This window comes from Tripterygium wilfordii, unplaced genomic scaffold (genome assembly GCF_013401445.1).
Source record: "Tripterygium wilfordii isolate XIE 37 unplaced genomic scaffold, ASM1340144v1 ctg31, whole genome shotgun sequence".
NCBI classification, from domain to species: domain Eukaryota; kingdom Viridiplantae; phylum Streptophyta; class Magnoliopsida; order Celastrales; family Celastraceae; genus Tripterygium; species Tripterygium wilfordii.
This window is the reverse complement of record NW_024056289.1, coordinates 2,076-72,754: the sequence shown is the minus strand read 5'-3', so window position 1 is coordinate 72,754 and position 70,679 is coordinate 2,076. Positions and strand designations below refer to the sequence as shown.

The 70,679-nt window shown below is 36.5% G+C and overlaps 8 protein-coding genes, 2 long non-coding RNA genes and 3 pseudogenes across 13 annotated transcripts in view; 11 read left to right on the top strand and 2 right to left on the bottom strand.

Moving 5' to 3' along the window:
* LOC119994944 ((-)-kolavenyl diphosphate synthase TPS28, chloroplastic-like) overlaps positions 1 to 786 on the top strand; it is a 3,393-nt gene extending 2,607 nt beyond the window's left edge. Inside the window, exons 10-12 of the mRNA XM_038841284.1 lie at positions 1 to 37; positions 170 to 379; positions 505 to 786. The exon at positions 1 to 37 is cut by the window's left edge and continues 87 nt beyond it. Coding sequence (XP_038697212.1) covers positions 1 to 37; positions 170 to 379; positions 505 to 726 — 469 coding nt within the window. The 3' untranslated portion in view covers positions 727 to 786. The remainder of the gene's footprint in view (positions 38 to 169; positions 380 to 504) is intronic.
* A 1,271-nt stretch (positions 787 to 2,057) lies between these two features.
* On the top strand, positions 2,058 to 4,688 carry LOC119994933 (probable terpene synthase 6). Its single transcript, XM_038841277.1, has 8 exons — positions 2,058 to 2,112; positions 2,344 to 2,438; positions 2,617 to 2,893; positions 2,995 to 3,373; positions 3,456 to 3,674; positions 3,792 to 3,930; positions 4,046 to 4,288; positions 4,392 to 4,688. Exons 1-8 carry the CDS (start codon positions 2,058 to 2,060, stop codon positions 4,686 to 4,688), a joined length of 1,704 nt encoding a protein of 567 aa, XP_038697205.1.
* A 6,897-nt stretch (positions 4,689 to 11,585) lies between these two features.
* LOC119994932 lies at positions 11,586 to 24,835 on the top strand (annotated as a pseudogene).
* Positions 24,836 to 30,492: 5,657 nt separating this feature from the next.
* Positions 30,493 to 31,363, top strand: LOC119994931 (probable terpene synthase 6). Its single transcript, XM_038841275.1, has 3 exons — positions 30,493 to 30,594; positions 30,724 to 30,966; positions 31,067 to 31,363. The coding sequence occupies exons 1-3, from the start codon at positions 30,493 to 30,495 to the stop codon at positions 31,361 to 31,363; spliced, it is 642 nt and encodes a 213-aa protein (XP_038697203.1).
* Positions 31,364 to 31,629: 266 nt separating this feature from the next.
* On the bottom strand, positions 31,630 to 32,284 carry LOC119994938. The gene has a single exon (XM_038841279.1). It carries the CDS (start codon positions 32,190 to 32,192, stop codon positions 31,776 to 31,778), a length of 417 nt encoding a protein of 138 aa, XP_038697207.1. The 5' UTR covers positions 32,193 to 32,284; the 3' UTR covers positions 31,630 to 31,775.
* Positions 32,285 to 32,387: 103 nt separating this feature from the next.
* LOC119994936 ((+)-neomenthol dehydrogenase-like) lies at positions 32,388 to 34,144 on the bottom strand. The gene is made up of 5 exons (XM_038841278.1): positions 34,054 to 34,144; positions 33,720 to 33,975; positions 33,563 to 33,625; positions 33,213 to 33,392; positions 32,388 to 33,107 (listed from the first exon to the last, which is right to left on the bottom strand). The coding sequence occupies exons 1-5, from the start codon at positions 34,071 to 34,073 to the stop codon at positions 32,727 to 32,729; spliced, it is 900 nt and encodes a 299-aa protein (XP_038697206.1). The 5' UTR covers positions 34,074 to 34,144; the 3' UTR covers positions 32,388 to 32,726.
* Positions 34,145 to 35,070: 926 nt separating this feature from the next.
* LOC119994940 (zinc finger-containing ubiquitin peptidase 1-like) lies at positions 35,071 to 37,476 on the top strand. Its single transcript, XM_038841281.1, has 2 exons — positions 35,071 to 35,171; positions 35,618 to 37,476. Exon 2 carries the CDS (start codon positions 36,020 to 36,022, stop codon positions 37,340 to 37,342), a length of 1,323 nt encoding a protein of 440 aa, XP_038697209.1. The 5' UTR covers positions 35,071 to 35,171; positions 35,618 to 36,019; the 3' UTR covers positions 37,343 to 37,476.
* Positions 37,477 to 38,118: 642 nt separating this feature from the next.
* On the top strand, positions 38,119 to 41,769 carry LOC119994941. Of its 3 annotated transcripts, XR_005467526.1 has the most exons (6): positions 38,119 to 38,408; positions 38,510 to 38,602; positions 39,259 to 39,392; positions 40,067 to 40,148; positions 40,819 to 40,878; positions 41,386 to 41,769. It is a non-coding gene; the product is annotated as an uncharacterized LOC119994941 (long non-coding RNA). The 3 variants fall into 3 exon arrangements; XR_005467524.1 differs by having other exon boundaries at positions 40,819 to 41,769; XR_005467525.1 differs by having other exon boundaries at positions 40,771 to 41,769.
* Positions 41,770 to 41,782: 13 nt separating this feature from the next.
* Positions 41,783 to 42,985, top strand: LOC119994942. 2 transcript variants are annotated; one of them, XR_005467527.1, is made up of 2 exons: positions 41,783 to 41,933; positions 42,688 to 42,985. It is a non-coding gene; the product is annotated as an uncharacterized LOC119994942 (long non-coding RNA). The 2 variants fall into 2 exon arrangements; XR_005467528.1 differs by having other exon boundaries at positions 41,783 to 42,538.
* Positions 42,986 to 45,728: 2,743 nt separating this feature from the next.
* Positions 45,729 to 48,212, top strand: LOC119994939 (leucine-rich repeat receptor-like protein kinase PXC1). Its single transcript, XM_038841280.1, has 2 exons — positions 45,729 to 47,164; positions 47,274 to 48,212. The coding sequence occupies exons 1-2, from the start codon at positions 45,844 to 45,846 to the stop codon at positions 47,948 to 47,950; spliced, it is 1,998 nt and encodes a 665-aa protein (XP_038697208.1). The 5' UTR covers positions 45,729 to 45,843; the 3' UTR covers positions 47,951 to 48,212.
* Positions 48,213 to 49,402: 1,190 nt separating this feature from the next.
* LOC119994930 (serine carboxypeptidase-like 20) lies at positions 49,403 to 55,227 on the top strand. The gene is made up of 15 exons (XM_038841274.1): positions 49,403 to 49,428; positions 50,750 to 50,839; positions 51,459 to 51,598; positions 52,253 to 52,329; positions 52,454 to 52,576; positions 52,686 to 52,788; positions 52,865 to 52,902; positions 53,005 to 53,112; positions 53,234 to 53,305; positions 53,421 to 53,603; positions 53,770 to 53,835; positions 54,245 to 54,375; positions 54,680 to 54,793; positions 54,899 to 54,944; positions 55,144 to 55,227. The coding sequence occupies exons 1-15, from the start codon at positions 49,403 to 49,405 to the stop codon at positions 55,225 to 55,227; spliced, it is 1,401 nt and encodes a 466-aa protein (XP_038697202.1).
* Positions 55,228 to 56,695: 1,468 nt separating this feature from the next.
* LOC119994929 lies at positions 56,696 to 62,016 on the top strand (annotated as a pseudogene).
* Positions 62,017 to 63,778: 1,762 nt separating this feature from the next.
* The window catches only part of LOC119994935, a 7,723-nt pseudogene continuing 822 nt past the window's right edge, over positions 63,779 to 70,679 (top strand).

Below are 70,679 nucleotides of genomic sequence, written 5' to 3'. Positions count from 1 at the left end.
TTATGATCAGGACATTACTCACCATCTCTATCATTCTGTGAGTTCTTTTGTTCTTTATTACTAGATGTTTACACCAACTTTCGTAATTACATTCCCCCCCCCCCCCCCCCCCTAATTACATGTTGATCACCATTTTATATCAAATTAATTTGTAAGTACATATATATAGTGGGAAAAATGGTTGCTGACATGGCAAGAAGGAGTGGGACGAGGAGAAGAAGCAGAACTAATGGTGCAAACGATAAATCTCATGGCCGGACATAAGGTCTCAGAGGAAAGTTCAAAGCATGGTCCTTTTTACGAACGACTCTTCAACCTTGTTAACAAAATTTGCTGTCAACTATACAATCATCGGCAATCCAAGTACAAGCAAGAAGAGGTAATTAATTACGTTGCTAAATATTTCTAACAACTTAAGTAGGTATGCGAGATATGTATATATATATACATATGTACACATACTGTCCTCCAATAAGACTAATAAACATTTCTGTGAGTTTTTAGACACATGACAATGGTAGAGACCCTGCTATCATCGTAACGTCCGAAATAGAGCAAGACATGCAACAACTTGTGCAGATGGTACTCAATCATCATGATGGCATCAACTTCAATATGAAGCAAGTGTTTCTCTTGGTCACAAAGACCTTCTATTGCAATGGCTTTATTCATCCAAAGATTCTGGATTCCCACATTGCTAAAGTACTCTTTGAGAGAGTTGATTAAACTTTAATTTTAGTCATTATTAATGTAAGCAGTACTCTTGTCTCTCAAGTGTGAGAGAGATTATCCTCCAACAAAATTGAACTCCTTTGATTTGTGTTTTTGAGTCATTTATGTTGGTGTATTTTAAATTGAATGAAATATAATTAAGTATTTAATTTGTTATTTTAATCAGCCTATTAAGTATGTTATCAGGAAGAAAAAAGAAAGTGTGTTTTCTCAAGTTTAATGAGAAACTTAGAATCTCAAATTGAAAAGGAGAGAAGATGTACACCACTTAATAAGGAGGAATAATTGTCTTGTTATGAAAGTTCGGATATGAATCCAACCCGTGGGAACAATGAGAGTGGGGAAATTTACGTTACGAATGTTACAATCTATTAGACTCGTAGTCACTCAAATCTCCTTAAAGGTACTGTTACACTTTAAATATGTCAAGTCATTAGTGAATAATGTCTTAGCAGTCGGGGGACACAAAGAGAAAGCAAATGAAAATAATTAAAAAAATATCGAAGACAAATTGTCCCAAAGAACATCTTAACTAGTGATACATATATGTACAAAATATATGACCGGCTAAATGAAAATATCTACTATCTAGTGTTGAATACGAAATCCTATAAACAAAAATGTAAAAAAAGAAAAAAAAATTGAACCAAGAACGCAGAATACCTAAATATCAATTGTTGAATATGAATAAATATCCATTTTGGTTATTGAAAGATATGACTCGTTTCATATCGGTTATCGAGTTTTTAAATTTCTCAACTCGGTGAATCACTAGTCATTTTTTTATCACGACATGTCACCTAGTCATCAGAAAATGATGCGTGACAGTTGGAGTGTCATTTGGCGTCGCCAGAAGTCCACGTCACATTTTTTTTACACAATCAGCACCATTGACATGTTTTTTTTTTTTTTAAAAAATCAAGTCCAATGTTGATGATCTAAGTTTAAAGGGATAACTGAAATACATGCGATTCAGTGAGAATAGTAAGAAGATAAATTCTCCACCCCATTCATATGATAGACTAGTGCTTCGTTTATTAGGGTGAGATTTAGTTTTAATGAACTTTATACTCTGAAAATTCGAGTGGGATATTATGTGTGTAAGGTATGTGTACATCTTGTATGTCTTCGATCCCGTTCATACGAGAGTTTACAAGTATTCTTTTTTTTAAAGAAAATTTTGAGATATGATCATGTGATTCTCTTTTTGGGAGCTGTGATCCCACGTGAAATACGTATTAGGGTAGCGGTCCGTTAATACATACGCGTTAGTGTGTTGGGTGATGTAATTAAACATGCAACTTGGACTGCTGTTGTGTCTTGACATGGCTGATATTTCGCTAGGGAAGAAAAGAATGAGAAATTATAATTATATGCATGGTTGTCACAATTATTGCAGTTTCAAACATTATCCCTAGTCAGTAGGTCACTGATTGTCTGCACAAAGGCATGGTTATTTGTTCAAGAATACATCGTCAATGATGCATATATACCGTCTATATATACAACAGATTAAGAGCTATTTAGCTCCACACCTCTGCTCTTGAATTCACTCCTTGCTTTGCCTCTTACTTGATATTCTTGCATCATTAATTTCTTTATTCATGGCAGCAAACGCTCAGCCGCAGAGCTTCCGCCCGTCAGCAAATTATCTCCCACCTTTTTGGGGTCATAGTTATTTTGCATCACTTCCCTCAAACGACGCGGTAACCATATAGCTCTTTAGTTAATGGCTTTCCATGCTAGTTTTCTTGTTTGATTTCTTAGACTGTGCTTAATTACTTCAATATGCTCTTTGTGTGCTTGAGGCCATCAGACTAGCTATATAGGTCTCCTCTTTTGTTCTGCAATTTTTGTAGAAAAATAAAGAACACTTCATTGTAGGAATTTGAATCATGTACAAAGCAAATAGAAGAGTTGAAAATCCGAGTGAAAGAAATGCTAACAGACTCTACCAGCAATCCAGTGGAGATAGTCAGACTGATTCATTTGTTATGCCGTCTTGGTTTATCATATCACTTTGAGAGTGAGATTGAAGACCATCTCCAACAATATTTTGACCACACCATGGCGAAGCTTGTTGAGATAAATAACTACAACCTAGAGAAGGTTGCACTTGTATTCCGAGTATTTAGACAATATGGCTACAAAGTGTCTTGTGGTAAGTAAATAAATTAAGCTTAAGCTCTTAATTTCTTCTTAATTATATAGTTACGTTTAACATGTGTTGGTTTAAATGGAGTCTGAATTGATTGTGAACAGATGTTTTCAACATGTACAAGGAAAATAGTACTGGTGAGTTCAAGGAGAGCCTAGTCAATGATGTCAAGGGCATGCTAAGCTTGTACGAGGCTGCCCATTTAAGGATGCATGGGGAGGCTATTTTAGATGAAGCTCTTGCTTACACAACTACTTTCCTCCTTAAGTTGGTCGCAAATCAAAGTGATGACCGCCTCGCCAAACATATACAATATGCCTTGGTGTATCCTTTTCACAAGAGCAGTGAAAGATTGGCTGTGAGGCAGTACATAGATTCTTATGAAGAGGATGAGTCTTGCAATGAGATGCTGCTCAAGTTTGCAAAACTGGATTTTAATCGACTACAGCTCTTGCATCGAAAAGAGCTGACCCATGTCGCAAGGTAAATGTTAATATGGAAGCCAAATAGAATTTGAAAATTAAGATATGTGTTTGACAAAAATATTATATGTTATTTTGTGCAGGTGGTACAAGGAAATTGATTTTACTTCAAATTTTGGTTATGCAAGAGAAAGAATTGCAGAAAACCATTTGTGGCTTCTTGGAACTCACTTTGAGCCACAATACACAAAGTCACGAATATTTGTCAACAAAGTCATAACCCTCGCCACGGTGTTAGATGACATATATGATGTATATGGTTCAATTGAAGAAGTCAGATTATTGACAGATGCAATACAGAGGTATTATTGCCTCGAGTCCCAACTTGTTCCTCAATTAGAGTATTTGCATGCTTGCTTTATATTTTTCTAGTTTTTTCGTGGGTTGAACTAGATTAACATTCCATTTTAATTTTCTAGGTGGGAAATTGGCGCAATTGATCAACTTCCAGACTATATGAAAATGATCTATAGCACTATGTTGGATATTTATCATGGATTTGAGAATGAGCTGAAAAACGAAGCAAGATCTCACTTAGTCTCTTATGCCAAGGATGCCGTACGTGTGATCTCACTGCAGCTTCTTCTACCCAACTCTATATATGCATGCTTAAATTGCTACATGCATACATGTTTTGCTATTCATCTATCTTCACTTCTTGCCTCTTTATTAGATGAAAGAATTGGTGAGAGGCTACCATCTCGAGGCTGAGTGGTTCCATAGACGCTGTGTTCCTCCATTTGACGAATATATGGAAACTGGATTAATCACGATCACGTTTCGTGCATTGCTGGCACCTTCTTTTCTAGGAATCGACAGTGTAGGGGCAGATGCATTTGAATGGCTGAAAAATAGTAAGATTCTTAGAGCTTCACAAGCAATTGGTCGCCTCATGAACGACACAGCAACACGCAAGGTATGATTGTATGACTGCAGTAGTTATTATTACATAAACCATAAAATCCTAACTATCTAGCTAGTAATTAACATGCTTTTGTGTTGCAATAATATCTCTGTAGGTGGAGCAAAAGTTGGGACATTCTGCCTCCAGCTTACAGTGCTATATGAATGAAAATGGCGTCTCTGAGGAAGAAGCAATCAAATATATCAGGGAAGAAGTGATTGAGAGTGCGTGGAAGGATATAAATGAAGAACAGATGAGGCCAAATATCGTCGTCCCAAGGGAGCTTCTGATGCTTGTTGTTAACCTTGCACGCGTAGCACATTCGTTTTATAATGTTAACGACGTATACACAAACACAACATATTCAAAAGAACATGTCAAGACCACCTTCGTTGAGCCATATCCCATATGAGAGGAATAGCAGATGCAAACCAAACCAGACCATCGATAGTAAATATTGCTATTGGCACGAATAAAATGTTTCCCGTGTGTAGATTTATTATCATGCACTGTTGCATGTGTAATGAATTGAGTAAGAAGTAGTTTTCGTATCTGATCCTATTAATGATTTATGTGTCAAAGTTTCGGAAAACTTTCATAACTATAATTTTTTTTTTTTTGAATACAAGGAGAGAGGTAGGGAGGTTCGAATTCAAAGAACTCTATGAGATAGTTTAGTGTCATCTGAACTATTCGTGATTCTAGAATCGTAAGTACTTTTTTACATGCGTGTGAATTAGATAATTTGTTATGTCAAACAAGGAAAATAACCAAACCAAACCAAATACACCAAAAAAGCACTCCCAATCCCAATTTCGGTCGACCTTGAAGCGAGGATCAATCTCCACCTACCCACATCCTTTTTCTCTTGGGCAACCTTAGCAACCTCAACCTCAACATCACCAACAACCAGCCCTGCCACGTCACTCTTCTCTCCTTTCACAATCCTATCCTCCGCTTCCTCGTCCAAATAGTTAGGGTCCCCCTCATCAATCGCCGGTGGTGGCGGCGACAACTCGTTCTCCACCTCATCATCGGGCCCTTCCCAGGTGTACACCGTGGCCTGACTTCGGCGGTGGCCTCCCGATTCCGCCCTTGCCGTCCACCTGATGTCGCTCCATTCGTTGCACGCCCTTGTCCAGGAGCTTCGTTCTTCTCCACGTGTTTGATTGTGTCTGTCAAAGATATCAACAAAATCTTTGATATCTTTGACAAATGAACAAAATCTTTGAATTTGTCAACGATATCAACAATATCTTTGATTTACTTTATTGACATTATTTTTCTTACTTTTCCTTTCTAACGCCTATATAAAGGCATGTTGTACACAATCAACATATAGTGAAATACAGATCCTTTCACTTCTCTAACATGGTATCGGAGCCTTGGTAATCACTATCCCATTTCATATCAGTTTCTCACCTTCAAATTCTATTTCATCTTTCTTGCCTACTGCAGTCCTTTCTTTCGTCATTCCTTGATCTGGTTGTTATTTTTGCACCTGTTTATTGCACTTATGGACAAATCAGATATCTCTCAACCCATCAACATTGTGTTAGATGGGCGTAACTACGTTTTATGGGCACAAGCCATGTGCAGCTTTCTCAAGGGTAGGAGACTTTGGCGATATGTCACTGGTGATTTCATTCTACCTACACAATCCCAAGATGAAGCTGATGATAAGTTTGCTGAACGTTTAGAAACTTGGGATAGCAAAAATCATCAAATCATCACTTGGTTTCGTAATACTTCAGTATCCTCCATCAATCTTCACTTTGGTCGATTTGATACTACCAAAACTCTCTGGGATCATCTTGCTCATCGTTACACTGCCACCGATCTCTCTCATCAATATCAGATAATTCAGAATCTCAATCAGCTACGTCAACAATCCGGACAAACTGTCACTGACTTTCACTCTCAAATGCAGTTTCTCTGGGATCAACTCACTCCTACTGAACCAGTCTGGAAGAATACTGAAGATGCCAAAGCTTTTACCACATATAAAGACCATCGCCGGCTGATTCAATTTCTTATGGCCTTACAAGATATTTTTGAGCCTACTCGTGCAACCTTACTTCATCAGAAGCCATTACCCACTCTTGATCAAGCCCTTGATGATCTTGTTTCTGAAGAAACACGGCTCTCGATCCGTCAACCACGACATCTCGACACAGTACTTGCCACTCCTCAGGTACACCAAACAAAGAAAGCTGACACTTCTTCAAAGTGTCGATATTGTCATCTATCTGGTCATATGATACTTACATGTCCAACTCGCAAATGTCGCATATGTCGCAAAATTGGACCAAGACACTATGAACAAGATTGTCCCAGCAAAGGTGGATCAACTCAGGGCACTCATTCCAGAACACATCTTTCCGCTGCCACAACTGATCATACTGCACAGGAGAGTCCTGAACATGTACCCACAACCACTCAATTGACCAGTGATCTTGAGTCACTACTTCGTCAATTCCTTTCTAACTCTGGTAACCATTCTATTTCAGCATCCACCACTGTGTCAGGTAAATCATCATCATGGTTCTTTGACTCAGCATGTTGCAATCATATGACTGCTGACTCTACTCTTTTCACTTCCACACACTCTTCTTCGCATTTGCCATCTATACAAACTGCCAATGGTTCAAGGATAAAAGCTAGTCATATTGGGCACATATCTACTCCAAACCTATCAGTGTCCAATACATTTCTTATTCCACAACTCACTTTGAACCTGTTATCCGTTGGTCAGTTATGTGAACTTGGTCTTAATATTCTATTTACTCCTTCTGGCTGTTCTGTACAGGATCCGAAGACGGGACAGACGCTTGGGACAGGCCGTAAAGTTGGGCGACTATATGAGCTCATCTCTTTGCACCCCTTGCATCCTACTCTCCCGTGTCATGAGTTCGCTGCATCCACAGTTCCAGCTTCCTCTTTGAGTCTCTGGCATTCTCGATTGGGTCATGCTTCTGTTAGTCGTATTCAGTCTCTTGTTTCTCATGGTCATTTGGGAATTGTTTCTAATAATCATTTTGATTGTTTAACTTGTCCTCTAGCTAAACAATCTGCTTTATCGTTCAATAATAGTGATTCTGTTTCTCATGCACCTTTTGACCTTGTGCACTCTGACATTTGGGGACCTTCTCCTACTGCTTCTATGGGGGGATCCAAATATTTTGTAATTTTTGTCGATGATTACTCTCGTTTTACATGGATCTATCTCATGAAAACTCGTTCCGAATTTACTACAATCTATCATGAATTTTCTCAGATGATTAAAACTCAGTTTTCATGTCCTATTAAAACTTTTCGCACTGATAATGCCATGGAATATAAGGATTCTAAATTCTTAACCATTTTACATGACCATGGCACTATTTGTCAGCGTTCTTGTCCAGGTACTTCCCAACAAAATGGAAGAGCCGAACGTAAACATCGACACATATTAGATACTGTTCGGGCTCTCCTTATCTCTGCCTCTTGTCCTGCACGTTTTTGGGGTGAAGCAGCTCTCACTGCTGTGTTTACCATCAATCGGATTCCTTCATCAGTCATTGGTAATCAATCGCCTTATGAACGTCTTTATGGGTCTGTTCCTAACTACAATTTACTCAAAGTATTTGGATGTGTTTGTTTTGTTCTCCTTCAACCACATGAACACACTAAATTAGAACCTCGTACTCGTCTTTGCTGTTTTCTTGGGTATGGGATAGAACATAAAGGTTATAGATGTTGGGATCCTATCTCCAAACGACTTCGCATTTCTCGTCATGTCGTATTTCTGGAAAACACTTTGTTCTCCTCAGTATCACATTTTTTATCTCTTCCTTCTCCCACTAACATGGTTGATCTATTTCCTGATGAACCATCTCCCTCTGAGTCTCATATAGGTGACACTCAAATTACTTTGCCTGCTCCTGAACTGTCTTCCTTGTCTGATGGATCTACTGCAGACACTACCAGTTCCCCTACTCTTCGACGCTCTACCCGGGTAAGAGAACTTCCTATTAAACTTCGTGATTTTCAGTGTTTTGCCACTACTCTTACCTTATATGAGCCTCAGTTCTATTCGGAGGCCAAATCTAATCCTGTTTGGCAACAAGCTATGTCTGAAGAATTGCAGGCACTTGAGCAATCTCATACTTGGGATCTTGTTTCTCTCCCACCAGATAAGTCTGCTATTGGTTGCAAATGGGTTTACAAAATAAAAACCAAGTCTGATGGTTCTATTGAGCGATACAAAGCCCGTCTTGTTGCTAAAGGCTTTACTCAGGAGTATGGCATTGATTATGAAGAGACATTTGCTCCAGTTGCTCGTCTTACTTCAGTACGCAGTCTGTTAGCTATTGCTGCTGCTAGAGGCTGGACATTGTCACAGATGGATGTGAAGAATGCCTTCCTCAATGGTGATCTTGCTGAATAAGTCTATATGAAACCTCCTCCTGGCTATTCACATCCCCCTAATACAGTCTGTCGCCTTCGTCGTGCCTTATATGGCCTCAAACAAGCTCCACGCGCATGGTTTGCCAAGTTTAGCTCTACTATTCAACAACGTGGTTTTCAATCCAGTTCTTATGACTCAGCATTCTTTGTTCGTCCGACAGCCTTAGGCTGTGTTTTTCTACTAATTTATGTCGATGACATGATTATTACAGGAGATGATTATTCTGGTATCACTGATCTTAAGGAATATCTTCAACAACAATTTGAGATGAAGGATCTTGGTTCTCTAAGTTACTTTCTTGGCCTTGAAGTACTCTCGGACACTACCGGGTACTATTTATCTCAGGCTAAGTATGCTTCTGATTTACTTGCTCGGGCTGGTCTCACAGATAGTAAGATTACTTCTACTCCACTGGAACCTAATATCAAGCTTAAACCTTCTGATGGTACTCCTCTCAGTGATATCACCCTCTATCGACAATTGGTTGGTAGTCTCGTATATCTTACTGTCACCCGCCCTGATATAGCCTATGCTGTACATGTTGTTAGTCAATTCATGTCAGCTCCTCGCTCTTCCCACTATGAAGCAGTCATTCATATATTGCGTTATATCAAAGCAACTCTTTATTATGGCCTTCATTTTTCTGCTGCTTCCTCACTTGAGTTGCGCGCCTACTCTGACTCTGATTGGGCTGGTGATCCCACTGATAGACGATCAACCACTGGCTTTTGCATCTTGTTAGGGGATTCTCTCATTTCTTGGCGAAGCAAGAAGCAGACTTCAGTTGCTCGTTCGAGCACGGAGGCTGAATATCGTGCACTTGCTACTACCACTCAAGAAATTGTTTGGCTTCGTTGGCTTCTTGGAGATATGGGAGTTCAATCTCCCAGTCCTACACCTCTATTTTGTGATAATAGAAGTGCAATCCACATTGCTCACAATGATGTTTACCATGAGCGTACCAAACACATTGAGATTGATTGTCATTTTACTCGTCAGCATGTCACACAGGGAACTATTCAACTCTGCTCAATATCTACTCTTGACCAACCTGCTGATCTCTTCACCAAGCCACTCCTGCCAGGTCGTTTCAGAGACTTAGTTTCCAAACTCAAGCTTACTTCTACTGCACCAACTTGAGTTTGAGGGGGGATGTCAAAGATATCAACAAAATCTTTGATATCTTTGACAAATGAACAAAATCTTTGAATTTGTCAAAGATATCTACAAAATATCAATGATATCTTTGACAAATGAACAAAATCTTTGAATTTGTCAAAAATATCAACAATATCTTTGATTTACTTTATTGACATTATTTTTCTTACTTTTCCTTTCTAACGCCTATATAAAGGCATGTTGTACACAATCAACATATAGTGAAATACAGATCCTTTCACTTCTCTAACAGTGTCGATGTTGTGAGTGTGTAGCTCCAGCTTCTCTACCTTCTTCTTGCCTTCCTCGTCCCGGCTTACCGCCCGGATCGTCACCGACCGCGTCCTTCGAGTCGTCGATTGGGTTCATTTTCTCTTGATCGTCAATTAACAACTCTGATAGCTGTGACTAGTGTGCTGTTGGTTTCTATCACAACGAATTGCATTGGATGGGGTTAGTGGTGGTGTTCTATATAATGCCAGTGGTGATAATAGAATTCGGTACCAGAAAATGTTGGAAGGACACATAAAGAGCGCACTAGAAAATTCATCGTAACTTTCTGGTACGTCTCAGAAGCAATCCTAGAATTGGCTCAATATTTGGTCATTGTTCGGTGTTGCGCCCAAATAACATGACTTCAAGTACATTATCGAATTGGACTAAGCCCGATTTCTTTGGGTTAAAATTTATTAAAGCCCAATTCAACAAAGCCAACACTTGGGTGGGATTTTAATACAAATGAAGACATCACAATGCAATTAAAGCCATGGATGAGAGTGAAAAGCATATATATATATATATATATATTGAGCCATCAGCTCATGCTTTCCAACTTAAAAGATTGACAATCCTTTCTCCGTAAAGAAGAGACCAGAAGGACCCCCCATTAGGCAGCAATGCCAAATTCACAGGACCTTGAGCACCTTCTTCAATAGTTAGTTTTAATGGATAAAAGGACCTATCAGTCTCCACAGGTCCAGGACAGACGCAGTTGATACAAAAATTAGTTGGATACTTGTTGGCCAAAATTCTTGTGTAGGCATTCGGAGCTGCTTTGGATATTTTAGCTGCAGACGGTCTAACTGGCCAGTCATTGATTTCTAGTACACCGTTCTCAAAATCCTTAAGAATTAAACACCCTCAATACATCTTCCACTTTTTCTTCTGTAAGGTTTTCAACGTCTCTGAATATTTCTAGAGCCCAAGTGTTTGTCATATACTGTGACAATTAAGACCGATCAACACGAGAAAAAGAAAATAAATGAAAAATAATAAAACTCAGGAAACAAAGCAAGTGAATATATATTAATAAAGAAGCTTTACTTGTAGCATGCCTCCCATGGAAGAAACATTAACAATCCTTGGTGAATCAGATAGCTGGAGAAGGGGAATGTGTGCCTCAACCATTATTTTCGAACCATAATGGTTGGTATCGATGCATTCTTGAGCCAACTGATCATAAATTTCAATTATTTTACTCTAATCTACATACAGAGGAGCATCCGGTGACTGCGAAATAAATTAACTTCGTAATTACCAGATATATACGTACGCCTCTCAAGTCTCATCCCTTGTTTAAATTATAATTTATTTTAATTACCTCGCTAGAAAACGAAGTAGGATTACCAACGATCGTAGATCCACCACAATATGCATTGTTCACCTCTACATATATATATATCGAGTGTAACTATTAATTTAATGAAGGTAAGTCAGGGGATGGTAATGAGTAGAACTAAACCAACTGATACCATTGAATTAATGCTACAATGTTGGCGCTCTTTAGTATGATTAATTTGTATTAATCTCAATTAAACAAAGCCCAATGTTGGCGCTCTTTCATGGTATAAAGAAATGCAAACTAAGGCCCATACGCACCCAATCAATAGTCAATACTGCTATCTGCAGCACGAATAAAGTGCTTTTTTGTTAACGACAAATCAGGTGTGAGAGTACGCGTACCTTATTCGTTTTACAATGTTAACGACAAATACACAAACACAACATATTCCAAGCAATATGTCGAGACCACCTTCATTGAGCCATTTCCCATATAAGAGGAAGTGCTAGCGTATGCAAACCAAACCATCGATAGTCAATACTTCTATCTCCAGCACAAATGAACTGTCTCTTTGTGTGTCGATTTGTTGTCCCTAAAGACTGCAGTGTAGGATTTGTAATGATTTGGGTCAGATAAGTTGTTCTTTAATTCTATGTGAATGGCATCTCAGTTGCATGCACTTTAAATTATAGCCACACACGAATAGTACGAGGAGTAGTGCTGCTGTTCTGGAAGTGGTAAAATCTTTGGGGTGTGTGGGCCCAAATAACATGATTTGAAACCTATTTTATCGTAATGGACTTAGCTTGATTTATGGGCCTTCAATTGGGTCTTTAATGGGAGGATATGGACGCCCATTCAATGGAATGGATTAGGGCTTGGTACCTGGAAGGCTGGAACTCCAGAGGGCTGTATTGAGTTTGAGTCCATTGCTTGCTTACAAGGTACTTCGAGGGTTCGGGTCCATGGGTCACTCTAAGGTCTATACAATCTTTGTTCCATTATTGCCACCAAAAAGCTGATTAAGGTTCAAAGAAAGATGCCGGAATTGATGTTTTCAGTCTATCAAAAAAATTAATAATACAACAAAATTGAAAAAAAAAAATTTGAGTGAAATATATTTTCCATAAATGTTCAACACTCCAACTTGCCATGTAACTCCTCTGTAAGGCTAGTAGTCTTTTAATATATTAGAATAAAATTATCGCTATTATTATTGATTCCATTGTTACCATCTATGCATTGTCTGTACATGATTTATTATTTATTTATTTTTGTTATTTCTGGCTCAAAAGTTGGTTTATGCTTCCAAGAAGGGATATATTCCATGTATAATGTTGGTCCAAAACTACAAATTATATGCAGACAAACACTCTCATCACCATGATAGTACTATTTTTAACATTTGAATAATATAATACCAACTTGTTTTATCGAGTATGAAGACGTCAGATATGGAATATATTCCTTATCTTGATTATTGAAAGACTAATAATTTATAAGCTTAATTACTGAATAATTGAGTATTAGAAGCTAAAGAAGTAGCTAAGAATATGGTTGTTTGTTGATCCTTTTCCAAATCTGGCATATATTGATATATATATCTTGGCCGACTTCGGACCGGATAAGGATTGCGTCATTGGCGGACAAACAACAATAGGAGCACATGGACTACAGCCCATTCGACGGAATGGATTAGGAATGTTGGAACTCTAGAAGACCATAGCCCCGTTTGGCAAAGCAGTATGACAAGCATTTATGTTTGTATCTAGTATAAATGTTTTGTGCATGCCAAACGACCATTTTCGGACACATAATCCGAGACAATTCTGGAGCAATATTATGCTACTTTTGGAATGCTCCTCTTGGGGACAATTTTGGTAGCAATTTCATTTCCTTCCCATATTGTCCTCACTCTTTTAGTGTTATCCCCCTAATACCCTCAAACCAATATCGCACTAATTAATTAATTAATTATCTTTATTTTATAAATTAATTAATAATATTTATTTTACAATTAACTAATTATATTTATTTTATTTTAATTAATTATATTTATTTTTATAACTAATAATATTTATTTTATTTAATTAATTATATTTATTTTGTAAATTAATTATTATTTATTTTTACATTTATATGTATCTGTAACAACTAAAATCCATAAAACCCTTGCACGTAATTTGTCACAAAATGTTACCAGCAAAAGTTCAACCAAACAATATCAAGCATTCATGCAACATATCTGCTACTAAAATTGTCCAGCATTTCTGCTACCATCATTTCTACCGGCATATCTACTACTTTGAAAATTGTTTACCAAACTAGGCCCATATTAAAGAGCTAATACTTAATAGAAGTCGTGGTAAAATCAAATTGTGTCAATTTAATTACTAAAAGCTTAATTTGAGTCAATTTAATCAACCGGGCATAATTTGTTAATTTCGGTGGTCAATCTACTGAAGTGACAGGTCGACCGTTAAACTAATATTAAATAAAATTAATATTAAATATTGACAATGTGGTAGAATTATACCACCCTCACTATTCTCACTTGTTAAGACATAAGAGACTATTAAAACAATTACTAGAGAGTCCATACTTTATATATTCACAATGGAGATGGTCGTCCATACCTTATATACTCAAACATCCTCTCGTCTCCCATATTTAATCAATAAGTATTTTTTTTTTGTTCGCACACAACAATGAAAAATTGACCAGTTAAATGAGTTGATGTGTTTCGACAATATTGTCTTCACATGAATATATTTAATAAATCAGGTAGATATTATTATTATTATTTTCCATTGTCACCATTTATGCATTGTCTGTACATGAATTTTTTAATGGCCGGCTAAACAGTTTATTTATGCTTCCAAAAAGGAGTATATTCCATGTATAATGTTCGTACAAATTATATGCAGACAAACACTCTCATCACCATGATACTATGAAATTACTATTTTTAACATTTTGAATAGTATAATACCAACTTGTTATTGAGCATGAAAACGTCAGATATGGAATATATTCCTTATCTTGATTATTGAAAGACTAATAATTTATAAGTTTAGTTACTGAATAATTGAGTACTAGAAACCAAAGAAGTAATATGGTCGCTTGTGATGTTCCAAATATTTGAATCACTATTATTAAGGTTTGAAAACTCTATATATTCCTAATAATTTCTTTCATAACTGATCATAACAATATTAAGTTATTTAATTACATTGACTTTCATTATTACGTTGTCTAATTACATGTTATGGTTGATTATGGTTGAATTTGTTAGGGATACATGACACTCCCGTATTAGGTTTGAGGAATTACAATATGGTCGAAAATCTAGCAAAAACTTTTATAAGTTTTTAATAGGATGATGCTTGAGATCCCCAAAAAGTGATCACAAAAGACCCCCCATTTAATGTGAAGTGGATCCTACATGTGTGTTTTTAATCAATGACTATTTTAATGTCACATAGATTTAGGGGACTTTTGGGGGTCTCTAGCAATGTACCTTTTAATAATATCTAATCGACAAACACATGCAGACAGTGATCACGATATACATAGTTCTAAGTAATAATATATAATACTGCCAAATTATTTTTTGAGAATGAAAACGTCAGATATGGAATAGATTCCTTATCCTGATATGGTCGTTTGTGATGTTCCAAATATTTGAATTAATATTGAGAGATTGGAGGAAATACAATATGGTCGAAGATGTAGCAAAAACTTAATTGTATAAATACTTGTGCTTCAAGTTCAAGCTTCAGAACAAAAACCTTAATAGGAGCAATAAGAAGTAGCTAGACAAATACATCATGTCTTTCTTTGGTACGTTTTTAATTTAATTATGTTTTCTAACTCAAATTAGTACTGCTAATGCAATGGAGCTCCTGTATTTTCTTAATGGTGCTGCAGAATGCTTGGCCATGGTTGAGGATGGTAAGCTAGAGAATATGGAGGATCAGGTAAAAAAAGCCTAATAGATAATATATATATATATGGTCATTTTCAGTAATAATTTTATTTTTACTGCTTGTATTACACTTCTAATGAATTTCCTATAATATTTTTTTTATTACATGTGATAAGTAAAACCGAAATAAGTTTAATTCCATTTATAATTAAATTGTCAAATATTGTACATGTCCAGATTAAAGAGCAAGTGAATCGCGTGAAATCGTTTTTGGGTTCAATGGAAGATGGAGATATGAGTATTTCAGCTTATGACACAGCTTGGATTGCCCTAATACCAGACTCAAACCATACTGGAACTCCACAGTTTCCATCTTGTTTAGACTGGATCACCCAAAATCAATTGTCGGATGGTTCATGGGGTGATCCTCGTTATTTCTTGTCGTATGATCGGATCCTCAATAGCTTAGCTTGCGTTATTGCTCTCAAGACATGGAACATTCACCCTGACAAATGCCAAAGAGGTAGCTTAGCTAGTCAATATATATATATATGTTAGCACTGACAACTAGTGAAATAATAGTACAAATTTTAAGTTGGTTAGCCTAAATATATATATATATATATATATATGTATAATTGATTGATATTAATTTACTTAATTTGTGTGGCAATAAATAATTAATAGGAATATCGTTTTTGAATGAGAAAATGAGTATGCTGGAAAAGGAGAATGAGGAGCACTTTCTTGGAGGCTTTGAGATTGTTTTCCCTTCCATTCTAGATATGGCTCGAAGATTAGACATTCAACTTCCTGATGATAATATTTGTTCAGCTTTGCAAGACATCATATTCAAGAGAAACCTCAAACTCACAAGGTATTTAATTATATAAGTAATATTACTCTTCTGAATTAATATACTTAGCCCCCAATATATATGGGATACTAATTTATCATATATGCACGTGTTATTTTATGCAATATATGTAGGATATCAAAAGAAGGGATACACAATGTGCCCACAACAGTACTCTTCAGCTTGGAAGGACTACAAGACATGGATTTGGACTGGGAAAAGATTCTGAAGATGCAGAGCAAAGATGGGTCATTCTTGTCCTCCCCATCCTCCACTGCTTATGCATATTTGCAAACTAAAGACCAAAACTGCTTCAAATATGTAAACAAGGTCGTCCAAAGATTCAACGGTGCAGGTAAATCAACTTAATTTCTAACTTTACTGATTCCCCGGTGCATGTACCTATATAAATTAACTATTTTGTATCATATTGTTGTTGTAAGCCCCGACGATGTATCCTGTGGACTTGTACGAACGACTGTGGACTGTAGATCGCTTGGAGCGCCTAGGAATCACTAGATTTTTCAAGCAAGAGATTGAAGAATATATGAATCATGTCCACAGGTGTGATTATGATATCATACATATATATATTAAGATAGTAATTACCTCTCGAAGAATTAACTGAATTTTCAATATTTAGGTGTTGGACTGAGGATGGAATATCCTGGTCAAGCAATTTCCGACTTCACGATATTGATGATACATCTATGGGATTCTACTTGCTTAGATTGTATGGTTATGAAGTTTCTCCAGGCAAGACGTGTATATTACATACATATCATAAATTAATTAAGTAATTTTAGACTATATTATTAATTTATAATGGTGATTTAAAATTAGGTTTTGTTTTGATTTGTATGTTTGGCAGATGCATTTGGGTATTCAACGGAAGGGAAGGAATTCAGATGCTATTTAGGACAGTGGAATGAGGCAATCAGTGTAATGTTTAACTTGTACAGGGCTTCCCAAATGTTATTTCCGGGAGAGAAAATTCTACAAGAAGCGAACAAGTTTGCATCCAAATTCTTGAGCGGAAACGAGAAGCTAGTCGATTCATTGATAAATGGGTTATACCCAAAGACTTAGCTGGTGAGGTGCGTATTTAAGTATTCACATGAGATGATCAAATATAGGGTTGGCCCTCAGACCCGATTTATGCAAGAACATTGACCGCGTCCGACGGGCCAGGACGAGTGGGCCTGAGAAAAGTGACTGTTTACTATAAAAAAAAAAAAAACCCTCAAATGTTGATTATTTATCATTTGAAGCAGATTGGGTTGGCATTGGACGTTCCATGGTACGGATGCTTGCCTCGAGTACAAGCGAGATTCTATGTGGACCAATATGGGGCTGGAGATGTTGTACATATTGGCAAGACCCTTTTCAGGTAATTAATTAATTATTTATTTTTCTATCCCATTTTAATTCCACATATATATATATACAATTTAATTTAATTTAATTAGTTTATTAACATCTATATATATATATATATATATAACAGGGAGCCCTTCATTGACAACGACATGTACCTACATCTTGCAAAGCTGGATTACAACCGTTGCCAATCGTTGCATCAGATCGAATGGAACAATATCCAAAAGTACTAAACCTTAATATATATATAGATCCCTCACTGTATCTATAATTTTCTACATATTGACATGAATAGATATAATAAATATTATACAGGTGGTACGAAGGATTTAAATTAGGAGATTTTGGGGTAAGCACACGAGATCTTCTTTGCTTATATTTTATGTGTGCAGCCAGTATTTTTGAGCCGGAAAATAAGAGAGAGCGACTCGCTTGGGCGAAAACTGTAATTCTGGTAGAAACTATTTCATCTTATTTTGATAAAACAGAGAACTCAACAAAGCAGAGGATGTCCTTTGTTAGCGAATTCCAAAAATCTAAGAGTTCAAGACAAGACACTAAAGGGAGGTGAGTAACCACAATTAATGTTTTAACTATTATTTTTAGATTGAGATTATTAATTAACTAAAATTTTATTCAAGAAAACAAAATTAAAATTCTACTTTAATTGAAATACAATTTTCAATACTAAAAATTTTAAACTATTTATTGAAGATTGGAGACAAACGATACCACACAATTGATACTTATCCGGAAGCTACTTGAAACCCTAAATCAGTTTTCTCTGGATGCATTGGAGGCTTATGATCAAGACATTACTCACCATCTCTATCACTCTGTGAGTTCTTTTATTCTCTATTACCAGATTTTATTTGATTTTTGTGGATAAGTTGCAGATCTTATTGAAGAGAGAACAAAGCAGATACAAATACAAACAGAAATAGAAACAGAAACTAAGGGACATGACAAGCGATGGCCGACTATAACAAAAGAAACTAAGCGTTTGCCCGTTTGAGGTGTTCAAGGGTGTTAAGAAGGATTGGGTTCGTCCCGAACACCTCCCAACCCTTGACTGTTTCAGGCGATCAGGACTATTGGGACAAAACCTCTCTACATCCCAGAATTTACTAAAATACCTACCCCTTTTGGCAGTGCAATGCAGTGCAGACATTGGCTCTTTAAATAGTCTAATAAAGGGCATTTTTGGAATATAATACATAAAAACTTTAATGAACACCTCCTAACACCCCTTCAAAAAGAACAAAGGTTATATTTAAAAATCCCAACACCCCTAAACACCTCAAACGGGCAAGCCCTAAGAGACACTAACTTTCGTAATTAATTACATCTTGATCAATTGCCATTTTATATCAAATTAATTAATTGAACTTACATAGTAATAATAATAATTATTATTATTCGTATTCGTATTCGTATTAGTATTAGTATTAGTATTAATAGTAGTAATTAACGTTAACGTGAGAGTACTGGACTCGAACTGTATTTCTAGTTCAAGTCTGAATTAAAACCTATATAACTTGTTGAACATATTAAGGTCTCAAAAAGCATATAGTTGAAAAAGAAAATCGAGAAACTATCTAAGAAGTTGGTTAAATATTTTTTTATGTAGTGGGAAAAATGGATGCTGGCATGGCAAGAAGAAGGAGAGGGACGGGGAGAAGAAGCAGAACTTTTGGTGCAAACGACAAATCTCATGGCTGGACATCAGGTCTCCGAGGAAAGTTCAAAGCATGGTGCTTTTTGCGAACCACTCTTCAACCTCGTTAACAAAATTTGCTGTCAACTACACAATCATCGGCAATCCAAGTACAAGCAAGAAGAGGTAATTAATTAACCAAGTTGCTAAATATTCTAATAACTTGGGTAGGTAGGTATGCTATATGTATTTTCCTCCTCCAATAATACTAATAAACATTTCTATAACTCCATCTTTAGACACAGGGCAATGGTGGAGCCACTGATATCATCATAATGCCCCTATTGGAGGATATTGTGTGATTAGATTAGATTAGATTAGTTGATTCTATGTCAATAATTGCGGCTGATTATTGTGTGATTAGATTAGTTGGTTATGTCAATAATTTCGGCTGATATGTCAACAATTCGGCTGATATGTCCATAATTTCGGCTGATTAGATTAATTGATTCTATGTCAATATTTTCGGCTGTGTCAATATTTTCGGCTGATTCTATGGCATAATTCTAGTGCTTATATATGTAAGCAATATGAGTTCATGAATAATAAGAATGAAAAGCTTTCTGTCTCTGCATCTTTATTTTCTACATGGTATCAGAGGAAGTTCGTCCTCATAAATCTGCTTCTATTTGTTTTGTCTAAAAATGGCAGAAATCATTCCTGTTATTTCAAAAGCAGAATCATCTGCTGTTGTTGTTTCTAATCCTTTTGAGACCAATTCAAATCTTCGTCTAAGTTCGAGTCTTTTAAATGAATTTAATTACCTCCCTTGGTCAAGAACTGTTTCTTTGGCCCTTGGAGGGAGATCCAAGCTTGGATTTATCAATAAGGATACTGTTGTTCCGAATGATAAATCACTCGAGTATGAAACTTGGCTTGCCACAGATCAGATGGTGCGATCTTGGCTATTGAATTCGATGGAAATACATTTAGCTGAAATCTTCAGCTATGCCGACTCTGCTGCAGACATGTGGGAAGCCATCAAAGAGATGTATGGCAACCAAAATAATGCTGCCCGTGTGTTCCAACTTCAAAGAGACATAGCTTGTCTTCACCAAGAAGGTAAATCTTTTGTTCAATTTCTTGGTAATCTAAAAAGCATGTGGAATGAATTGGCAGTGTACAGACCACATACTACAGATTCAGCAACCTTGCTGAAAAGGGCTGAGGAGGATAAGATTTTTCAATTATTGGCCAATCTAGCACCAGAATATGAAGATCTTCGCAGTCGTATTCTAATGAATCATGAGTTACCATCTCTCGCAAGTGTGTGTTCTACCATTCAGCGGGAAGAAGTTCGTAGAAAAGTTATGAATGTCAACATCAAATCTGATTTGTCTGAAACTCGGGCATATGTCGCTCATGTTAGGCAAACTGAAGAGAAGGGGTACAAAGGAAGACGACCAGACTTGAAGTGTACTCATTGCAACAATTCAGGCCACACAAAAGATAGATGTTGGGTTCTACATCCTGAATTGAAACCAAGATTTTCAAAAGATAATAAGGGTACTCCAAGACGTTCACAATCATCAGGATACAAGGCCAATCATGTGACTACGTCTACTTCAGATGAATTGTCAAGGTTTACATCTAGCCCTGTTACTCTTATAAATGAATTTGCATCTTACCTTCAGGCTAAACAAGGTGCTCAAGAGAAGAATGAACCTGAAAAATCACAATCATATGCCTTGCTCGGAAAGTTTGCGGGTTTTTTGGCTGAGAATAAGTCTGTCTCTACCAAAGACATATCAGGTATTTTGAATGCTTTTTCCAATGCTCTAACTGTTAGTAAAGTACATAATTGTTGGGTTATAGATTCAGGTGCTACTGATCATGTGACTAATAGTCCAAACAATCTATTTGACTTTGAAACATTATTTCCTCCATCTCTAATATCTGTAGCCAATGGTAACGATGCAACTGTGGTTGGACGAGGAAAAGTAAAATTGCTCTCTAAAAATGTGGCATCATCAGCTCTTTACGTCCCTTCTTTTCCCTTTCAACTTCTTTCAGTTGGAAAGCTTGTAACTGCCTTAAATTGTTGTGCTATTTTTTCTCCTCACAAAGTTGTTTTTCAGGATCTTATCACCAAGAAGACGATTGGTGAAGGGTTTTTTCTATCAAGGGCTTTATTACCTTTCCAATGATGTTCCCACGTCTCGGGGTTTTCATGTAAACGCTTATTCATCTTCAAATCAATCGTTATGGCATCAACGCTTAGCTCATCCTTCAGAGCCCATTCTATCCAAGATTTTTCCAAATCTGCATAAATCTTCAATAAGTTGTGATGTATGTCACCTGTCAAAATCTACTAGACTATCATTTCCGTCTTCTGATTCTCATTCCAATAAAATATTTGATTTAGTGCATTCCGATGTTTGGGGTCCAACTCTTGAATCTTTTGATGGCTACAAATATTTTGTTACTTTTTGTTGACGACTACTCTCGATTTACTTGGCTGTATCTTTTAAAATCAAAAAGTGATGTTGCCAATGTATTTCAAGATTTTCATCAGCTTGTTCTCACTCAATTCTCAACCAAAATCAAAGTCCTACGATCAGATAATGGCACTGAATTTATGACACACATTATGTCACAATACTTGAGCATGCATGGCATTATTCATCAAACTAGTTGTGTTGGTACTCCACAACAAAATGGAATAGCCGAGAGAAAAAACCGTGACTTATTAGAGAAAACTCGAGCATTAATGTTTCAAATGAGTGTTCCCAAAGTTTTTTGGTCTCAAGGGGTGTCCACGGCAGCTTATCTCATTAATCGACTACCAAGTCGCATTTTGCACTTTAACTCTCCTTATGAGTTGTTGACAGGTCAAAAACCAGCTTTAGAGCATCTTAAAGTGTTCGGATGTTCTTGCTATGTACACATTCAAGCTTCCCAGCGTGACAAGCTAGAACCTCGAGCTGTCAAGTGTGTCTTTCTAGGCTATTCACCAACCAAGAAGGGGTATAAATGCTACAATCCTACTACTAGACGGCTCCTTGTTACTAGGGATGTCAGGTTTGAGGAAAATGCTTCTTTCTTCCCTCAAACTAAGCATATATTCAATCAGGGGGAGCTAGATCAATTTCCTTTGCCTATCACAACACCTGAATTGTCAGTACATGATCAGGGTGCTCCTACTCCAGATTCGGTACCTTTGTCTAGTGAATCAAGTAATGGTGACATACCTCAACAAGATACTGCAAGTGAAGTAGTGACACCACCAGCATCAATTTTGGGTGATAGTGTGGCTCTTCCTAAACAACGTCACTCCATTCGTACACGACATCCACCATCCAAACTACAAGACTACATGGTTTACTCGGTAAGACACCCAATCACTGATGTTCTTGGATATCAAAAATTGTCCACTTCACATGCAGCCTATCTTAGCAGTATTTCTAGCAACATGGAACCTCAAAGTTTTCATGAGGCTAATAAACAAGAAGTGTGGCAGCATGCAATGCAAGAAGAGCTTATGGCTCTAGAAGAAAACCACACCTGGAGTATTGTTCCAATACCACCAGATAAACAGGCAGTTGGCAGTCGATGGGTATACAAGATAAAATTCAAGTCTGATGGATCAATTGAGAGGCATAAGGCTCGCTTAGTTGCGCAAGGCTTCACTCAAACTTATGGAGTAGATTATAAGGAGACCTTCGCACCCGTTGCGAAGATGACTACAGTTCGTACATTGCTTTCGGTGGCTGTGAATCATGGATGGTCCTTGTCTCAAATGGACGTTAAAAATGCATTTTTGCATGGTGATCTCAAGGAAGAGGTGTATATGAAATTGCCACCGGGACATCCTCAAAGCAATAATTCTAGTCTTGTGTGCAGGTTGCATAAATCAATCTACGGATTGAAGCAATCTCCTCGTGCATGGTATGCAAAGTTGAGTGCCGTGCTTGAGGAAATTGGTTTCAAAAGGAGTAATGCAGACCATTCTTTATTTGTTCGCACCAGATCCAATGAAAGGTTGGTTGTTCTAATTTATGTTGATGATCTCATTATTACTGGTACTCATGATACAGCTATTCACAACCTTAAAAAGATCCTTCATCAAAGATTTTCTATTAAGGATCTCGGTGCTCTTAAATATTTCCTGGGAATAGAAATGGCCACATCGCACAAAGGGCTTTTCTTGAATCAACGGAAATATGTGTTAGATTTACTTCGTGAAGCAAATATGGTTGATTGCAAATCAGCCAAGACACCGCTAAACAGTAAGCTTCAGCTCTCTATGCATGGTGAGCCTCTTGATTCTGCTCAACCTTATCAACAGTTAGTTGGCAAACTCATCTACCTTACCATCACAAGGCCGGATATTAGTCATGCAGTCAGCCTCGTAAGTCAGTTTATGCATTCTCCTACCATTGATCATATGATCATGGTCAAAAGGATTCTTCGCTACCTAAAGGGATCTGTTGGTCGCGGCATTCTGGTGCAGAATAACGGTCACTCTCAAATTCTTGGATATACCGATGCTGATTGGGCAGGTAATACTCTTGATCGGAAATCCACAACTGGATATTGTGTGTTTATCGGGGGGAACCTGGTTTCATGGAAAAGTAAAAAACAGGCTGTTGTTGCGCGTTCAAGTGCGGAAGCAGAATATCGAGCTATGGCTTCTGCTGCCTCTGAACTTATGTGGTTAAAGGCGTTGCTTATTGACCTTGGTATCTCTACCTCTCAACCTATGACTCTTTGTTGTGATAATCAAGCGGCTATGCACATAGCCTCTAATCCAGTTTTTCATGAACGAACTAAACATATCGAGGTTGATTGTCATTACATTCGGGAACAAGTTCAAGCTCAAGCCATTGCTACTAGATACACTCGGACTCAAGATCAACTTGCGGACATATTCACAAAGGCTCTACCTTCGGCTCAGTTTACTCGAATACTTTCCAAGCTTGGCTCGATCAACCTACTCGATCCAGCTTGAGGGGGAGTATTGGAGGATATTGTGTGATTAGATTAGTTGATTATGTCAATAATTTCGGCTATGTCAATATCCGAAATTATTGTGTGATTAGATTAGATTAGATTAGTTGATTCTATGTCAATAATTGCGGCTGATTATTGTGTGATTAGATTAGTTGGTTATGTCAATAATTTCGGCTGATATGTCAACAATTCGGCTGATATGTCCATAATTTCGGCTGATTAGATTAATTGATTCTATGTCAATATTTTCGGCTGTGTCAATATTTTCGGCTGATTCTATGGCATAATTCTAGTGCTTATATATGTAAGCAATATGAGTTCATGAATAATAAGAATGAAAAGCTTTCTGTCTCTGCATCTTTATTTTCTACAGCCCCAAATAGAGGGAGACATGCAACAACTTGTGCAGATGGTACTCAATCATTCTGATGGCATCAACTTCAATATGAAGCAAGTATTTCTCTTGGTTACAAAGACCTTCTACTGCAATGCCGTTATTCATCCAGACACTCTGGATTCCCACATTGCTAAAGTACTCTTTGAGAGAGTTAATTAAACTTTAATTTTCTTAACTATTAATGTGAGCAGTACGTACTCTTGTCTCTCATGTGTCATGTGTGTAAGAGAGACTATTCTCCAACAAAGTTGAACTCCGATCCTTTGATTTGTGTTTTTGAGTCATTTATGTTGGTGTATTCTAAATTGAATGAAATATAATTAAGTATTTAATTTCTCACCTTGATCAGCCTATTAAGTGTGTTTTCTCGAGTTTAATTTCTTACATTATCTGAACGTACGACGCGCATGGGCGACAAACCAGCCAGAAAAGTTCAGTAACAATTTTCAGAATTACCGAACGCTATGCCGTTATATTCAAATCCTGATCTCCAGCTTCCATAATAATAATTGAAGAATCTCCTTCTAAAATAATATGATCAAAACCCGGCCAACTCACTGACTAATTTCACCACTTGGAGAGCGGCCATGGCTTCATCTAGTGTAGGTTCAATCAAAGACTGCCGCACAAGTGAGGTACTGGCATGCCATGACATCGATCCCCACAAGCATCTCTGAAAATATCACCGAACCCAGTACACAGAGTTTGAGAAGTGATCCTATTCATATCATTTTGGCTGATTGGTGGAAATTTAAAAAGAAAAACTCAATCTTAGGTTCTTTGGCTTGTTTAATTCCTGTATGTGTTTGCTGGCAGCTTTGGAAAGCCAGGAACAAGTCTAGATTCGAAGACTTTGGTCTAAAAAGTCATGAGATCACTAATTGTGTCATTGATCAAATTAGATTGATTTTCAAAGCTCTTGCAAAACTCACCGGGACATTTGCAAAGACACTTTCTTAAATACTCTTTTCAATTTACCTGTGAAGGCTCAAAAGAAAGGCAGGATGACTGTTTTATATTGGAACCCTCCTCCTCATTCTTATGTGAAAATAAACTGTGATGGTAGTGTGCTTGGTCACAATGGTGATGCTGGTGGGGGGTGTTTGTTGAGAGATCACAATGGTCAATTTGTGGCTGGTTTATCTAATTATTATGGTGCTTACTCTATTACTTGGACCGAAATGAAGGCTATTTATGATGGCATCTGCCTTGCTAAATCCCTAGGATTTAATCATATCCAGGTCGAATCTGACTCTTTGGTTGCTATTAACATTCTGTCATCTATCTATCATTGTTCTTGGAAAGTTATTTATATTAAAAGACAGATTGAAGAAAGTTATGGATCTATGGATATCCAGTTTAAGCACATCTTCAGGGAAATCAATGGTTGTGCAGATTTTCTAGCCACAAAAGCTTCACAAGGTAAGCAATCTAGCTACTTCTACAGATACAACGACCTTCCAGCTCAAGTTAAAGGTATGATATACATTGACTCGATGGGGGTCCCTGCCATGAGACAGATTAACTGCTAATGTTCTATTTTTAGGCTTTTGTCTACCCTTTTGGTTTGTTATTGTTATGGTTTGTTCTTTTCCTCCTTGGTGCTTGTTCTCTTATTCTGTTTGTCCATGGGTTAGGTTTACTCCCCCCATTGTGAGCCACCGGAGAAGGGCTATTCTTCTCCTCATGAAATAAATTTTCCGGTTTCCTTAAAAAAAAAAAAAAAAAAAAGTGGCAGCATCCCAATTCACCATAATGAAATCATTTTGTGAACCCTTCCATATCTGTAAATCGGCTGACATATATATTAGAGTGGGTTGTTGAAGCAACTACATTACCCCCTCCTGAGCCGAATCAAATTAAGGCTTCCGCTGAGAGAATGCCAATTTGTGCAACTGTAGGATGCATGAAAACATCATAATGAAAATACTTAACCCAAAGAGCGAGCAACTGAAAATACTTATTAGCAAAATACTTAACTGGTGACATATATGTACAAAATATATGACCGGCTAAATACAAATATCTAGTGTTGAATAGAAAATCGCATAAACAAAAATGTAAAAAAGAAACAAATTGAACCAAGCACGCAGAATACAGAAATATCTAATGTTGAATACGAGTATATACCCATTTTGATAACCGAAAGATACGACTCGTTTCAAATCAGTCACCGAGTTTTTAAATTTTCCAACTCGGTGACTCACTGATCATTTTTTTCTCACGACAGGTCTCCCAGACACCAAAAAGTGACCTGTGACAGCTGGACATCCCCGCGGTATTTTTTTTATACAGTCAGCACCATTGACATTTAAAAAAAAAAAGTAATCAAGTCTACTATTGATAATCTAAGTTTAAAGGGGTAACCGACATATTTGTGATTCAGTGAGAATAGTAAGAAGACAAATTCTCCACCCCATTCATATGATAGATTAGTGCAGCGTTTATTAGGGTAAGATATACTTTTAAGTTTTAATGAACTCTTAGACTTTGAAAATCTTAGTGGTATATTATGTGTATAAGGTATGTGTGCATCTTGCATATCTTCGATCCCTTCTATTACGAGAGTCTTGTGTAAAGGTGTTGATTATTCTATTTAACTTTTAAAGAAAATTTTGATATATGATCCTCCGATTCTCTTTTATGAGTTGTTACCCCATCGTGATCGTGAGATACGTAGTAAATAACATATCTCCAGTTTCGTGCAATGTGAGAGTTTTGTGTACAATTGTACAAGTATTGTTTTTTATTTTTATTTTTTTCCTTTTTAATTTTTTTTATACATAATCATCGGGAATTAGGGATGGCAATCCTACCCGCTGGTCCGGGGATCTGACCCAAAATTTCGGGTTCGGGTGCCACCCGGGTTTAGGGTTTAATTAGGGGACGGGTAGGGTATGGTAATGCCATACCCAACCCAAACTTAATACTTTAATAAATAAATATTTATATATATATATATATCATATATTGTACATATATATATGAATATTAATTTGTATTTAGTATACTTATCTTCTTATATTTTTCATAATGAAATATATGATATGCTCTCCTAGTCCATATTATATATAATTATATACTCAATACTTCATTTCAATTCATCAACTCAAATATAGTCAATACCTCCTAAACCCTAAACCATACTTCCTAAGGACCTAAACCCTACGTCCCTACTCCCTAAACCTTAAACCCTAACTAAATATATGATATGCTCTCCTAGTCCATGTTATATATAATTATATACTCAATACTTCATTTCAATTCATCAACTCAAATATACTCAATACGTCCTAAACCCTAACTAAATAACAAAACCAAAATATCTTTTTTATTGTAATTTGGATCATTATAATCATATACGTAAACCCTAAATTCTAAACCCTATGTGGTAATAAACCCTAAGTAAACCTTATGTAGTCATAAACCCTAAGAAAACCCTATACATTATATAGTATAAATAGTTAAATACTTTATACTATGATGTATATATTAATATAATTTATTTTTAAAGTTTATAACAAATCAAATATTCAAACATACTAGTTTGATAATCTCGACACTCTAATTCTCTAAATATTAGTTTAAATATAAAAAAAGAAATTGAACTCCCCGCCGGGTCTGGGTCCGGGTCCCGGTCCCGGTCCGGTATCCCCATCCCCGTCGGGGTCGGAGACGGGGATCCTTGAATCTCAAGGGGCGAGGATGGGGACAGGGATGGGGTTCGGGGACGGGGATGAGGATGGCATACCCGTCCCCGCCCCGCCCCGTTGCCATCCCTATCGGGAATCTCTTTTGTGAGCTGTGACCCACGTGAGGTAGTAGTAGGTAGCAGCCTGTTAATTTAGTGTGTTGGGTGATGTAATTAACATAGAATATGGACCGTTCTTCATGTCTTGACATGAATCATATTTAAAATTAGAATATTCGCTAGGGAAGAAAAGAAAGAGAGATTATAATTATATGCATGGTAGTCACAATTATTGCAGTTTTAAAAATTATTCCTAGTCACTAATTGTCTACTTTTTTTTTTTTTTTAAATATCATTGAAATATGTTTTTTACTATAATCAAACTTTAGGCACATATATGTCTAACCCAGTCGATTGTTAACCGAACCACCGCCAGTTTAGTTGGTCGATTGTCTACTTTGTTGCACAAATACATAGTGATAATATGACTATCATAAAATTGTTTAATTATTTGTTCAAGAATACATCGTCGTTGATGCATACCGTCTATATATACAACAGATTAAGAGCTATTTAGCTCCAAACCTCTGCTCTTGCATTCACTCCTTGCTTGCTTTGTCTCTTACTTGATCTTGCATCATTAATTTCTACTGAATTTCTTTATTCATGGCAGCAAATGCTCAGCTGGCCTCGGAGAACCCACGCCCGTCGGCCAATTTTCTCCCACCTATTTGGGGTCATGTTTATTTTGCATCACTTCCCTCAAATGATGCGGTAACCATATAGCTCTTTAGTTAATGGCTTTCCATGCTAGTTTTCTTGTTTGATTTCTTAGACTGTGCTTAATTACTTCAATGTGCTCTTTGTGTGCTTGAGGCCACAGACTAGCTGTATAGGTCTCCTCTTTTGTTCTGCAATTTTTGTAGAAAAATAAAGAACACTTCATTGTAGGAATTTGAATCATGTACAAAGCAAATAGAAGACTTGAAAATCCGAGTGAAAGAAATGCTAACAGACTCTACCAGCAATCCAGTGGAGATAGTCAGACTGATTCATTTGTTATGCCGTCTTGGTTTATCATATCACTTTGAGAGTGAGATTGAAGACCATCTCCAACAATATTTTGACCACACCATGGCTAAGCTTGTTGAGATGAATAACTACAACCTAGAGACGGTTGCACTTGTATTCCGAGTATTTAGACAATATGGCTACAAAGTGTCTTGTGGTAAGTAAATAAATTAAGCTTAAGCTCTTAATTTCTTCTTAATTATATAGTTACGTTTAACATGTGTTGGTTTTAAATGGAGTCTGAATTGATTGTGAGCAGATGTTTTCAACATGTACAAGGAAAATAGTACTGGTGAGTTCAAGGAGAGCCTAGTCAATGATGTCAAGGGCATGCTAAGCTTGTACGAGGCTGCCCATTTAAGGATGCATGGGGAGGCTATTTTAGATGAAGCTCTTGCTTACACAACTACTTTCCTCCTTAAGTTGGTCGCAAATCAAAGTGATGACCGCCTCGCCAAACATATACAATATGCCTTGGTGTATCCTTTTCACAAGAGCAGTGAAAGATTGGCTGTGAGGCAGTACATAGATTCTTATGAAGAGGATGAGTCTTGCAATGAGATGCTGCTCAAGTTTGCAAAACTGGATTTTAATCGACTACAGCTCTTGCATCGAAAAGAGCTGACCCATGTCGCATGGTAAATGTTAATATGGAAGCCAAATAGAATTTGAAATTTAAGATATGTGTTTGACAAATATTATATGTTATTTTGTGTAGGTGGTACAAGGAAATTGATTTTACTTCAAATTTTGCTTATGCAAGAGAAAGAATTGCAGAAAACCATTTGTGGCTTCTTGGAACTCACTTTGAGCCACAATACACAAAGTCACGAATATTTGTCAACAAAGTCATAACCCTCGTCACGGTTTTAGATGACATATATGATGTATATGGTTCAATTGAAGAAGTCAGATTATTGACAGATGCAATACAGAGGTATTATTTGCATGCTTGCTATATATTTTTTAGTTTTTTCGTGGGTTAAATTAGAATTAACATTCCATTTTAATTTGTAGGTGGGAAATTGGCGCAATTGATCAACTTCCAGACTACATGAAAATTATCTATAGCATTGTGTTGGATGTTTATCATGGATTTGAGAATGAGTTGAAAAAAGAAGGAAGATCTCACTTGGTCTCTTATGCCAAGGATGCCGTACGTATGAATGATCTCACTGCATCTTCTTCTACCTAAAACTCGATCTATATATATATATATGCATGCTTAAATTGCTACATGCATGTTTTGCTATTCATCCATCTTCACTTCTTGCTTCTTTATTAGATGAAAGAATTGGTGAGAGGCGACCATCTCGAGGCTGAGTGGTTCCATAAACGCTGTGTTCCTCCATTTGACGAATATATGGAAACTGGATTAATCACGATCACGTTTCGTGCATTGCTGGCACCTTCTTTTCTAGGAATCGACAGTGTAGGGGCAGATGCATTTGAATGGCTGAAAAATAGTAAGATTCTTAGAGCTTCACAAGCAATTGGTCGCCTCATGAACGACACAGCAACACGCAAGGTATGATTGTATGACTGCAGTAGTTATTACATAAACCATAAAATCCTAACTATCTAGCTAGTAATTAACATGCTTTTGTGTTGCAATAATATCTCTGTAGGTGGAGCAAAAGTTGGGACATTCTGCCTCCAGCTTACAGTGCTATATGAATGAAAATGGCGTCTCTGAGGAAGAAGCAATCAAATATATCAGGGAAGAAGTGATTGAGAGTGCGTGGAAGGATATAAATGAAGAACAGATGAGGCCAAATATCGTCGTCCCAAGGGAGCTTCTGATGCTTGTTGTTAACCTTGCACGCGTAGCACAATCGTTTTATAATGTTAACGACGTATACACAAACACAACATATTCAAAGGAATATGTCAAGACCACCTTCGTTGAGCCATTTCCCATATGAGAGGAATAGCAGATGCAAACCAAACCGGACCATCGATAGTCAATATTGCTATTGGCACGAATAAAATGTTTCCCGTGTGTAGATTTATTATCATGCACTGTTGGATTTGTAATGAATTGAGTAAGAAGTAGTTTTCTTATCTGATTCCTACTAATGATTCATGTGTCAAAGTTTTAAAGTTTCGGAAAACTTCCATAACTAGAATTTTTTTTTGAATACAAGGAGCGAGGATGGGAGGTTCGAATTCAAAGACCTAGTTCTATGAGATAGCATAGTGTCATCTGAACTACTCGTGATTCTACAATCGTGCGTATTTTTAGTTCCATGCATGTCAATTAAATAATTTGTTATGTCAAACAAGGAAAATAAGAAAACCAAACCATACACGAAAAAAACACTCCCAATCCCAATTTCAGTCGACCTTGAAGCGAGGATCAATCTCCACCCTACCCACACCCTTTTTCTCTTGGGCAACCTTATCAACCTCAACCTCACCAATAACCAGCCCTACCACATCACTCTTCTCTCCTTTCACAATCCTCTCCTCCGTTTCCTCGTCCACATAGTTTGGGTTCCCCTCATCAATCGCCGATGGCGCAGGCAACAACTCGTTCTCCACCTCATCATCGGGCCCTTCCCAGGTGTACTTCCCACCGAGGCCTGACTTCGGTGGTGGCCTCTCGATTCCGCCCTTGTCGTCCACAGGATGTCGCTCCATTCGTTGCAAGTCCTTGTCCAGGAGCTTTTCTCCACATGTTTGATTGTGTCGATGTTGTGGCTTACCACCCCGGATCGTCACCGCGTCCTTCGAGTCGTCGATTGGGTTCATTTTCTCTTGATCGTCAATTAACAACTCTGATAGCTGTGACTAGCGTGCTGTTGGTTTCTATCACAACGAATTGCATTGGATGGGGTTAGTGGTGGTGTTCTATATAATGTTCGGTGTTGAGCCCAAATAACATGACTTCAAGTCCATTTTATCGAATTGGACTTGGCCCGATTTCTTAGGATGTTATCTATATAGATCTTAAAATCTGTAATCAATTTGTATTCATCGATCGAGACCTATGACAATCCTGCAAGATCAAAGAGAAGGTCGATGGTGAAGTTTGGGCACTGGACGGAGAAGCTCTGACGATCAAGTCAGTCAACGATAAAGAATATTCTAGTGAGAGAAATGAATGACTTTTAGAGAGATACCAGGTATTTTAGAGATAATGAGGAGGAATCATCCTCTATTTACAATACTTCCAGATCACATGGTCAACACATGTTGATCGTATGGACGGACCCCTCTATTGGGATGTGATTGGGCCTGGGGCCCAATATGGGACTTCCTTAGTAATTGACCTAGAAATCATACTTAAAAGGTTGACAATCCTTTCTCCGTAAAGAAGAGACCAGAAGGACCACCATTAGGCAGCAATGCCAACTTCACAGGACCTTGAGCACCTTCTTCAATAGTTCGTTTTAATGGATAAAAGGACCTATCAGTCTTCACAGGTCCAGGACACACACAATTGATACAGAAATTAGTTGGATACTTGTTGGCCAAAATTCTTGTGTAGGCATTCAGAGCTGTTTTGGATATTTTAGCTGCAGACGGTCTAACTGGCCAGCCATTGATTTTTGGTAGACCGTTCTCAAAATCCTTAAGAAACACCCTCAATACATCTTCTACTCTTTCTTCTGTAAGGTTTTCAACGTCTCCGAATATTTCTAGAGCCCAAGTGTTTGTCATATACTGTGACAAGATCAACAAGAAAATAAATGAATATATATTAATAAAACTCAGGAAACAAATTAAGCAATTAAATGAATATTAATAAAGGAGTCCAAGGAGCTTTACCTGAAGCATGCCTCCAATGGAAGAAACATTAACAATCCTTGGTGAATCAGATAGCTGGAGAAGGGGAATGAGTGCCTCAACCATTCTTTTGGCACCATAATAGTTGGTGTCAATGCATTCTTCAGCTAACTCATATGTTTCAATTATTTTACTCCAATCTACATACATAGGATCCGGTGACTGCGAAACAAATTAGTTTTGTGTGATAAATCTATGAGCGTACGAGCTTTGCGAATTACATTATATATATATATATATATATATATATATATATATATATATATATATATATATATATATATATATATATACCCCTCTCATCCCTTGTTTAAATAATTTATTTTAATTACCTCATTAGGAAACGGACTAGGATTACCGACGATCCTAACTCCACCACAACATGCATTGTTCACCTGTACATATATATATATATATATATATATATACCAGGTGTAAGTACTAGTTTAATACCAAACAAGTCACATATAGCATTGGAATAACTAATACCAAGATATCAAGCTTTCCGAATTTGGATTTGATAAAATCAGCCAAAGAAGAAATACTAGCTGGGTCTGTAACATCAAGCTGATGAAAGACAATATTTTGAGAGAGGGTGGAGTCCTCTTCCTCCTTGAGCTTCTCCATTCTTTCAAGTCCTCTCTTCTCATCTCTGCTTGTTAAAACCACTGTGATACCCTCTGAAGCTAACAACTTAACTATTCCAAATCCAACTCCTCTATATGAACCAGTCACAACTGCATACCTGCATGAAACTGCGAAATTAAAACAGAAATGAAACTGTGGAAGAAATAGAATTTAGATGGATGGTATTGCTACATACATTTTTGTTGATTCCGCCATGGACGTGATGTTGAGTTTGAGACAGAAACAAACTTACTTTTATTGATATAAACTCAAACACATACACCATTAATTTGATGTAGCACTGATCAGGGTCACAAATGTTTAGGATTATATTACTACAAATTAAGCATGCACGCCTTGTACAAGTTTTTTTATTTTTATTTTATATATTAATTGTCTATTTAAATATTTTTGTTGATAACCTTTTTAAATCTTATAAAATGAAAGATTCCAACAATCTACACAAAATGTTAAAGAGAGCTCATATTGCACAAGAAATTATTGAGTGGTCCGAACATTCCATAAGACATGCTGATGTAATGTGACTGGACCATACAATAATTTCTCCCAACAGCACAGTCAGCACACAAAAGAAGACCATAGCGCCCATCACATGGGCTGCTCTTCCCTTTGCTTATTGCCACCATCAGGAGCCTCCAACACTTCCTGTTAAAAGAAATATTAACAAGCAAATGTCAATGGCCGAGTTTACAAAAAAAAAAAAAACAAAAATATAGTATTTAAAAAATATCTCGCATAAGATTGCATAATAAATCTAATTCTTAAACATAATAAATTTTAAGAGATTTATAAATTACAACATTAGCTACAATATAATTATCATCTAAATATAGTATTTAAAAAGGCAAAGAATTGAGCTTTTACATACTTTTGTTTACTTGTATATAAAGAAACGGAATGCAAACCGAAGCCCATAGGCCACCAATTTAAACCCAATATGAAGTCTCTGGTAGTATCAGACGTGCAGCAAGTAACCAAAATAGCTAAAGGCCCAAATATTGGAGGCCCAATAGAATCCTCTCTACATTAACAGTAAACACAATTAAACCATTGAAGAGCGCCAAGGGCCATTCGGACCCAATCAATGAATCAACCCCATATGCACAAGTGCAGTACCAAAATAGCTGAAGGCCCAAGAGAAGCGTCTGTCATTAAGCCCAATTCAACAAAGCCCATACTTAGGGGTGTCTTCGGGAAATGCAGTTTTTGGGAATTCAGGGCCGAGTGCCCGAGTGCAACTCTTCTGTTTTGCCATCAGTCGGACTGTTGTGCCGGCGCTACAGTGCTAATCCTGTAAGTTGTTTCTTCTTCTTTATCTTAATTGTCGGTGTTTTAGTGATGGTTGTTCGCATTTGCGTTACCGTTGTTCATCTGCTTTTGTACTGGAAGTAACTTTTATATTCCTCTGTTTCTTTGATGAAGCTAGGGTTTGTGAAATTTTTTTCTTCCTGTTTTTTTTTATGTGGACTTTAAATCCCGCATTTGTAGTGTTTGTTTCAATTCCTCCGTGAACTACATCGGCTGATAAATTGGTTGTGTTTGAGCATAGTAATTAGTATGAATGATGTTTGTACAATGACTGGACGCACCACATCATTATCGATATGTCCACAATTCCCTTCCATCAGTGGACAATCTGTTGTTAATCAATAAAATATTGAAATACCTTATCATGCATTGGAAAAATCGAAATAAACCTCTGATGGTGATCATATGTGCTCTGCTGACATCTCTCGCAGTTACTCTTCTTGGCGATTGTCATGCTCTCATGGATCGTTTTCTGGGTATTGCTTTCAGTGGAATGTGCTTTCGGGACGTTATCCCTACCCTCTCCTGTCATGTCTATTGTTCCAGGAGTGGAATTGCTACTAAGCTCCCAGTCAAAATCATGAGTTAAGTTGGCCATAACCAGATGAACTACTTGTTGAGCTAATGACATGCTGGGACCTTTTACCGTTCATTTAAGTCGGTGATCAGCAAAAAAAATCGCAACATCAAGACTCTCCTTTCTCCTCACTCTCCCTGTCTTAGTAATTGTCCTGGAGATCATACTTCAGGATGATGGGTCTTTTTTTAGAACTTTCAAGGAAATTAGAGTGAGAAGAACACATAGATATTTCTGTAACAGCGGCACCCCTTTGATGGATTCGATGATGAGTTGCCCCTTTTGTCATTTAAGTTTTCCGCAGCCCGAGCTCCAATGGCATGCCAACAGTCACTTCAATTACGAAGATGAACAATTCGTGAGTGACCTGGAATTGGCCCAACAAATTGCTCTTGCCCCTTGCTCGCCAACACAAACTAATGATGAATCTGAGCCAACTTTTCAAAGCCATACATCCTTGGCCATGGCTGTGGACGAAAAGATTTCTTGCCTGATCAGCTTGCAGATTAAGAGTCCCTTTTACCACATAAAGGAAGGTTTGATGTCGATGTTGCACACCTGTTTGGCATCTGAGCCTGATAACTCCACAATCACTCTATTGTGCGGCTATGTTGATCATTTTCAAAGTGTTTTCTCGGAGGATGTTGGTTGGGGTTGTGGATGGCGCAACATCCAAATGCTTAGCTCTCACTTGCTTTACCAAAGACAGGATGCCAGGCAAGTACTGTTTGGTGGGTCAGGATTCATTCCTGATATCCCCTCCCTCCAGAGATGGCTTGAGATTGCTTGGGATAGGGGTTTTGATGTGGATGGCTCTCATCATTTCAACCACCAAATATATGGTTCAAAAAGTTGGATTGGAGCTACTGAATGTGCTGCTCTTCTTCGTTCATTTGGTCTTCGAGCCAGGATTGTGGATTTCGGTCCTAAGGAGTTGGAACCGCATTTTCTTTCTGTTCCTGGTTCAAGCCTGGGACCACAAATGACGATAACTAATGCTAGAGCCAAGAGAAAACTGCTTCAGGTTTATGGACCAATGGATAGATTTCTGCTGAGGAAGCATGATGATGATCCTAAACTAGATCATCTCTGGCAGCATGAGTCCAGGCTTTCCAGTAAGCAGCTATGTGACAGTACGAATAATGGATGTGGTCCTACCCTGAAAAATAATATTTCAAGAAAGACTAAGGGTGGTCATCAGAATCTCATTGAATGGGTCTGGAACTATTTTTCGGACAAAATTGTAACCAGTGGTGCACAGCATCGTGTTGTTGTCACTGACAAAGCGCCCTTGTATTTCCAACATGAAGGGCACTCAAGAACCATTGTTGGGATTCAAGTTAGAAATCAACAGAATGGCATGGAACAATATAATCTCTTGATATTGGACCCCGCGCATCGGACGGAAGCTCTGGAAAGATCTCTAAAAGACAACATTGGCTGGCAGAAACTTATAAAAAGAGGTGTCCACACACTGAAGAAGCTGCAGTACCAATTATGTTACATTGATCCGGGAATTGCTGGTGAGGAGGATATGGAGCAACTCAAGACTATCAATAGCATCTTTATTGAAATCTAGAGGAATATTTTTGTTCCAAGGCTTCTCTTGGGTACTATCTTATCCACTTCATCTCCTACATTAACATGTTTCTTGTTTTTGATGAAAAGATAACATCTGCCTATTTATTGAAGCACCTAAAGAGGTGGGAAAGAGTCATCTGGTTTGTTGCATATGTATGTGTGTGTATATATGTCAGGTTTTGAAGTGTAGAGAGCTTCTGTGTGTGTGACATCTCCTGTTCTCTTTTTGGAGTTGCATTCAGGCTGTTCTTTGCACCTCACACATTCCATTTAAGCTTTTCGTTAATTATTCTCTAGTGGTTTTTTTTTTAATAGAGGGGAAGGCTCAAACTCGAGACTTCAATGAGATGTCACACACATGAGTGTTATCTGAGCTACTCGTGGTTTCTCTTTTTTTCTAGTCTTTTCAGTTAAGACCTTAAGAAAGATCAGATATGCATAAACATTGTACATGATATTCTACATCTAGATTATGAAGAATCAATGGGTATATGGACTGGTAGAGTATAAACACCCCGGGAATATTCTACATCTAGATTATGAAGAATCAATGGGTATATGGACTGGTAGAGTATAAACACCCCGGGAAAGATTGGGTCGTGAAACTTCCAAATCGTGGGCCCTAGACTAGTTTGTTTCGTACCAAGGCCCAAATTCTCCGTAAGAAGCAATAGAATCGTGGGCCCAACCCAACAATAGGCCCACTAAACATAATGGGACCCAACGCGAAACTTCCCCTATATTTCCTTATTTCCACCGCCCTACTGTAACGGCTAAATCCTTTTTCAGCGAGCAATACATGGCCTGGCCGCGAAACATCGCAATCATAGGTAGTAGCGGGAAAAACCCTAGGGGACGAGAATGGCTGTCGCGACTCTGAAGAAGGGGATGGTAGTCTACATGATTGTATATAGGGCAGTGACCTACGGTCTATCACCGCTGCTGCTCCTTCACCTACAATAGCGTAAGCTCCGCGGCCAACACCCCACCCGCTGGCCTGAGCCCCTCGCTCGTCCGTTCTCTCCTCGCCGGTCCCTTCATATGGTTCCATGCTGTCTCTCTAGGTTCGCTCTCTATTTTTTTTAGTGTAGAATAACTTCTCTTCCCGTTCAATTTGAGTTATATATTTACACACACATATGGCCGTTTTTCGTAATTTACGTAGGCAAGGGTCTGGCTGCGATTTCTGTGATCAGAAATGCCTTCAATGGGGGCCTGATTTGAATATATTGATGACAACGACCACGGTTTCTGCATTGTAAGGCTGTGCTACATTCTGTTTGATTTTTATTCCTTTTTATTTTGTGTTCTTTGGTTTCCGTTGTGAGATTAGGAGATTCACGGGCTTGTTGATTAAAAAGGGAGAAATAAAGAAGGGAGAGTAGTCAAGCCTGTCACCGGCCATTACTGTGTAATTTAATTTGGTTTTTATTGATCAAAAATAATTTGCATAGTTTGCGTAAAAAAATAATTTTCATGGTAGTATAGATTAATAGATTTTTACGAAAAGTGCATAATTTTCTATCTTCAGTGAAGTTATAAAGGATCGGCTGCCAAGTAGTGTCATATATCAGGTAGTTCTTTTTCATTCCTTGTTGGGATTGGTTCGACTGTTTTTTTTTTAGTTTCGATCTCCATTTCAGTCAGATTGGCAATCTATCTAGAAAGATTTTGTTGTGTAAGATTAGTACTGAAACGGTCTTGTGGGCTCAACAAGTTGGATTAACTGCTTTTCAGCCCCTGCAGGACCAGATATATTTAAATGATACTTATGCTCTGATATACATGCCTTTTTCATTAGCAGTTAGCCAGTTAAAGACTTTCTTATTGATTGAAGTAGAGCTTGGCCATTGCTTTTGTTACATTTATTTAATTGAAAACATGTAGCATTCTCATTGAAATAATTGTCTTCAGAATTGAGACCAGTTTGCCCCACTGGACACCCCCTTTGCCATGGATACTTTCCCTTCATATTGGAATCCAAGTGCAATCATATTAATGGAGAGTGAACGGTGGCCAAATCTTATTATTAGCACTTCAAGAATGGCGTAAGTGTCTTTATTTGTTCCTGTTTATTTGGAATTTTTAAAAAAATTTCACTATTCGTAGCTGCAGTGACCAAATAGCCCTTTAAATATCTGCCTTTATACTTTTTTTGAACAATTGCTGTATCAACATTTCAACTGAGAAGATAGACCCTATGTGGTAATGTAATGGTTTTTGGACTTGCGTTGTCCCCGACCTCGCCCACTGAGGAAGCTTTTAGCATGAGAGTTGTTTACCTTTTCTATGTTTGGCTTCTATTATTCATAACCATTGATACTGTTCAGATTGCACTGGCATTGTTAAATGCCCAGGTGTCTGAGAGAGTGAGAGGTCCTTTAGGAATCTTCCACTGATTTCTTTAATGCTATCAAAATTTTCTTTGATAGTGCCGTTGGCTTGTATTTCTATATTTTTTTCAGTACATTAATTTGTCCACCATTTTGTTATCTCCAATTTGAATTATGATATGTGATTAAATCTTTACAGGAAATTCATACATCCACAGTGCATGTTGGAAACCCATTGACCCAAAAAGTATCTAGTGTTATGTCCAATTGGAGCTCATGTTGTTTACTTAAGACACCAGCGCCACGCATTACTGTTTTGCAAGCCCTACCATTGAATGGTTGCTCTTCTGTTTAAATATGTTTGATCTCAAAATCACTTTTGCCTGCAGGAATTTGTGGGGCACGAGAAATTTCTTTCACTCAACAATGGGGAAATCTTGACCGAACGAGTCCTCATATCAGCCATACCAGGTCACATTCATTCAAACCCATGTTTGTTACCGTGTTGTATATGTGGCATCCTTATTAGTTGTCGCTCACTTCTTTTTTTCCCTTTAACCTGTTCATTCACCTTGAATTTGATGTAAAATATTGCAAATTGAAGAATTGTTTGTCCTTTTCTTGTTCTTAGCTTTCCAATTTCATTTGATGATATTTTGTAAGCACAGACCTCATGTTGTTTACTTAAGACACCAGCGCCACGCATTACTGTTTTGCAAGCCCTACCATTGAATGGTTGCTCTTCTGTTTAAATATGTTTGATCTCAAAATCACTTTTGCCTGCAGGAATTTGTGGGGCACGAGAAATTTCTTTCACTCAACAATGGGGAAATCTTGACCGAACAAGTCCTCATATCAGCCATACCAGGTCACATTCATTCAAACCCATGTTTGTTACCGTGTTGTATATGTGGCATCCTTATTAGTTGTCGCTCACTTCTTTTTTTCCCTTTAACCTGCTCATTCACCTTGAATTTGATGTAAAATATTGCAAATTGAAGAATTGTTTGTCCTTTTCTTGTTCTTAGCTTTCCAATTTCATTTGATGATATTTTGTAAGCACAGACCTCTGAGTTGCTCCACTGGATTTCAGTCCATGAGAGCTTCAGACTGATTCAATTTCAGTTGGCTTTTACTTCAGAATGGGAAGCTGAGGGGCCCAAATATCACTTAATTTGGAAAAGTATGGATGTTTCAGGAGGTAATCAGATTCAACCTATTATATGCAGTATTGCGGTATTGAGACTATTTTGGATCTACCTTTTACTTTTTATGTCTCATGCCTATCCATGAGATTATGGTATTGTCTTACGACTCTAACCTTTTAAGTAGATCCTGACAGATCTTCCTTACGTCTTGGCTTTGGGTTTCCCTGATTGCTCTTTATCCGATTTTTCTTGGTTCTCTTACCAAACCATTATGGTAAATCATGGATAATGCTAGAATTTTTCAGCTGGTTGTGCTGTTTGTATATAGTTTGCCAGTTATTTGTACATTTTACTGTTAGTGGCATTCAATACCTTGGAGCTTTAATGACGTGATTTCTATTTGCCCAAGTTCAACATCTGCACAACTTGTTTATTTCCAACCATCACTCTGTACGGTTCATGTGAACGTGGTGCAGTGTTGTGTGATAATTTGTGTGTTAAAGATTAAATATTCCACCTTTGTGAAACTGAGGGAACTGTGATTGTATGTTGATTATTAGAAAGCAAGCACAGATATTGTTCTCCCATCCTCCATAACCAGTGCAGCTATTTGCCTAGCATGTTTGTCGTCTTACAAGCACGAAAAGTGTTGAGCTTGTGGGCACGCTCTATTACGTATCTTTCCATATTGCAAGAGGATTGGGTCATTTACATACCAACACCAGGTGAATGAGGATAACATCTTCGAAGAAGAACTCATCACAAGGCAAAGCCAGGGGACCATCCGTATTGTGGCCATACTCTTCTTATGCTTGGTCTATCATATGTTGAAAAATTGGGTGGTTTAAGTAATCCGCTCTTATCACAAACCTTTTCCCAGCATCCCCTACAATAACAGCTAAGTGACCAGGACGGACATCAGGAGGCTGTTTCTTCTCACCTCCATATAGCTTGTGCCATATGTTGGCTATTTTCAGCTTCAAACTCTTTCCTAAGTTGCATGGGGAATGCTCTATCCGGTAACCATGAAGTGAGATTCCAGGTACCAATGTCAAGGGTTTGGGTATTGAAGACTTGGAGTGGATTTGGGTTGGAATTTATAATCGAGGTAATCCTCTCCTGTTACTTCCCTTCGAGACTTGTGCATTTAATATCCCTATGACCTACTAATGCTTTGGAATTTAATTTAATGTTTACTTACAATTAAAAATGAGCATCACCTGTTGTTACAAGTTATGTTGATTCTTTCAAAATGTAACCAGATGAATATTGTGCTGCTAATTTAGTCGGGTCTTAAGCGGACAGGTTGTCTGACTGGCAGAGTTTTATGTTCTTGCATAAGGTAGTTTCTAGTACTTGGCTGGTTACTCTTGGTGGTTCACAGGTGAAGAAATAATGCTGTCATATTATTTTTATTGGGAATGCATTGTCTTTTCTTCATGTGGCGTAACATGCTATTGCTCTGCCTTCTAGGATTTAAACATGGTTATCCATTGCTGAGTTGAGTCTGTTAGGTATTATTTAGTTTATACTTTATACCATAAACTGATGTTCAGATAAAAACTGGAACTGATGTTGAGTCTGTTAGGTAGGCATAGTGAATCCATTGGTGGATTAATATACCCCTCAGCAGCAACACTGGAATTAAGATAAAAGAACACAGTAGACTCATATTTCGGATTACCAACTTGATGATGGAATTTGTTTGCTAAGGTGGGTAAATGATGTTATGCACATGTTCACATGTTTTGTCTTCATTTTTTATGCTTAGCAATACGAACATTGAAAGTGAAGTTGCCTAAACTATGCATGCTAGAAATTAAGCCCCCTATAGCAATTGCCTGTGTTGATGCTTTTTGCAGGAGATTCTATTTATTAAATGGAAGGGATTCAATTTACATTGGACATTTAGCGAAGGATGTTGTATCATTAAAGCATGAAGACATTGGCGTGTGAGTTTTTACCTGGGGAGTGATGAACAAGGAGTAGCACTCTGGCTAATCAAGGACACAGGTAGGCAACTTTCTTTAGAGAGAATTAAAACTTGAAATTACAGGATTAGACACTAATGAATGCATGTCCCTCTAAATGTGACGTGTTGAACTTTGAAACCCTGTGGTGGTTTATTAAGACCTTATGGGTACAAAAGCTTTCTTAGACTATTGTCACCTGGCTCTCTGCTTTGTGTTATACATTATTGTCACATGCATCTGGATAGCAAAGGAGAGATTTTTTCAAGCAAACAACTTTTGTCCTTCATGTACGACGTGAAAATGTACCCTACTCCATGCACGTCCTATGAATATGATTTAGGCGCGAGTTTGGTGTTGTTTATCTTTATGTGTATGTGTATGTGTATGTGTATGTGTATGTGGAACGTGATTTAGGCTGAGTTTGGCGTTGTTTATATTCATGGTTATCAGGTTTTGGCCATCCAAACTCTTCATAGTATTTGTTCATGTTCTACTAAACTTAGTCTGATTAGGTTGTCAATTGATGTGGTCGGCCCAACTGGAGGATCCGCATGGACTGTTACATAAACAACTCCCATATAAGGTAACTACGGTTAACTTGATCCTCATGACAGTTAGCGAGATACATGACCCTTCATACTTTTAAAGAATTGAGAAAAATCTTTGCACCTATATTAAAAAAATTAGGAAACTGGTTTTATAATTTGAGGTGCATCTCTTTTGTGAATTGCTTGAGAAAATTTTAAATTGCGATTAGGCAGATTTCCATTTTGCAGATTGTGTATGCAGACTGCAGCAATGACAACCATTAGAAATTACTCCAAGAAACTCTTCTTTTTCCATAGAAAAACATAGTTTTCTTTTCTTTTCTTTTTTTTTGTTCGTGGAATTTTCTTTTAAGTTTTTTTTTTTTTTTTTTGGTGGCTGACCAGTCTGACCAGACAAGTTTGAGACTTCGAGTGACAAACTATTAAACGCAATTCCCGCCTTTGATTCCTCCTTACACCTCTCTCTCTCTCTCTCCATGTTTGGTGAGAGAAGGGGAAAAAAAAAGTCGCATGGACAAAAGCTGAAACGCATTCGTTGCTGTATGTGACGTATGGCCTACTGTACACGTGGCATTTACATATATTTGTATGTCTAAAGTATGGTGGGAGTGTCTACAAGCGAACAAATAAGGAAAAGAAATGTACATGTTTGGCTTGTTCTAGAAATTTGATCAAGACAGAACAATTAAGAGATAAGACTTGACAATTGTAAATAGTAAGAGTAAGAGCAGTCCACCAAGATGTAATGTTTGACCTAATTAACCCCATTAAGATTAATTGCAATATAAATCTAATAATTTCATCTAAACTAATTGCAAATATATTTTAATGGATAAAGACGCGTTTTGTAATATATCTGACAAACAAAAGTAAATAAAACTATTAAAATCACATGCGAACAATGCCAATGATGTTGGATGGTTGGTCACTTTGCTTTCTTGTTACTTAAAGATGTCAACTTTTTCCTTCCACGAGGATGGAGATGATTATGAGAAGGGACCAGCAGACAAGTAATAAAATGACGACCAGAGCTTTAATTCTCTCTTTTTTATGGAAAAAAAGAAAAGTTGCGTCATAGGAATGATCATCTGTTCCTCAAAGTTCATGCATGTGTATTTGCCAAAGATTTTCCAGTCTCCACATGAGATTCTAGGGCAAGAAAACACGACCGTAGTACTATACTATACAGTTTATTCAACTTATATTTATATAATTATTAATTAGTGGTAGTGCATTTTAATTAATTGAATTAATTGACCGGTACCCCTCACATTTTTATCATATACTTAGTTGAAGCAATAATAAGTAGTAAAATATTTTCAACTCCAATTGCAAAAAGGCTTTCATTAATTGGTAGTTTTAATATATATATATATATATATATATATATATATATATATATATATATGTATGTATGTATGTATGTATATATACATTTTGCATGGTCAAACTAAAAATGAAGTCCTCAATCATTTCTGAAAATTAGTCTCTTTGGAGAAGTCAAAAAGTAGACCATTGATGTAAAACATTATTCGATTTTCAAAATCATCCCATTTTTCTCCACCCAATTGGGGTAGAGTTGTTGGATCATCAGGATTTAAAACGCCAAGCACACAACTAATTAACAGATTCTTTAATGAAAATAATTCATATCTCCATGTTATAATTTGCATGCAGAAGGAATTATAATGGTGAAAAAAAAATAGTGCCCTACATCTGTAAAGCGTAATGCACTTTTTCAATATTGCAATCCAAAGCATTAAGCATTCATAGAAATTTGTAGGGGGGAGAAGAAGTTAATTGTCACAGTCATCGACCTCCTTACCTTATTATACAGTCAACATTTATCAAGAACAAAACCAAATGCCCGCAGCCACTCTAACAGAAACTACTGCCAAATATAAGATCATATCCAACCGTGTGCCCAACATTTATTTGTCCAAGAATCAGAAAAATATAACTATTTGAAAAGTATTCTTAATTCTTCTACATATGATATATAATATGATTCATCAGTACATTAGGTGAGTCAAAATTGAAGGAATTGTAAAAGAAAAAAAAAAAAGTAATCCTGAATGAACTACTTTTCTTACATTCCATCTGTGACTGTGAGGGGTGGAGAATAATAATCATTCACACAACCACCCTCATCGTCCAATTCCCATACCAATAACACCTTTAATCATATTTTCATGCACCATGTAATCGGTGATGTTCTCAGTGATAGACTTGCCGACTCTAAATTTTTGAGATAAAGGCTTGATTGATTGATGATCATCATCCATCCCCCACCACCTCCTTCTCCCTCTCCTTTAATCATGCCTCTCCTCTCCACTCCACTCCACTCCAGTCCTTTAAATATTTAATTTGAAACCCAAAAAAAAAAGGGTCAACACTCAAGAGTGACAAGTTAGAAAGACTCTTATGTCCTTGGACAAAAACAAAATCAGTTTTTTACTGGCTTCATCTCTTCCCGCTCACACAAACGCACGCTTCCATGAACGGACCTCACTTCCTACTCTCGCTTCTCTTCCTGCTCTTTTCACCGTCTCTCGCTTTATCCCCAAACGACACTAATGCCCTTACCCTCTTCCGTCTCCAGACCGACACACATGCAAACCTCCTCGCCAATTGGACAGGCGGTGATGCCTGCTCTGCATCATGGAGCGGCGTCAAGTGCTCCACCACTGGACGCGTCGAATCACTGTTTCTTCCTTCTTTAGACCTTCGGGGTCCGATTGACTCTCTTTCTCTCCTCGACCAACTGCGGGTGCTTGACCTCCACAGCAACCGCCTCAACAGCACCATTTTGCCTATCACCAACTGTACTAATCTCAAGCTTCTGTACCTTTCCGGAAATGATTTCTCCGGCGAAATTCCGCAGGAGATTTCATCCCTCAAGCGCCTCCTCCGGCTCGATTTGTCGACTAACAACATTCACGGCGAGATTCCCCGGGATTTGTTAAACCTGAGCAGACTCCTCACCCTCAGGTTACAGAACAACGAAATCTCGGGTCGGATTCCGGATCTTTCTGCAGCACTTCCCAATCTTAAAGAGCTTAATGTATCAAACAACGAACTGTACGGGCGATTGCCGGAAGGAATGTTGAAGAAATTCGGCGATCGAACTTTCTCTGGGAACGAAGGGCTTTGTGGATCCGGCTCGTTGCCTCCGTGTTCCTTCACGGAGACGCCCCCTGTAAATGGTTCTTCTGAAACCGTGCCGTCTAACCCCAGCTCGATTCCTCAAACACCATTACTCGGAGAAGACAAGAATCGAACACGAAAAGGACTAAGACCCGGTGCTATTGTGGCAATTGTGGTTGCCAATTGTGTGGTACTTTTGGTGGTGATATCCTTTGTCGTCGCCTATCTCTGCGGCAGACATGGAAGTAGTGAATCGAAAGTAGGGAGTGAAAAGAGGAGAAGCAGCTATGGGAGTGAAAAGAAGGTTTATGCCAACGGTGGTGGAGATAGTGACGGTACAAATGCCACGGATCGGAGCAAGCTTGTGTTCTACGACAAGAGAAAGCCATTTGAGCTGGAGGATTTGTTGCGGGCATCTGCGGAGATGCTCGGGAAAGGAAGCCTGGGTACTGTGTACAAGGCAGTCCTCGACGATGGGTGTTCGGTGGCCGTGAAGAGGCTCAAGGACGCTAACCCTTGTGCCAGGAAGGAATTCGAGCAATACATGGATGTAATAGGGAAAATTAAGCATCCAAACATCGTGAGGCTGAGGGCTTACTATTATGCCAAGGAAGAGAAGCTCCTTGTCTATGATCATCTTCCCAATGGAAGCTTGCATTCACTTCTTCATGGTTGGTATTTCGTTCTGTTGATTGAACTGATGTGAATATAGTTTGGAATACTTTGTTTGATTGAACTGATTTGTGAATATTGATGTTTTGTTTTTGCTGATGTGAATAGAAAACAGGGGTCCAGGGAGAATCCCATTGGATTGGACGACGAGGATAAGCTTGGTGTTAGGTGCAGCTCGGGGACTTGCTCGAATTCATGAAGAGTATGGTGGAAAAATTCCACATGGAAATGTGAAATCCTCAAATGTGTTGCTTGACAAGAATGGCGTGGCTTTGATTTCTGATTTCGGATTATCGCTCCTGTTGAATCCAGCTCATGCAATAGCAAGATTGGGAGGGTACAAGGCTCCTGAACAGTCAGAAATCAAGAGGCTCTCGCACAAGGCTGATGTCTATAGCTTTGGGGTCTTATTGCTGGAAGTTCTTACAGGAAGGGCACCAGCTCAGTACCCTTCCCCCACACGTCCACGCGTGGATGAAGAGGAACAGGCTATTGATCTCCCAAAATGGGTACGATCAGTAGTGAAGGAAGAGTGGACGGCAGAAGTGTTCGATCAGGAACTTCTGAGGTATAAGAACATTGAGGAGGAGCTTGTGTCAATGCTTCATGTGGGGTTGGCTTGTGTAGCCCCATTGCCTGAAAAGAGGCCAACAATGCCTGAAGTGGTGAAGCTGATTGAGGACATCAGGGTGGAACAATCTCCTTTAGGAGAAGATTACGATGAATCGCGCAATTCGCTCTCACCTTCCCTTGCCACCACCGAAGATGGATTGGCTGGATATTGATTAGTCCTGCCAATATAACTTATGGGTTGTTTTGTTCTTGATTTGCATTTTCTCGCTGCCAGTTACCAGCATTGTAGGCTTCTCCCGAGCCCTTTTGTTCTGTAGTGTTGTTCTTTGTAGTTATGTAAGCACTGAATCTACATTGTCACATGTGGGTAGTCGTGATCTTGCGAGCACAAGCAACCAGATTGCATATCTCATGGCTCTTTAGGTTTATATTTGAACTGGATTTGGAAATTTAGAATTTTAACCGGGTGCATGATATAGATTTATTATGCATAATATAGTGTATTTGTATTTTATACGTACTATTTACTAGTTATTTTTATATACATATATATATTTGTCTTTACATGCTTGTATAAAACTTTTATACTCCCTTGTTTATGTTTTATTTTTATTTTTTTAGTATTTATAGTTTCTAGAGTTTTTGCATTAAAATATGTATTTAATAAGTATTATATTTTTATTTTATAATATGTATTGGACTTCACGGGCGGGCTTGGGCGTGTGCATACTTTTAAGGGTCGGGTACGGTCAAAATCATAGGTTTGAATCTCAGGCCGAGTTGGGGTTGGATAAGACTGAAACATGTAGAGTTAAGGCAAAAACCCAGCAGAGCACGTTTCATAATCACCTCTTCTTTTGGGGCACCATAATTTTCGTATTTATGTTTTGATCAATTTTTGTGAATTTAACAATTTTTTGTCCATCATAAAAATCAAATTCATCTCCAAGATTTTAGAATTACCATATCTTTTTGTCGATACAAAAAATCTGCACGACCTTAGATGTTAATAGCTGCGGTCCAGGCGGTGATATAGACGGTGAATCTTTAACCTACAAGAACAAGAACAGGCAGCCCTTCGTAGCCCGAGAACACTCCAATACTCAAGTCAGTGTCTATCTTAAGAATGAATCAAAGGATTCTTATATCACAATTCGTAGTGCCTACCTTAATCTGAGTTTCATCTTTCCTTTTATCGGTGTTTTGGGTATGTCTGTTCAAATTCTCATATCCCTGATAGTTAGGTATGTTGAGATGCGATGATTTGAATCTCAACATTGAGACTATTATGCTATAAGGATTCGTCTTCATCTGAAGCCTGGTTTGAATTCGAATTTGAATTCTCCCCAAGTTGACACTAGGAAATTTGTCAATGAAGTCTTCCCTCCTTAAATTGAATTAAGTACTTGTTTTCTCAAATCATGCATGGTTGTTGAAATTATATGACGGTTAAGATTGCAACGTAAAGATACAACATTAGGATAGGCCCAAAAGTTCAGCCCAGTTCATAGGTCCATAATTTCTAGTATGTATCTCAATGGATCAGTATGTACAGCTATGTCTGATCCTGTCGAGCTCTTTCTTGACCGTTGCCTCTGTGCTAAGCTAGGTTACTTTAGTCTATATATATATATATATATGACCCCGTTTGGCAAAGCACATTTATGTTTGTATCTAGCATAAATGCTTTGTGCATGCCAAATGAGCATTTTCGGGCACCATATAATCCAAGACAATTTTGAAGCAATATTATGCTACTTTTGGAATGTTTCTCTTTGGGACAATTTTGATAACATTTTTCATTTTCTCCTCATATTGTCCTAACTCCTCTATTGTTATCCCCCTAATACCATCAAATCAATATCGATATAATTAATTATATTTTAAAATAAATATAATTAATTAATTATGGTTATTTTATAAATGAATTAATCATCTTTATGTTATAAATTAATTAATAATCTTTATTTTATTTTAATTAATCATATTTGTTTTATAAATTTATTAATTATCTTAATTTTATTTTAATTGATTATATTTATTTTATAAATTAATTTTTTTACATTTATATGCATATGTTAGAAACTATAATGCATGATATCCTTGCACGTAATTTGTCATAAAATGATAACCAGCATAAATGTTACATGCAAAAGTTCAACCAAACACTACCAAGCATTCGTGCAACATATCTACTACTTAAATTGTTCAGTATTTATGCTACCACTATTTCTGCTAGCATATCTACTACTTTGAAAATAATTACCAAACTAGGTCATATATATGATGCACATCCCTCATTTCAATTTCAATGAAAAGTATTGAAAAGTAATCTCTACAAGATCTCTTACAACGTTTCCTTTCCTTTGTTGACTTGATTGGCTTCTTAGTTTGACGACTCCTCTTTACTGTATCTCACTTGTCATGTTGACTAGGCATGACATTTTTTTAATCATTGACATTTTTTTATATTAAATTTAATTTTTATTTAGGCAAAAAACAAAAAAGGCATTTGGCTATTATTATCTCGTTTTCATCCATAAAACTGAACAAATGACAAATAACTTGGCTGTACTGATCCCAATTCCCAACCTCCAATGACTTAGCTGGATTGGTCGTAATAATATATTCGAAGCCAGCTTTATGTGAGGCATATATGCTGAGCTGTATCCTAGTCATATACATGTCAACAGGCCACTCATTCGGCAATTTTATTGGGTTTGTCTCAAAAACTAAGGATTAGAGAAAATGATCAAGAAATGTACAAACACATTGTGTGTGAAGTGACCGGCATACACTTTAGATTTTTCAGCCACTCTATGTATTGGACACCTATCAACCGACCGAACTCTTGTTATTAAAATTAAAATACACAATTGCTCCTTCATCTATTCACTATATAATAGAAAGACCTTTATCGAAATTTAATCATATCAAATTATGGATATGATAATAGCCGAGAAAGAGTTGCATCTGTTTTTGGGTTTAATCATTTGCTTTACTTTTATGAGGTTTACAGTAATTGAAGCGATTCCTAAAGGCGCTCTCGTAACACATCTTCCTGGTTTTAAAGGCGACTTCCCATCAAAACACTATTCAGGGTAATTTTTCTTTTTCTTTTTCTTTTTTAAGGATATTTTTAATTTGTGGATAGTTTTTCTAATGTATATTTTTTTGTTTAATATTCCATCTTAATCCTATAAGAAGATTCTTATTATCTGGGCTTGATTCTTCATTTTTTGAATTAATATCAAGAGTTAATTTCTACATTTAGTTTTTACTCGTTGGGACAATAACCCATGGGCAGAGACAAAACTGGAAGTCTAGCAGTGGGCTTTTTTTTTTTTTTTTAAATTTTTTTGATGTTAGGTTTATAAGTAATCACATGATCCATTATTCTTTACTTTATGCTCTCTTGAAATATATGAGTTGGGACAACAGCACTTGATTAACTTTAATTCTTCTCGTAGTTCAAACTTTAATTCAAGATGAATATTTATTCATAATATTTTTTCAATGAGTTGTATATAGATCTAAAGAAAATTTTCAAGGCAAATCATATGCCAAAAAAAAAAAAAAAAAAGCTAATCAAGTGCTGTTGTTTTAATATTAGCTCATCCCAATTTAATTTCATGGCTCCGCCGTTGCCCATGGGAATGGATGATTTGGTGTTTTAAAGAAAAAAAATAATTTAACAATTAGACTTCTTCCCTTTTTAAGGTACATGAAAATAGACAATAAGAGGTATCTATTCTACTACTTCGTCACTTCTGAGAGAGAACCGAAGAATGATCCCCTTGTTTTATGGCTCAATGGAGGACCTGGATGTTCTACTTTTGATGGTTTTATCTATCAACATGGTATATATGCTTGCTTGCTTCCACTCTTATATATCAATTTTTTTTTATTTTTTTTAAAAAAAAAGAGTTATCTAATACAAAATATTTAAGTTCAATTTTCTGCGGGATTCAATATTCAATAAATGGTTTGGCTTAGTCTCAAATTGGAGAATATGTGCCAACACTCAGCAAAAAAAAGTTTGCTCTGTCGGATCGGTCGCTCGAGACCTCTAGCCTCTACTCATATATGATAAAGAAAGTGGGATCATTTATTATGAAGTAGTAAAGGATGATTATGATCTAGTTTATGGCCTAGTAGAAAGTAGAAAAAGATTGCAATCAATTTAAGTATGATTGAAAATGAATCTTGTTCTATCGTTGATTATAGATTTCTTTATGAAAAATATGAATCGCAATTTGAAGAGGTGGAAGAAGAAGGAGTCCTCGACTGGCAATGGAGAGACGAGGGTTTATTCAATCACATGGTTTGGGCTCCTATAATATGGCACTGTCAAGGTTTTCTATTTGCTTTGTATCGAAAGGCCCAATAAATTGATATTTCCCTATTGGGCCAGAAAAGGCAAAAATAAATCCACTCAAATATTTTATTTTTTTTATTGTTTCTATTTTGTATACAAATCAAGTTTCTATTGTTATAATCTCAATTTCATTTAGGTCCATTCAAATTTGAAACTGGAAAGCCACGTGGAAGTCTGCCAACATTGAATCTCAATCCATATAGTTGGTCCAAGGTCAAAAACATTTAAATTGATGTATCTTTATTCTTAATGTCATTTCAATTTGCATGATTGCATCCTTTTTCATACTTTTATAAGCCCTTATATTTACTTCTAAAGCATAAAATTGTGTTATTAGGTTTCAAACATTATTTATTTAGACTCTCCGGTTGGTGTTGGGTTCTCTTACTCTAAAGACAAAACAAATTACGCGACTGGAGATCATAAGATTGCTATTGATACACATACATTCTTGGTAATGGTAAGTATGTTTGAGATTTTTCAACATCATTTTGTTTTTTAATACACACACACACACATATATATATATATATATATATATTAACATCTCTATGTTCTTGGCAAGTTAGTGGTTTGAGCTATATCCAGAATTTGTGAATAATCCATTTTATATCGCTGGAGAATCGTATGCTGGTATTTATATACCAACTCTTGCTACAAAAATAATACAAGGTATTGTCTTATATGTGCTTAGTGCTTGCATGTTAACATTATTTTTCTATACTAATTAAAATTATTTTTCTTTAAGGAATCAAAGATGACGTTGAACGCAACATTAATTTCAAGGTATCCCAATATTTTTTCAAATAAATTCATGTGTGTATATATATATATATTCGAAAAAAAATGAAAAAAAACATTAACATTAAATAACCTTTATATAAGCAGGGCTATATGGTGGGAAATGGGGTGGCTGACCCTAGTTCACCATTTAATAACGATGATAAAATCCTTTTTCTGCATGGTATGGGACTTATTTCAGATGATCTTTTTGAGGTGGGTAAATGTAAAATATAATGTTTTAATTGATTTCACTAAACATTCTATCCAAAAAAATATATATATACAAAAGAATTGCTATCATAATCTAAACATTTTAATGCGTACTTTATTGCAGAATATTCAAATTACTTGTAATATGAAGGATAATAAAGACGAGTGTCACCATTACCTCAGTAAGGTTGACAAGGTAATTAAGAGAATTTCTGTGTGTGTATATACACGCGCACACACATACGTAGTTATGCAAATGCTTAACCTATAAATTACTGTAATCGGATAATTAATTGATGATTAATTTGTAGATAATTGATGGCATGAACCCGTATAATATCCTTGAACCCTGTTACCATCCACCAAAATCTAAACCTGATACAAAAGAAAATGGAGCTTCAACATCAATGTCTCTTCTGGTTCGGAACCGAACGGTTGGTCTTAACGATTTTACTGGCTTATGGACTAATAGTGAAGGTGTTGATGATTGCCTTGTAAGTTACAGATGCATAAATATTGTAATTAATATTTATATTATACTCCCCATCACCTGAACCAAGAAAAATAAAAAAATAAAAAAATAAAAATTATATTGATTCATTCTCACATGCTATGCACTATTTATTGTTTTCGGGGTTTTTTTTTTTTTTTTTTTTTCAGAATGACGAAGTTGCAACTACATGGCTAAATAATTTATTAGTGAGGAAAGCAATCCACGCAGAGCCGGTAAATGGTGTATAGAAGTGATAGGAATCTTAGGAAATGGGATCACAATCATCCCAATGACTAACATGTCACTCTCTAAATCAATCATCATATTTTGTGAGCCCCTACACTTACATCGATCAATGAACAAAATGAATTACTGGGATAACTAGAATCTCATTTAGTGAGATCCTTAACATTTTTTAAGGGTGTATGAAGTATATTATGTATAGAGATAGCATAAGTGATAGAGTCATCCCAGTAATCAATCATGTTCTTCGATTGATGTAAATCAGGTTTTGCGGGGCCTACACTTATATCAATTAATGATCAAGATTGATGACTGAGATCCCTAACATTTTTGTATAGATAGACATACAATAAAGGTTGTTTAATCTAATTAATTATGCAATCCATGATTACGTTTAAGGTTGATATGATTGGGCGGCGTTGGGTCACCGTTTCAGAAAACGTTCTTTATAATTATAAAAAAGATGCCGGAAGCATGATCCCGTACCATAAAAATCTAATAAAGGCAGGGTATCGCGCACTTATATTCTGGTAAATTTACAAATAATAATAATATATAATAATATATAATACGATAATTAGTTGTTAATTGTGTAAAGAAACAACAAGTTAATACAATTAGAAGTGATAGGGATCCTAGTAAATGAGATCTCAGTCATCCCAGTAATCAATTATGTCCCTTGATTGATGTGCATCAGGTTTTGTGGGCCCCTACACTTACATCAATTAATAGCCAAGATTGATTACTAGGATTATTGGGATCTCTAACATTTTTGTTTTACAAGTATATATGTATATACGGTGTTAATTAATTGTTTAATTTGCACAACTTCAGTGGAGACCATGATATGGTTGTTCCATTTACTGGGACACAAAGATGGATTAAATCACTTGGATATGACATCGTAGATGAATGGAGATCATGGATAGTGAATGAACAAGTTGCCGGGTAAATTATTAATTATATATACTGTTTAAATTATGGTATGTTATGTGTAAGTAATTTAATTATATACATATACATATACATTTTTATGTTTTGTTGTGCATGCAGAATTTTACAAGGATATGAACATGAACTGACATTTCTCACCATTAAGGTTAGTTGCTTAGCATGAGTATTTATCGATCGGTTCTCATGTTTCACTTAATTAGAGTTCTCAAAAAGAAACGAGGGTTAATTAATCAATCTAAAAGAAAAAGAAAAAAAATTGACGTGAATGATGAAGATTTTGATTTTGATTATTGACCAAAATTGTTGAATATTTGATAACTTATGTTCTTTGCCATCTTTCACAGGGTGCCGGGCACAGAGTCGCTTACAACAAGCCACAAGAGGCATTGCATTTCTATAGTCAGTGGTTGGACAGAGAGCCAATATGATCGGACATCACGAAAATTTCTCTGTAATCTACATTTTTTTAAAAAATAAAATTTAGAGAAATCTTTATTTATCCTCTACCCCTAAAGATGTACTTTTTTTTTTGGTTTTTTAATAAAAAATTGACAGGAAAAAACAAACAAACAAGTTTTATCATTTGCAAGGTTAAATAAATTTAAGGGCTTTTCATAACAGAGTAAACAAATTTAAAGCAAAGAAAATCTTATCTCCACACTCTTGCTTCCATCAATCCAAGATAACAAGATGAGGGTAGATTTCAAAAGGTGAGGAAAATCTGTTTCGAGATAAGGATTTGGGGTTTAGGTTAATCTAGTTCTAGATAACCCAAGGGTGCACAATCATCTATCGAGGAAGAAAAGATAAACCAGATGCTCCTTGAAGGTGATAGTTAACCCACGAGAGATTGAAATCAAGAGCATATCTAACAGTTGGAACTTGAAATTGAAGGTGATAGCTGACCCAAAATAGAGAAATAGATGAAATTCAAAACTCATAGCAGTAATCAAAGAAACCCTAACAAACCCCACAACAAATAACACAAATTCGCAACAAACCCAAGTACAACAAGAAGAAGAGCATTCTCCACTCTAGTGCTTTCATCAATCGAAGATAACGAGAGTGATGAGGGTAGATTTGAAAGTTGAGGAAAATCTAGTTTGAGATGAGGTAGAGAAGAAGAAGTGATGAGAGAGTAGTAGAGAGAGTCAATTTTGTTCTAATCTCAAACCTCAGGAGTAAAGACCCAATTTTTTTTTGTCCTTTAACTTAAACCGTTTGATCTGTATATGTTAATCCAACGGTTGAAAAATTGAACAGGTTATTAGCCGGTGCAATAGTGCACCGGCTCTCCCCCAAACCTGGAACCAAGTTTAGGCACCTTTCCAAAACACTAACCATAGTTGTCGTAGTTTTTTTATATTGAATTTATTTATTGTTTCAGACAAAAAAAAAAAAAAAGAAGAAAAAGACATATGCCAGATAATGCTGCCCTCATCCCAACTTCCAATGACTTAGCTGGATTATTAGTAATAATCTCCAAACCCAACCTTACATGACTTCTGATAAAAAAAAAAAAAAAAAAAAAAAAAAAAAACCTTACATGACTTGTCCTACATCATATGCAAGCACATCAAGAAAGAGGAGGCCACTTATTCGGCGAATTTATTGGATTTGTCATAAAAATGGGGATTAGACAAAATGATCAATAAATGTACAAAAACATTGTGTGTGGAGTGGTCAAAATACATTCTAAATTCTTCAGCCACCACTCTATGCTACATTCTAAATTTTCCAATATTTAAATTCGACATGGGTAAATATTATGCACTTTGACCAACTCTACAACACCCATTAACCGAACATGTTTTGTCTGCTTTTTTTGGGTTCTCACTTGTTTCCCTCGCCATTGAAAATATTAAAATATATAATCGCTTCTTTATATATTTTACTATGTATAGACAAATCCCTGACCAACTTGAATCATATCAAATTATGAATACGGTAACTGTAGCCAGGAAAGAGTTGCATCTGTTTTTGAGTTTAGTCATTTGCTTCACTTTTATTAGGTTTACATTCATCGAAGCTACTCCTGAAGGCGTTCGCGTATCACATCTGCCTGGTTTCGTAGGCACCTTCCCATGAGAACACTATTCAGGGTATTTTTTTTGAATCACTTTTAGTTGGTGGATAGTTTCGCTAATATATACTTTTCTATTTAATATTCCATCTTAATCCTATGAGAAAATAAGTATTTTTCTTATTGTTCTGAGCTTGATGCTTTCTTTTGCGAATTAATATCAATAGTTAACTTCTACAATTACTTTTATCCTTGGAACAATAATCCATGGGCAGAGGTGGAAATAGCACTAGCTATACTGGGTAGTAATTCGGTGTAGATTTTTTTTAGGGTTAATTGTATTTTTTATCACCGAAAGATAATGATCGTCACTTTTAACATTCAAAGATTTTTTTGTTACAATAATATTTTAGGGGGAAAATTTTTTTCATCTCATACCATAGGAGGTTCATTTTCAGCATCAATGGAGTACAAACTCCATCCTTCTCTATCTGTCTTTTCCTATGTAGAGTAGCGAAGAAAACAACAAACCCGCTTACCTATACAAATCCCCTTCTTCACCAACTCAACTATTGCTCTCTACACAACTGCACTTTGAATCTCCGATGATGGATCGTTTGACCCACGTTGACCAAGAACCACCGGAAGAAGACCTAACACTGTACCTGCATATCTCCTACAACTGCGGGCCAAGACTTTCAAGGACCTCCCTTTCCTCATCCTCTTCGTTCTCCAACAATCATCCTTTTTTTCCAAATCTAGATCTGCAAGGGTTTCCATTCCTCATATACTCAAAACCAGTATCTGCCTTTTCTAGATCCAGATCTTCCGCCTCCAACAATCATCCCTTTACCATTATTTGGGTTGTGAAAGAAGGTGAGAGAGACAGAAGGAGAGTGAGGAAGGAGAGACAAAATGGCTAAATTTCTTATTTAAAATAAGAAAAATAGTATATATTGCCACATAGATATATTTTGATTAATTATTGTTGATTTAATGCCACATATGCATTGATCCTATCCGGCATTGTAGCAATTTTGACCGAGTCCTAGAAAGTCTCATTTTGAAAAAATGGGTGATGACATTGTAATAAAAAAATCTTTCAGTGCTAAAAATGAACGATCTCTATCTTTCGATGATGAAAAATATAATTAACGCCTTTTTTTAATGTTAGGTTAAGTAATATGCCCATTGATCTTTATGCTCTCTAGGAAAATATGGGATGGGCCACATGAGTGTTCCTATCAATAATTCAAACTGGACTGGTCTTAGTTCATGAGTTGTGTTACTATATGTTTTTGTCTATTTTCCACTAACTTTTAATTTTATTATATTTTTAAAAATAAAGAAAGTCTAAAACCACGTGCAAGTATATGAATACTAATTCTTTTGGTTTGAGCTTAAAAAATTATGTGAGTGCCAATACTCATTTTTGACGTAGTCAAACTTTAATAGATGAATATTTATTCATAATATCATTTTAAAAAATTATGTTATTGTAAATAGATCTTCAAAAAATTTCTAGGGCCATTGACCCTATTCTCCCTAAAAGAAAACTAATAAAAGTGCCGTTGTTTTAATATTAGTCCACCCCAACTTAACTTTCTTGTTCCACCCTTGCCTATGAGAATGAATGATTTTATGTTTTTAAAGAAAATAATTTAATAATTAAACTTCTTCCCTTGTTAAGGTACGTAGAAATAGACCGCGAGAGATATCTGTTCTACTACTTCGTCGTTTCTGAGAGAGAACAAAAGAATGATCCTGTTGTTTTATGGCTCAATGGAGGACCCGGAGCTTCTAGTTTTGATGGATTTATCAATGAACATGGTATATTCTTGCATGCTTCTACTCTTATATATCAATGCATTTCTAATACAACAAAATTAAGTATGGAGTTCAACTTTTACGTTGGAATTCAATTCACGAAATTGTACAGTTTAGTATGGATTTAGGGGCTCCGTAATTCCCTAGAGTCTACAATTTATATCCAATGGTGAAGAAAAAGTCATACAAATTTTAAAAATAAAAAAATAAAAATGTGGTGTGATGTGGCACGTGTCTTGAACCATTGAATTTCAATTGTAGACTCTACAATTTGAAACTAATTGCGGAGCCCCCTAATCCGTTTAGTCTTTGATATATCCCAAAGCGGAATATGTGCCAACACTCTAAAAAAACAAAAAAGAAATTTTTTTCTCCCGGATTGGTCACACAAGAGCTTTGTCCCAAACTAGAGGAAAAAGAAAATGGGACGATTCTAATCTACTTCATGGCCTATTAAAAGTAGAAGGCACTCTTGTGGAATCCTTATGGACAAAAAAGTATTGCAGTCAATTTGATAATGATTTAATGACATTGCCTATTCAGCCCGAACCAAGAAATACCTTAGATATGATGCAAAATGGATCTTCTTCTATCGTTGATCAGAGATTTCTCTATGAAAAATACGAATAGAGTTTGGAGAAGTGGAAGGAGGAGGAGTCCTCAACTTGCAACTGAGACAGGAAAATTTATTCAATCGCATAGTTAGGGCTCTTGGTAGATGGTGCTATTGGGGGTTTTCTATTTGCTTTGATTGAAAGACCCAATGAATTGGAATTTTCCTATTGGGCGAGGGCCAGGGCCAGAAAAGGCAAAAATAAATCCACTTAAGTATTATTTTATATATATAAATCTAAATTTCTACTGTTGTAATTTTAATTTCATTTAGGTCCATTCAAATTTGAAATTGGAAAGCCACGTGGAAGCCTACCAACATTGCATCCCAATCCATATAGTTGGTCCAAGGTTAAAAACATTTAAATTGATGCATATTTATTCTTAATGTTATTTCAATTTGCATAATTGCACCTTTTTTTTTTCATTGTTATATTTACTTCTAAATATAAAATTTTCTTATTAGGTTTCAAATATTATTTATTTAGATTCTCCAGTTGGTGTTGGGTTCTCTTACTCTAAAGCCAAAACCAAACCCACGACTGGAGATCGTAAAACTGCTATTGATACACATACATTCTTGGTAAAGGTAATTAAGTATATATGTTTGAGATTTTTCAACATGACTTTGTTTTTAAAATATATATTAACATCTTTATGTTCTTGGCAAGTTAGTGGTTTAAACTATATCCAGAATTTGTGAAAAATCCATTTTATATTGCTGGAGAATCATATGCTGGTATTTATATACCAACTCTTGCTACTGAAATTATACAAGGTATTCTCATATATGGTGCTTACATGTTAACATTGTTTGTTCTATACTAATTAAAATTATTTCTCTTAAAGGAATAAAAAATGGCATTGAACCCAAAATTAATTTCGAGGTATGCCAATATTTTTCAAACAAATTCATATATATGTGTGTGCGCGCGCACCAAAAAGGAAAAATTTACCTTTCAATCATTTTTATATTAGCAGGGCTATATGGTGGGAAATGGGGTGGCCATCGTGAATTTAAGTTTTGTTACCGATGTTCAAGTCCATTTTCTGCGTGGTATGGGAGTTATCTCGGATGATCTTTTTAAGGTGGGTGAATGTAAAAAACAGGGTTTAATTGATTTCACTAAACATTCTACATAAAAAAAAACACAATAGAAAACATTTTAATGCCTGTTTTATTTCAGGATATTCAAGATAATTGTATAATAAATGATGACAAAGACAAGTGTCACTATTACCTCCGTAAGGTTGTCGAGGTATATAATTAAAACGATTAATTGTTGTTGTCACTTGATTTTGCATTTTAATTCGGGAATGCTTAACCTATAAATTAATTGGTGATTAATTTGTAGACAATTGATGGTTTGAACCAGTTTAACATCCTTGAACCCTGTTACCATCCACCAAAATCTAAACCCGATACAAAAGAAAATGGAACTTCGACATCAATGTCTCTTATGGCGAGGAACCAAACGGTTGGTCTTAACATCCTTGCTGGCTTATGGACTAATAGTAAAGGTGTTGATGATTGTCTTGTAAGTTACACTGCAAATTTCTTATATATTTTAATTTTTTGAAACATCGTTGAAAAGTATGTTTCTCGTTGGAATTAAATTTTGAATACGCATATGCCTAACCTAATCGATTGTCAACCGAACCATCTCTCATTGGTGTGTGCAAATTTCTTATATTGACAATTCATTCATTCTCACATGACACACGTATGTACTATCCATTATTTTTGGCCCTTTTTTGTTTTTTTTCAGAATGATGAAGTTGCAACTACATGGCTAAATAACGAATTAGTGAGGGAAGCAATCCACGCAAAATCGGTAAATGGTGTATGAAGCATATTATGTTTATATATATATATATATAATATAAAGAGATACAATAAGGTTCTTTAATCTAATCAATTGTGCAATTTATGGTTACGTTTAAGGTTGCTATGATCGGTCCTTGGGTCATTGTCTCAGAAAATGTTCTTAATAATCATGAAAAAGATGCCGGAAGCATGATTCCATACCATAGGGAGCTAACAATGGCAAAGTATCGCGCACTTCTGTACAGGTAAATAATAATAATATATGATGCGATATATATATGTATGTATGTATGTATGGTGTTAATTAATGGTTTAATTTACACAACTCCTCTCCAGTGGAGACCATGATATGGTAGTTCCATTTACTGGAACTCAAAGATGGATTAAATCACTTGAATATAAGATCGTTGATGAATGGAGGCCATGGATAGTGAATGAACAGATTGCCGGGTACGTAAATTATATATAATATTTAGATTATGGTATGTTATAAGTAATGTAATCATATACATATACATATACATATATTTTATGTGCTGTGCATGCAGATTTTTACAAGGATACGACCATGGACTCACATTTCTCACCGTTAAGGTTAGTCGCTTAGCATGATCAGTATTTATCGCTGCTCATTTTTGCACCAACTCTTGGTGTTAGGATTTAAAAAACAAACAAAAAAAAATCATGATTCACTTAATTAGTTAGAGTTCCCAAAAATAAATGAGGGTAAACCGATAGCAAAATACTATTTAAATTGACGTGAAAGATGAATATTTTAATTTGTATTATATAACAAATTGTTAAATATTTGATTAATTTGTGTTTTTTTACCATCTTTCTCAGGGTGCAGGGCATAGAGTCCCTTACCACAAACCACAAGAGGCATTGCATTTCTATAGCCATTGGTTGGACAAAAAGGCAATATGACCGAACATCACAAAAATTTTGGATTTCTCTCTAGTCTCTGTTTTTTTTTTTCAAAAAAGTTAAGTATATAGAAATCTCTATTTAGCCTCTATCGCTAAAGATGTATTTTTTTTAAAATTTCTGAAGAAAAAACAAACAAACAAGTTTTTATCATTTGCAAGATTACTAGCAACTACAAGAAACGTACTAAATTTACCAACAATGTAATAGTGTAATTGCAGCACCCAACACGACAGCTCATAGCCGAAGGGACCATTTTTAGAGCATCCATATCAACTCTCGTAAACACGTCATTTACTACATTTTAACGAAAGAAACCCAAAAAAACTAAAAAGACACACCACATCACATCAGCTCTTGTATTTTACAGGAAAATTTTAGAGTTGTTACAGTCATCATCCGCTACATCTAACGGATCACTATAACTTTGGTATTCTTATTTTATTAATAAAATATCAACTTTCTATTTCTTTAATCTTTTTATTATTTAGTTTTTTTTTTCCACTATCCTTTGTTCTCTCCCGTTTTCCTCTCTCCTTCTCTTCACCCTATTCGCTGCCTCAATTTTGGTCTTCCGGTTCCGATCGATCGGCCTCGTACGTATCGCATCTGATCAAGTACTTATTTTCCTTGTTCTGTGTCTGTCTCAACATCCCAAAAGAATCGATCAAAACTACATGTAATGGTCTTGAGACACCGGGACTGGTAGTCTTTGAGTCCTTTGGAGCATGTACAAGAGGCGAAAGCGAGGATCGCAACATTTGTAACGAAGATCTTCTACGAAATATAGATTCTGATGACCCATTGATCGCACTATCGCAGTCACCGAATGCTTGATAGTCTCCTTCGCATTTCATCTACTTCAGCAAGTTGACGCGGTGACGATGGGGATGGGGTTGATGAGGTGGTAAGGATGGGATTGATGAGGTGTCTTTGTTATAGTCAAGTGTGATTTTTGGTTTCGTTTTTTGACTTTATTTGTAATAGCCAAACACTCTTCATAATTAAAATTCATATTTTTTTTGATAGACGTAATTAAAAATCATTGATAATTAAGTATACTTACATTATTTTATCACATATTAGAAACACACATATTAAGTATATTTACATTATTTTATCACATATTAAATATGATGTTGTCAAAAAAATATATTTCCTTGTTTAAAATATACTCAATAAAAATTAAATAGAAAAGATATTAAAAATGATTGGAGAAATAAATATGTTAAGTTATAAAGGATTATTTAGAGGAATTGACGTAAAATATTGCTGAATTGTAATTTTATGAAACTATAAAAAGACACAATTTATTGTATTTTAGAGAATTCGTTAAAAGTGAATTAAATTGTATACTCCTAAAGAACCTATGGCTCCATCAAAAACGACAGCTCATAGGATCTGACCTTTAAAACGTGCTCGGCTGACGTGTCACATCCCTCGCATTAGCACGCGCCCCTTGTTCCACCACCCCCTAAAATTTGTGCTCGTCTCGAATGCTTGTAATCTACGCGCAGTTATGTGGCCAATCAAGACCACTCCCGCCAACTACTTAACCCACGTCCGCGTGAGCTTGACGCTTTACCCTTCTCCACGAAATACTCGCTTGTTAACCATACTTTGGCGGTACATGAAACTCCGTAAGGACTCTTCGATTGATGCCAATAAAAGTTCAATCTGACAATCCTTGATTTGACACGTGTGATGCTTCCCTGAACAGTAAATTGGAATACTGTAGTCAAAGTGCAAAAGGTCTTCTGCCTCCTGGTTCAGGGACCTTTTTCAAAACACTGCCCTTCCGTCGCTCCACGCTAAGAAAATTCTATTATTTCTCTTTTTCGCTCCTGTTGTCTGCAATCTTTGTTTGGGTCGATTTTTATTTTGCGCGATTTAGATTTTTATCAGCGAAGATGCATTCGAATCACTTGCTTCTCGAGGAGCCGATCAGGATGGCTTCGATCCTGGAACCGTCAAAGTCTGTGAGTATTAGCCTGTTCTGTTTGTCGACCGTTTCGGTATCGATCTGCTGTAGAAATTTCATGAAATTGTTACATTATTATCGAAACTTTTAAAGTAAATTGTTACAGTAATGTCGAAACTTTTACAGTATTGATTCGCTGTTATGTGATTGATGCGCAGAACTTTTTTCCTGCAATGACGAAGATTGTTGGTACTTTAGGTCCAAAATCTCGATCTGTTGAGGTTATTTCGGGCTGCCTAAAGGCTGGAATGTCAGGTGCAAGGCTTAACTTCAATGTCTTTTTCTCGAAAATTGTTGTAATAAAATTTGTTTCATTTGTTAAGAGTTTTAAATTGAACGTGGGCGCGTAGGGTTTGAAAGTTGTTGCGGCAAACAGTAGACGGATTAGGGTTTGTTGTGCAGCTATCAAGGTGGCTGGACGAATCTGATGAATTTGAATGTGTTCTTTTTGGTAGTGGCTCGGTTTGATTTTTCATGGGGTGACCCGGAGTACCACCAGGAGACTTTAGAGAACTTGAAAGCCGCTGTTAAGGACACCAAGAAGCTTTGTGCTGTAAGTTACTTAGGGTTCTATAGATGATTGTTGATACTGGAGAGTTTCTATTAATAGGTTTTGTTTGTTTGGTTGATAAGGGGACAGAGCAGAGGGAAAGAATATTTGATTTTTTTTTTATCTCAATTTTCTTTGCCATACACAGCTCGCATTTGTAATTTTGTATGCCAATGCCTCACTTATCTCAAAAATTAAGTTTTTTTATTTTATTGAGTACATGCTTCTTTTTGCGGGCATAACTGGTGTGAAACACTTGATAGTTCTTTGCCCTCTTATTGTTCGTTCCATACCACTCCAGTTGCTCTTGATAAATGTAGAATAAGGGCTACAAAGTGCTTTACTACTTGGTATTTCAGGTTATGCTGGACACTGTAGGGCCCGAGTTGCAGGTTGTCAACAAGAGTGAAAGCTCCATTTCACTTCTGGCTGATGGGTTTGTTGTTCTGACACCAAACAAAGAACAGGAAGCTTCTTCAGAAGTTTTACCCATCAACTTTGATGGACTATCGAAGGTTCTCCACTCTATTTTGAAGCTTACGCCTTACGGTCAATAAGTTTTCTTATGTTTGATTCTATTAGACATTAGGGGATTTTAAATAGCATTACACTACCAATTGAAATTCCTAGTGAGAAGGGTGCCATTATGAATCGGTTCTGGATGTGTGTAATTGAAATTAGCATCAATGTGTCTTTCTAGGGAAGGAATGTCTAACAACTGGATTTACTCCCGTATCATATTGGCATAGTTATATACTTCTAGTTTGTAAGGTTTCTGTAACTTGTAGAGAAACTAATTAAGAACAGCTGGCATTGGCAATTTTATATTTGTGTCTTCTATTGATCATTGTGTGCGTCCAATTTTCTTTTTTTCTTGGTGCTTGTCATGAAATTGTAAATTTTCACATGGTTTTGCAGGCGGTCAAGCCAGGAGATACCATTTTTATGGGTCAATATCTGTTCACTGGTAGTGAAACGACTTCTGTGTGGCTGGAGGTAGGATGAGGACTAGCCAGAGGCTATAGTCATAAAATTGGTTTTTTTCCTATAATTTTTGAAGTGGTTCTTGTCAAATCATGGATGAACTTAAATTAAATCCATATAGATAAGCAAATCAAGTAAAGAAGCCTGAACAAGAACAGTGAAACTAACAAGGCGAGAAATAAGGTAGAAATGTACAGAGATGACAAGGCAATGGCAACACTTGGCCCCTAACAAGGCAACTAGACGAAAATTTTCAGAAATTGGTATAAAGATTCTTCCCGGAAGTTAAAACAACCCTTTCCACCTGGGAAGACTTGAAGATGGTTAATGCCACCAAGGATGAGCATGAGACTGTCACCCATTAGAAAATCTCTTACTTTTTCACTTTTTGGGATTGATAATGTTTTCTTCCATTTATAGAAAAATAATGCTGACAGGTTTGGTAACATTAAACAGCGGAGGTGTTTGATAATCAGGGGGTCGTTTAATTATGGGTTACATCCTATGTATCGAAAAAAAATCTTTATAAGAAAGGGAGAAATGGCCTGCCTTTGGTTGGTGGTTTTCTAATCTTAGATCATCCCGCTTGGTTCTGTTGAAAACCTATTTGTTGGCTCAAGAATAATGGAGTCTGAGGACATAGTTTCCAAGTTGAGATTTGCTGCATCATTTATAATGGCATTTTATGTTGTGAGCATGCTATCTAAGCAAATTGTTTACATGCATGACCTGGAATCTCTTTTTTCTTTGGAGTTGATCAGGTTTCTGAGGTTAAAGGGGATGATGTGGTTTGTGTGATAAAGAACTCTGCAACACTAGCAGGGTCATTGTTCACCTTGCATGTATCTCAAATTCATATTGATCTTCCTACCCTTACTGATAAAGATAAGGAGGTAGTCCTGCTGTCCCTTTATACACCTTAATGTTTGACTGCTTGCCTTTACTTCTTAATTTTTATTAGTTTGCTTTCGTGATGTTTTTGTGCTACTTGCAGGTCATAAGTACTTGGGGAGTTCAAAAACAAAATTGACTTCCTCTCGTTGTCATATACACGGCATGCTGAAGATGTTCGCCAGGTAATCTTCGTGATAAAATTTCCTTATACAATGCATCTTTCTTGAGCTTATAATCTTCCTGTTTTATGCGTTTATTTTATAATTGATGCCAGTTATATTCTTCTCCAAAATTTAATGCAGATTCGTGCATTGCTTTCTAAGCTTGGTGACCTCAGCCAGACACAAGTTTTTGCAAAGATTGAGAATATAGAGGTATGTTAAATATATTAATCCATTTTCAAAGCCACATGGTTTGTTAAACATATTTAGTTAAACATTTTTTAATATTTATTTGTACCTTGTTTCTGTCTTTTTAAGGGATTGACCCATTTTGATGAGATATTACAAGAGGCAGATGGCATTATCCTTTCTCGAGGGAATTTGGGCATAGATCTTCCACCTGAAAAAGGTAAGGTTACTTTGTTTGAACCAAGCAGGCATGTGGCTTTAATTCATTGTAGTTTGAAATTGGTTGGTTGAACGTTGAAGAAGATATATAGATCCACGTCCACTTACTTTTATGTCCCACCTGCATAGCCTTTTTGGCCACCCACTTCTTTCCCATCTCCTCCCCAACTCACCTTTTGGAAAAGAAAGAAAAGAAGGCAACAAAACATTGTGATATGTCCTAATGTTTCTATTTCATCAATTGGGTATATGCATATAATTTCCCATTCATGGAGATAGGGATACATGTACGTTTTCCTGTATTTACCTCATCTATGAGCTTCTCTGGCGCTATACACTGTAGAAGTTACGTGAAGTAGCACTAGTTTCCAATTACAGATTCAAGCTGCAAGGCTGTAAACTTGGGTTCAATATCATGTCATAAAATGTTATTGCTTATTGAATAAATGAATCCTAATTAATTTCCATTTATATAGAGAATAGTTGAATTGATTGATGGATGTAATCCTTGGGGAGGAAGTTATATATTTCTTTATATTATAAAGCTGAAGAAATTTATGAACTGTCATCTTAAATTATGGTAAGATTATTTCATTATTTTCTAGAGACTTTAGACTGTTCAATATTAAATTATTTTCATTGCAAAACTTAAAACATGTTTGTACATTGATAGAAAATGTTTTCTGCATATTTCTTCGAATCTCATTTTGTCTCTGCAAAGTTGTATTGCCGTGGAAGGCTGTGGATAGAGCCAGCTGCTAATCCATCCTGTGTATGATGCAGGTGTTCTTATTTCAAAAAGCTGCCCTTTACAAATGTAATATGGCTGGAAAGCCTGCTGTGGTTACTCGTGTTGTGGACAGCATGACTGACAACTTAAGGCCAACTCGTGCAGAAGCGACCGATGTTGCTAATGCTGTTTTGGATGGTGTGTCTCTATTCATATCTTTAATATTGTTGCTTGGGGACGTTTCTTTCTTTTTGCGTGCGCACGTGTGTGCTTGGTTTTGGTCCTTTTAACATTTTTTATTGCGTATTTATCTTGTTTTCGTTTGTCTTTATGAGGTCAATGGGTCATGCATGCGTAGCCAAGATCTTACATGGTCTCTCGTTATTTGTTGTGTGCAGGAAGTGATGCAATTCTTCTTGGGGCTGAGACTCTACGTGGATTGTACCCTGTTGAAACCATTTCTACAGTTGGAAAAATTTGTGCTGAGGTAAGCCTTTATTTTAAGATCAATGCACCTGATGAATAAGCAACTGCATATTTGACTTAAGCGTGCTACATGAAAAACCTTGAATTTGTTGTGCCTCGTGATAGATAGATAGCTCAACCTAAACTCTGCAAGGTTTCTGTGACCTTGTGGTTTTGGAAGTGAAAATGTACTCAGAGTGCCTAGGTTCTCAATGATTACGCAACTTTTCTGTTTGACACAAACTTTGACTTGACTGACTGTTGACCTTTTGATTGAAATTTTGTCATTACAAATTTATTTAAATTGGAAATATCATATAAATTTGATCATGCTTCTATTGGAGTTTGTTCAAGCCTTCAAGGTACTTGATTGGGATTCTTTTATTCTGCCAGAATATTGGGCTAGGTGAAAATTATTTTCCAATTATTTGTTTTGCTAGAAGCAAGTAGTTTTTGAGGATGTGCATGCAAGATTATTTGAATTCATCTAGTAAATATATGGATTTAATCTATTTATTCTCATATATGATTATTTTTAGTAAGGTCAGGCATGTTAAGTGCAAGATTTCTCTCATTTTATTACCCGCATGAACCATGTAGGCAGAGAAGGTTTTCAATCAGGACTTGTATTTCAAGAAGACTGTCAAATATGTTGGAGAGCCAATGACCCACTTGGAATCTATTGCTTCATCCGCGGTACCTATTTTGGTGTTTTAATTTTTATATATCTGCAACATTATTTTTTTTCACTCTAGTTTTGCTTTGGGACTGGTCTAATTTTAAAAAAGAAGCCCTTTTTTAAAGGAAATTTGATATAGTCTGATATCTTTTTCTTTCTAGGTACGAGCGGCCATTAAGGTGAAGGCATCTGTCATTATATGCTTCACTTCGTCTGGAAGGGCTGCAAGGTATGTGTATTTTTGATGTGTTCCCTTAGCCGGGTGTGCTTGGGGATTTGTGGGCCTTATTCTTTAGATGATTTTTATTCTCTCAGGTATCTTTTTCATTTTGTCATGTTTCTCAATGCTCTTCTAATATTCTTTTACATTCAGGTTGATTGCAAAGTATAGGCCAACAATGCAGTTCTATCAGTTGTCATTCCCCGCCTCAAGACGAATCAACTAAAGTGGAGCTTTAGTGGCGCGTTTGAGGTACATTTCGTTAATCTGAACAGTGTACATTCACACATTGGATCACATTTTATTTGGAAAATGACCAGAGTTTGGCATCTGTTACTGCAAATACCCATTTTCAGAGGACTGAGGAATTTGAATTTTAGAGCCTGCAGCATTTATTTATATGAAAAAAAATCCCACAACAATGATGGAAGCCAAGATTAGAAAGCTTGAGAATCGTACATGGGCACAGGCCCAATACAAACTTTTTGGGATTTGCTTGAGAGAGCTCTCATTTTGTTTATTGATAATTGCTAGAAACCCTAAATTACATCAACTAATAAATATATATAGAGGCTGAACTAGTAGCGTTGTTTGACTCAATCTCCTAAATAACCTGAAATACCTAATTGACAACGATTCAGATACCAAATATAAATATTGCAATCCTTACCATTAAGGAAAATGTATTATAATTAAATAACAAAACAAACCTGGAAAGTCTACTGATATGTGGGCAAGGTCTTCATCATTATATTGAAATTTTGGCTTGTATTTTCTCTCGTCGTAAAGGGGCAGTAAGGCAAAAACTTTGTAATTGTTAGTGAATCGTTCTTGTCGGTAAATTTCCTCATCCTATCCTCTCCCAAATAATTTTCAAATAAGATTGAGCTGTATATACTTAGTCCTAGAGATTCTACAAACCCTAGAACTGGTTATGATCTTATTTCCGAATATCTATGTTATTGAATTTGAAAAGAAGGCTATTGTTTTTCACTTCCGAAGGACGAACCTCTTTCTTCTTTGGTAAACTGTATTGAAGTCGGGATTTCTGGGCAATTTTGATTTTAACCACATTATAATTTCATTATTACCGTCTCTTATTTTTATCAGTTTTAATTTTACCTTTAGAAAGGGTATTTTTCTCCTTTTTTTTTTTTTTTTTGCCTTTTCCCTTTCTCCTTGAAACTAAATTAGAATTTGTTTCTGCTGCTTTTTGCACCATTCCTTGATATTAAAATAGATGGAACTAATTATGTTTCAATGTTCAGGCAAGGCAATCCCTCATCGTAAGAGGTCTTTTCCCCATGCTTGCTGATCCACGGCATGCTGTAAGTTTTATAATTCATTCTTCATGAATTGTCAATGCTGTATTTGGAGGATGAAAACATATACACTTCTGGTTGCCTTCCTTGACGATGAAATACAAGCATTGATTACACCCCTTTCTGTCAACTGTGGTTAGTTTCCTTAGGGTTTGCTTGTTTGTTTGTTAACAACTGGCTCGGGGGGCTGGGCTACTCATGATTACTTGGCAGCATAATTACTGTTAAACGAGAAACAAGCCATGAATTAAGCTAGATGGTTGTTTGCA

Excerpts from the sequence above, each read along its gene's own strand:
- LOC119994933 (XM_038841277.1), top strand. The coding sequence starts at position 2,058 with ATGGCTGATATTTCGCTAGGGAAGAAAAGAATGAGAAATTATAATTAT. Across the intron at positions 2,113-2,343 it reads AAATTATAATTATATGCATG|CAAACGCTCAGCCGCAGAGC; the intron begins GTTGTCACAATT and ends TATTCATGGCAG. Across the intron at positions 3,675-3,791 it reads TTGACAGATGCAATACAGAG|GTGGGAAATTGGCGCAATTG; the intron begins GTATTATTGCCT and ends TTAATTTTCTAG.
- LOC119994931 (XM_038841275.1), top strand. The coding sequence starts at position 30,493 with ATGAAAATTATCTATAGCATTGTGTTGGATGTTTATCATGGATTTGAG. Across the intron at positions 30,595-30,723 it reads TCTCTTATGCCAAGGATGCC|ATGAAAGAATTGGTGAGAGG; the intron begins GTACGTATGAAT and ends CTTCTTTATTAG. Across the intron at positions 30,967-31,066 it reads ACGACACAGCAACACGCAAG|GTGGAGCAAAAGTTGGGACA; the intron begins GTATGATTGTAT and ends ATATCTCTGTAG.
- LOC119994938 (XM_038841279.1), bottom strand. The coding sequence starts at position 32,192 with ATGAACCCAATCGACGACTCGAAGGACGCGGTGACGATCCGGGGTGGT.
- LOC119994936 (XM_038841278.1), bottom strand. The coding sequence starts at position 34,073 with ATGGCGGAATCAACAAAAAT. Across the intron at positions 33,976-34,053 it reads ATGGCGGAATCAACAAAAAT|GTATGCAGTTGTGACTGGTT; the intron begins GTATGTAGCAAT and ends AGTTTCATGCAG. Across the intron at positions 33,393-33,562 it reads CTAGTCCGTTTCCTAATGAG|TCACCGGATCCTATGTATGT; the intron begins GTAATTAAAATA and ends TTTGTTTCGCAG.
- LOC119994940 (XM_038841281.1), top strand. The coding sequence starts at position 36,020 with ATGGATTCGATGATGAGTTGCCCCTTTTGTCATTTAAGTTTTCCGCAG.
- LOC119994939 (XM_038841280.1), top strand. The coding sequence starts at position 45,844 with ATGAACGGACCTCACTTCCTACTCTCGCTTCTCTTCCTGCTCTTTTCA. Across the intron at positions 47,165-47,273 it reads CTTGCATTCACTTCTTCATG|AAAACAGGGGTCCAGGGAGA; the intron begins GTTGGTATTTCG and ends TGATGTGAATAG.
- LOC119994930 (XM_038841274.1), top strand. The coding sequence starts at position 49,403 with ATGTTTGTATCTAGCATAAATGCTTT. Across the intron at positions 53,604-53,769 it reads AAGGTGTTGATGATTGCCTT|AATGACGAAGTTGCAACTAC; the intron begins GTAAGTTACAGA and ends TTTTTTTTTCAG. Across the intron at positions 54,794-54,898 it reads GTGAATGAACAAGTTGCCGG|AATTTTACAAGGATATGAAC; the intron begins GTAAATTATTAA and ends TTGTGCATGCAG.